Below are 72,089 nucleotides of genomic sequence, written 5' to 3'. Positions count from 1 at the left end.
CTAACAGAAATGCTCTGTAGACAACAGGTCATCAGTTGTAATTACTCATTATCAACATATCAACCACTGACTGTGCACAAACGGACAATTAGTTGGAAAACTGAAAGAACAGTTAGGTTGGATACAATAAAGATGATCATTATATTTTAATTTGCTTTATACACTGACTGGCCGTTAACATTCAAAAATGAGCATGCTGATTGGTCAGCCTAACCAGCGTGCCCGTTGTAAATTGAATATATACCAATGGAAAAAAGTCCAGTTGCCCGGACTTTCTTCTATTAATATATGCTACAGAAACTCTATTTTTTAATTTATATAAAATAAAAAACTTTCAAAACATGGAGACTTCAAAAGAACAAGATAGATGGGACAGAGAAAAATAAAAGAATAATCAAGTATATTATGCAAAACTAGAGAAACATCCTGCTTATCCTTTTATTTTCTCTGTCCCATCTCTTCCGTATGTTGAAAGTCTCCTGGTTTCTTTTTTTTTTTAATAAAAAACAACAAAAAAAGCAACACAGATTTTCCTTTCTCCATTGCTTCCTTTACATAGCACTGATGTACTAAGCGTAGGAACAAAAGTCCCATATATATGCGCAGTACATCAAGAAAGCCCCAGGATATCAGGGAAAAACATGGAAGAGCAGTATGACGCCATCATACAAGGACATTGTTTAAGAAAAGTAAGTAACTTTTTTCTTAAATAATGCCATTGTATAATAGCAATAACCCATGGCTCGGTGTGGGTAATGCTTATTTATGCACAGTTGGCTTTGTTTGGTCACTCAGTCATCATACAGAACTTTATTCCCCAATTATTATTACATAATGCTACAATCCTTCTTCTGTCATCATTAGTTGACATCCTTCTACATTATTTCTTCATATTACATATGAATATGTAATAGTAATTAAAGACTGCTAAGAGGTGACCTATGTCTGGCAAACAAGGCATTCTCTGACTCATCACTGATGGATTTACTGCACATTAGCAAGTCAAATGGCATCAGAAATACTCAGTCTAGGGATCTAAACCTCTTCTGAAACATCAACGGAACAGTTTTGGAGGGGCATTTAAATCTTGCAAGGATACCACTGTTGTAGAACAGACTCCCCATCCACATAAAATAAAGTTCATTCCTGTACATATTCATGTGAAACTTAGATCTATGAAGGGGAAACAGAAAATTTGCCCCAGGACTGCCCCTTTACTATTAATGGACAGAGGCATCTCCTAAATGCTTTATCCCATGCATGGCTCTCCTCAGATTACTGATGGTATGATCCCTGTTAATCTCATTACAGGTGCACTCTACCCTGAACTCCACTACTCATCTCAGTGATGTGCAGCAGTTGTTTTTGATAAACATTGTAAATTTTTTCATGTATGCCTGACAACTAAGGTATGCTCTGCTGGCTATCATTATTATTGAATTGACTGCAGTATCTCTCAATCTTTTCGGCTAAGCCAGTAAACAACTAATTAACAAACTTTTGGCTAGCAGGAAGCTCTCTGTTCACTTCATTTAATGCATTCCTAATATATCCAATGTTATGCATGCTATAGTGCTGAAGTCTTAAACAAAAAAAACAACAAAAAAAAACATGCAGTACTATCCAGCATGAGCCACATCTACATTATTACTGAGCTCACCAAAAGAATCTAACTGCACTAGCCATTTATTCTGATCTTTGTCTCAGCTCATTGCTATAATTGGTGTATTACCTATGTACATTAACTGCAGCAAAATGAACTAGTGACAACTGTATTCATGTAATTATTAGCTTGCTCTCTGTAAATTACTTATTACAGTGGCATAACGAACAAGTGAGAACAGCTAATTATTAGCATGGTCACTCTCAAATTTTTAAAACAGGTCACTGAAGCTGGCATCTCCCAAATAAGTTACTATGCCTGGTATACTAATCACGCGTACCGTATGTTGAATGGTGTACAGTCCGAGCATCTCACAGAATCTACAGCTTATATTTTCTTATACATTATCTTATAGAACTGTTGTTTTGAACTGGTTACAGTCTGGAATAGGTCATAGTATATTAGTTCACCTCTAAACTGTGTGTCTTTGCCCTATTATAGGATATTACACAACTGATTGTATAAGATGCAAGCATATATTTATGGTGCAAATAGTTAAAAAAAAAATCTACCCTGAGGTAAGTGTCTGCTATTCATACAATACTGTTCTGCATTTGTGTTTTGCTTAAGAAGAAAATATGGGCTGTGAATGATTTTAATAACTAAATGGAAAAAGCTTTGACTGTTTGGACTTGAACTGTAAAACATTTGTATTACTTCTCTAACTCTCACTTCCGTCCCCTGACCCTCACTGTGTCTTAACTGAAACTGTATTTACTGCTGTCTCCCTCACATATCTCATCTCTTTTTCTCCCTCCCTTCCTTTTTCATTAGGTTATAAGTCCTGGTTAAAGTCTTCATTACAAGCTGCCTACCCATCCAGCATGAGGCCTTTCAAATCTCATAACAGACTATGCTTCTCAGCTCCTGGCTAGCAAACCTCCAATGTATGTTTACTAAATATATAGATAAGTGACCTTATCTGTTAAAAGAAAGGCTGCCTGCACACTACTGAGACGTACCTTTAACTCTTTCTCCCCTCCCCCTGCACTCCTTTGGCTTTTAGCAAACCTCCAGCAAAGCCTGTTTTTCTTCTGTGCCTATTCTTTTGCACTAAAGTCCCCACGTCATCTGCCTTTGTCTGCTCTGCACTATATAGCATTCCTCTGCAGTCAGTTTAACTTATCTCCAGCTTGCACTCTTGCTCACTTCTTGAACTAACACACTTACAAAAATTAACTCCACTCAGCACATTACACTTTTTTCTCTTCTAACTAATTGTTTTCTGCAGCCAACTGAGTCTCCTCAACTTACTCCCCCCCAATTCCCACCCCATTACACCTAAACTTATACTCTGACACAAAACACAACCCTTTCAAATCATCCTGTCACAGATAACTTAGCAATACCTTACATTTAACTCCTCCCCAAGTTACGCCCATCCCCATCCTCTCTCATCTCACTCCACCCATGCTATAACTGATCCTATCCTCCTCTCTTCTAGCTCACCCTCCATTACTCCAATTCAAAACACTACATCTTTAGCCCATTGATTCTCCCATTCTTAATATTATGTATCCTACTTACCAGAGCTTACCATCTCACATCATATCATCAGCAACATGTAACCTTCATACACTGTCCAACCAACACCTGAACACCACACCTCTACACCCTACCAAGCTACTATAAAATCTCTACACATATATTTAACAACTCTACTATTAAACTCTTCTCATTCAAATACACACTAACAAATAAAACAACCAGCTCATTACACAAGTACTCCAAACTCTTTATTAAACTCTCATATCTAACCAGTTCAATTGAAATCAGACTAAGTGGAAATATACACCCCAATCCAGGCCCTACTAACTCACAACATATTCCCAAGTCTTCTACCTACAACACTCTCAAATACAGTAACACAGATCTCCTTATTCTAAACAGTAACCTAAGAAGCATACTCAGCAAACTCCATGAATTACATGCTACCCTCTCCCAAAATGCTCCTGACATAACTATAATAACTGAAAACTGGCTAAAACCTCACATACAAGACAAAGAGAAATGTTGTATGCTCATGGATACAACATCTGTAGGCTTGGCCTGACCCACAAAAGAGGTGATGGAATAGCCATCTTATACAAAGATGACCTTAACATGGAATGTCTAAATACCAACTACCATAACCTCAATAATTTGGAAATCCTTGTCACCAGCCTAAAAATAACCCCTTAAAAAAATAATTGTTATAGCTACTTACATACCCCCTGGTAACAATCCAGCTACCATTGAAGACTTCCTTTCCTGGGCTGTCTCAACATATAGAAAAGAAACTATAATTATGGTGGATTTTAACCTGGACTGGTCCTCCCCCACCTCCAACAACCCAAATAACTTTATCAACCTCCATGGCTTCTGCCAAATAATACAATCATCTACCAGAGTAGACAAGCCCAGCAAAAAAATCCATACTAGACAGGACTCTAGTAAATAATCCTATACTGTGTTACAATCTGGTTGTCTCCCAGACAATCTAAGTGACCACACATCCACCTACCTAATTAGACAATGTTTCTATCCACAGCATAACATAGTTTACAAATATATATGTAACAAAAGAAACTTGTCTACCGAACTATTCAAAACCCTATTAAAAAATTGCAACTGGACCCTTCTCAAGCACCTACACCTCAACCAGGCTGTAGAATACTTTAATACTACATTCCTCAATATTCTAAATGACTTGGCCCCTCTAAGAAACTGCTGTACTAAATCCAAATATACACCATTGCTAACCACAGAGACAAAACAGCTCCTAAAACTTAGGGATAGAACCTGGTTCCAGTATCTAGATATCAAAAATAAAAAAAAAACCTCCTCAGGTACCGAGAACTATGCAACCTAGCCAAAAAACAAATCAAACAAGGCAAGAAAACATTTTATACAACTATACAAAATAAGCACCAAAATAATCCCCAAAACTTCTGGCTATCTATCAACAATCTGCTAAAACCAGGCTGAACCTTTACTCCTGAGCCTACTACCTCCAACCACTCTGATAGTCTAGCCTCCCAATTTAACCATAATTTCATTAACTCCATCCTGTCTCTAGTACAGAACAACAGCAATAACTTCCTATGCTTACCCACAAACATTATAGACAATCTCAATTCCTTTTCCTTTAAGCCTGTTTGAACTAGCACCATCAGGAAGCTACTGTTCCAACTTAAACCCACCACACTAACTGCAGACCAGCTTCCAAATTAATTCCTCAAAATAGCATTAGATGTAATCTCTTTTCCTTTATCCATTCTTATCAGACAGTCCATTAATGAACAATATATCCCTAAACTATGGAAAATCTCACACATCATACCATTACATAAAGGTGGAACATCAACAGAACTCAATAACTATAGACCAATTGCTATTCTCTCCCCCTGTGCAAAAATTCTGGAAAAATGCATACATTCACAACTACTCTATTATCTGTTAAACAATAAACTTCTATCATCATCACAGCACGAATTTAGGCCAAAGCACAGAAACACCACTGCTTTCATCAGCTTTACTAATTCTATCCACCAGCTTAGAAATACTGGCCTCCAAGTTTCCTTTGTCATCTTGGACATGTTGAAAGCTTTCGACACAGTCTCCCACCAAAAACTTCTGAATGAATTATCATACCTAATGCTATCCCATCTTTACTCTCATGGCTCATAAGTTATTTATCAGACCGTCAACAGGCTGTAAAATGGCATAATCACCTATCTTCTCTGTTACCTGTCTCTGTAGATGTACCTCAAGGATCCATACTTGGTCCTCTGCTGTTCTTCATATTCACAAATAAACTCTCCACTGCTACCCAACATGCTTCCATCACACAATAAGCTGACAACTCCACCCCTATCTGCTCAGTCCCCTCCGTACCAGCTCTTCAATAAACAAGCAACTCGCCCTCAATGACATTGAAAACTACCTTTCAGATACTCAGATTGTTCTTAACCCCAGCAAGGCCAAGCTCATCCTCTTTACCAGTAACAAGCTACTTGATCACCCTCCCCCTTCACCATCTCTTCCTCCAATAACACTATAATAGAACCAGTGACACAGACCAAACTTCTAGGTGTTACCATAGATAATAACCTTAGATTTGGCAAGCACCTGGCAATTTATTTATTATTTATTATTTATTTTACATTTGTTTACTGGGATAGTCTGACTGGATCCATTTCCATTTTCAACAGAGGCCCAGGGAGAAAAGCTCCACATAGACAAACTTACATAGATTACACAGAAGTTAGCAAACAATTATAAAACCAAAGTGATTATATAAAATGGCTTAGTAGTGTTCCCTAGTAGGGACTCACAATTCTCATGGACAGACACAATTAAAAGTAAGAGACATCAGATTGGAAGGAGAGCTTGATAATGTAGTTACAAGTTATGATAATTACAGAATATGCTTTCAGTTTATAACTTAGTCAGTGACTCCGAGAGTTACCTTGGGCTTTTGGTTTGTATGATTGCATGTAAGCAATGTTTATGCCTGTACTTTAAATTGTTTTATTTCTTTTATTTTTACACCAATTTTCAGGCTAATTTTAATAGGATCCTAGGGGTAAACTAGCAAATTTAGTCAATATGGAGGCAGCCAAATTACTGTGGAGAAAGCCTAGAAGCAAAACTTTAGCAAATTAAAAAGTAAATGCTTGGGACTGGAACACTTTGTGAGTGTAAGGCTGATTCAAGGTATTATAGCCCAATATAGTGGCAATTGGCTGGATCCCTTCACTGTTGTTGTGCATACACATTTAAGCCTCAACAGTTTACAAAAACTAAATTGTAATTCACCTATTACAATAGAAAAGCTGGAAGGAGTCAGGTTCTTGCATCCCAGAGGTTTTACTTAGTTAAGATAGCCAGCTTCAGTGGAGAAGGTAGAAATTGCTTTGTGCAGTTAATCCCATGTGGGGGGTGGGGGTGGGTGGGTCATGCAGTAAAGAAACCCGTGCAAACTATTACGATAAAAAAGCTGGAGGGAGTCAGGTTCTTCCTTCCGAGAGGTTTTACTTAGTTAAGATAGCCAGCCTCAGTGGAGAAGGTAGAAATTGCTCTATGCAGTTAATCCCAGGTGGGGGTGGGGTGGGGGGGTCACACAGGAAAGAAACCCGTGCAAACTATTACAATAGAAAAGCTGGAGGGAGTCAGGTTCTTGCTTCCCACCGGTTTTCAATCACTATCAAAAAGGTGCACATCAAGCTAGGCTCCCTCTACCGCATCAAACCCTACCTAACTCCACTAGAAAATCCATATCCAGAACTCACCTGCTTTCCACTTTACTATGTGCATCCCCAATTTTCACTAACCTTAGAAAAACTGATTTACATAAATTTGAATCATGTTATAAGAAAAATAGCAAGATTTGCATCTAACCTCCCATCACATCATTGCGCTGCCCTGCACCACCTAAAATGGCTTGAAATTACAAATATTTTCACCTTTAACTAACTAACTTTCACTCATACCATCATCCACCACCCAAACAACTGCCCTGCTCTAAAATACCTAGTTCAATCCTATTCTTGCCCTTGATCCCTAAAGTCCTCTAGCAAAAACCTACTAAAAATAACCAAATCCAACAACAGCCATGGAGACTCCCTTTACTCAAACCAAGTTTCCACATTATGGAACTCCTTACCACTAACAATACTCAACACTACTGTGACACCCCCACCACTGGAACAGTAATAAAGGAGCCTGAATTTCACCACTAGCACCAGTGGGGGATGTACATTGGGAGGATGACAGGTACATGCACAGTATTTCCAGATGCAGCTCTCTGCATCAAGTGTAATTTCCGTTAAGAGCATACAGAGAGCACAGTCAGTCAAGGGCTGACTTCTCCCTCTTTGTCCAAATCCCCAGTAAGACTCCCCACTGGCACAGCTATAGAGATGAGTCTTTAGCCAGGGATCCTAGCCAAGTTCTCCATCACTCTCTCTCTCTCTGTCCAAACAGTGGTTCATGTCCCTGCTCAAGTAGCTGACACACACACTCTTAGAGATTTGTTTTACACACACACATAGACCTGGGAAAATGCGAGCACTGGTTTACTAGTTTTGCCCCCTTCTGGCTAGACTATAAGGTAGTTATCACTGCCACCAGAACCCCTTATCAGCCTCCTTAAGGACCTTAACAAAGGGTGTCCAGTCTTACTGTGCAATGTTGCTATCAATACAAATGGTAGTTTGACAAGAGCAAGACTATTAGGAGTGGCCGACAGTGTAACCAAATAATTAAGCAAGTACTCCCAGAACTTAAATATGTCTAGATAGATCAGCCACAATTAAATGTTTAAATATATTTAATAATAAATAATAAAAGAACAAGACAATACTAAGTATATATGTACAGTGATATCAGAGTTCAAAATCACAGGAAATATTTAAAACAACATTGCAGGACAGTCTCAAATAAATAAAGAAAAACATCTAAATTAAGCTTTGCTATATTCCTGACTATATCTAAGAGAATTACTATAACCTAGAAACTTATTCAGAGGAATTTAGATGGGGTAAATGGATCTTCTGTAGTTGTTGTCAGGTCAAAGACAGAATACAGAATACTGAGTCTCTCTCAGTGAGTTCTTAAATTAATATATGAAATATTACTGCTGAGATAGCTTCCAGAATGACATAATTTCTTGTCATCTGACTTTAACTCAGGTAAAACCCCCACTACTGAAAGCTAGCAGTACTTAGCATCCACCTGTGAAAATACATAGACAAGGGCTTTTTCTCAGATCTGTGCAGCTGTTGGAAGTCATAAGGCAATAAAACAATTTCACGTCTCAAGCCTAGTAATTCTTTCTCCTTCAAGACAACACAAAGAGCTCCCTAGTATAGACCACACTGTCTCTTACTGTCATAAAGTAATTTCATTTCAGCTATTTTTCTGAAGTTAACCTCTTGTGTTCCAGTTTCCACTGTTAAAATATATACATTTAAACAATAGCAATAGTGTATGTGCATTTCTGTTCTCTTCCAGTAGGGTACACTGTGGATACATTTTAAACAGCACTATGTAAAATACCTCTTCAGTACACGTCTGTACAGACCATCTTATATGGCATACAGCTCTAATACATTTGTAACACAAACATCTTATCTGAATCATGTTGATATTCACAAATGAGATATATTTATTTAAAAATTCTAGCTAGCTGGGCTGGCAGTATCTCCTTTCATGACAACTACCAACACCTCAACATTCAAACATCTACTAAGGGAACACCTCATCAGCAACTGGCTTTGCTCTTGTATGATACCAGTCTGACAATGTCCTTGCAAATCCTCACCTGTTTCTAAAACTTACTACTTAATATTACTCAGTCTCTTTCTAAAACTGACTACCTAAGACTGCTCAGTCTCACTCCTAAACACTTGTCACTAAGTAACTGCTATTTACTTTCTATTACCCTTAACTTATATATTATTACTCTCTGTCTCTAATACTATAGCTCATGGGACTACTTTCCTATCAACCACTAGTATTTTCATCATATACCTGACTTCCTTCCTCTCAAACAGTAGTATGTTCTTTTTATACCTGACTGCATATCATTCACACCTGATCTTATATTCCAGAAGTTTCTCCTATTTTCACATACGTGTTTGTGAAAATGTTTGCAATTTTCTATTATTGTTAAATATGATTTATTTTCAAACCATTTGTAACTTACGTATTTGTAACTATTGTTAAACTTGTTAATTTTAGTTATTTCTGTTACTATTTGGAGCTTTTCTCCCTGGGCCTTCACTGAAAATGTGCCCCTGGCCCAGCCAGACATTCCCAGTAAACAAATGTAAAATATAAATACATACATACAAACATACATAAATAAATATTAACTGTGGGATGTGTAAGGCCAGTCTATAAGGTTATTTCAAGCACAAAAAGGGAAACTGGCTAAGCTTAAAATGGCCTGATTGCACATCTAGCCTGGTACTTACCTATGAACCTAGGGTCTATATCAGAATATTGAAGTTTTAAAACTTCAAATGTTCTAATATTGACCCCTATTCAGCGAACGCTAAAAATAGCGAAGCTGCAGAATACCAAATTTTTTCCTAGGGAAAGAATTCGGTTGGCCGGTTCTGTGGCTTTGCTATTTTCAGTGCTGTGGTGGAAAGGTACGGGTCAGGTTCAGGTAAGTGTGCGATTGTGTGAGCGTTAGGGTTAGGGGCAGGTTAAGTGAGTTAGGGTTAGGGCGCAGGTCAGGTGAGTGTGCGATAGTGACAGACCTTAGGGTTAGGAGCGGGTTAAGTGAGTTAGGGTTAGGGCTTGGGTTAGGTGAGTGTGTGATAGTGACTGACCTTAGGGTTAGGGTTTGGGTTAAGGTAAGTGGATAGATAGTAGTTTATGTACAGTTTAGTGTAGGGTTAGATGTAGGATTTTAAGTGTATGTGTGTGGATTGCTGTTTTTTTGGTGTGCTTGCATTGTGTGTATGTGTTTCGGAATAGCGAATTTTTTCCATGGGAAAAAATTCGCTGTTCTGAATGTTCGATATTTTGTGGTTTAGATATTTTAGGTTTGATGTAATGGCGTTCGCTATTTTCATCTTTCGATAGCATGATATAAACGCATGAACCTATATGTCTCTGTCATATTGAAATATATTCCTATTACAATCTTGCATCTGTTAGCATTGCTGTTCTCACAACAACACTGTGGCAAAGTCACTGGTGCTCTGTGATTCCCTCTCAATTCCATTTCTCCAATTCCCTATGTTTTGTTTAGGAGTAAGTATAGATGTTTTGATGGGATCCTCCCCTTTTGTTCACATACATAAATAATTTACTTGTCTGAGATAAAATTTAACAACGTCTAGGCTATATAATCAAGCCTGTTAAAAACAACTTATACAGAAGTGGAAAGAAACAGATCTCTGAGCCCTCATAAACTAATACACGATTAAATAAATATATTAAATTGATGATCCCACTTGTGCCTGCAAATGCTCTATTGTTATCAGTGTACTTACCTCTGTAAAAAATTAACTAAATAATATTCTATAGATAAATAAATAATAGTAATTCTTTTAAGTCTTACCGAAGATGCTTCTCTCTGTTCCTATAAATTCAGCATTTTCCAGGACAGATAAGTATTTCATAAAACAGCAATGCTTTATGAAGGGTAAACAAGGTCAAGTATAAGCATTCTAATATCGATTGACTGGAACTAATTTGACTGCTTTTCATGTTTTGTGCTTGAAACCAGGTTTCTCTGACTTCAGTGGAATTGTTTACATTTGATGAAGAGTAGTGCAAACATATTCTGTAATTGTAAATCTTACTTTATAAACTAACCTGAACTGTGAATGAAAATGATGCTTCCAGACAACTGAAAACTGCCTTATTACCATTCAGCTTGTGTTACGGTTTCCCAGAATCAAATAAATTCACTTCCAGTAATGGCAATGCTGTCCCCTGGTGGTTTGCTATTGTATTTATAGTATATAGACAGTTTTAACCTAACTAGGACCATTATGGCATTATATACTTCCTTTTAACTGAAATGGATCACATAAGATTTTAATATCCATGAGATAACAATGACAATTATCCTGGGCTGTGAGTTTCAGTAGCACAAATCCATGCTCCTAAGTGCAGTAAAATCACCTTTCAGAAGGGTGAATTAGCCAGGAACTTTGTTGTTTGTAGTTTAGTCTGCACTTGAGAGCTACTTTCGCTGTTTTTTTACATTAAGAAATTCCAAAATCATCCATCTTGGGGCAAAAGTTGTTTACTTGGTTTGTTTGTGTTGGGAAGCACTTTAGGAAGTCAAAGTGTGGTCGCTTATTGGTCAGAGTGGGATAGCAGTCAATTTTTAAGCTTGTTTTCTCTGCTATAGATTAGGCAAGTTTGTGCAGAGCTGCCCACAGCACAGCAGTGGCAGTGCCCTCTAAAGTAGCCCCCCCTCCCCATCACATCCTCACTAGTGAGGTTGGAACACAAAATTGTCTCCTTTGAAGAAAAATCAACCTGGAAAACCCAGTTAAACCAGTAACAGGAACTATTCTAAGGCAAATTACATATTATTAAGTGACTGCTTATCAAAATGTAAGGCTTCTTTTAACCCCAAGACAACAGCTGCCTATTCAAAGAGTCTCTATACAAACATAAATGACTGCATAGAGGCTGCCATACCTACTAGAAGTAAACCCAAAACAGACACTAGAAACAAATCCCACTGGTGGAATCCTCACCTAAACAGAGTATATAATAAAAGAAGAAAACTCATGGCCAAAATCAGGAAGAACAACTCTCTTAAAGACAAATGCTCTCTTATACAACTAAACAAGAAACTAAGAAATATAATTATGTCCAATAAGGTCACTTTAGCCTTGTATGCTAAGGACAGTCACAAGGTTTTCATCAACTATGTCTGGAACCACGTGCCGAAATAGTGGTGAATGGTATCACCTTTACTGATCAGGGTGACAGCACTGGCTGATAAATTCAGCTCAGACTTTACCAGTCCCTTCCCCAACTTCACCAGGTGAAATTCCCTCCAGCATACCCCCCCCCCCAACTATAAGCAGGGACCAGTACTTGGCATCACTCACTAAAGCCAAGTATACTGCCTCCATGGGTCATAACAACATCCCCATTTGCCTCCTGAACAGTCGAAAGCACAACCTATCAGGATCACTTGAGGCACTCTTTAACTTCAGTCTTGAAACAGGTTATGTTCCAAATGAATTAATGTCAGTAACAGTCATTCCTCTCCACAAGGGTGGACTACAAATTGACCCAGTGAGCAAAACTCATCAGCCTAACAAGCCTAAAATTCAAAGTCATGGAATGAATTATCATGGAAATGATAAACAAGGACACTGGCAACCTACAGACACTTGCCACATTCCAATTTGGGTTTGTTAAGGGAACGTCATGTCTACTTAACCTGAAAGACTTCTTTGAGAGGGCCACCAAGACAATGGATGAGGATAAAACAGTGCATAATGCGTATCTTCTTTGATACTATGAACTACCTACAAATCTTGAACTGGCTAAACCATTCGATACAATACCCCACTCAAGTATAGTTAACAAGCTCTCTGAGCCAGGCATAAATCCTTAAATAACTTGCTGGATTGCCAGATGGCTCACAGACAAGACCCAAGAAGTCAGAATTGGTGAGACCACCTCCACCAAGAGACCGGTCACCACTGGAGTTCTTCAAAGATCTCTGCTGGGTCTGTTTGATATCTACTTCTTGGAAGTCAAGGTTAACTTTCAAGGCCTCTGGCACACCAAGTTCACAGATGGCTGTAAATTGGGATCTATTATAGATTCCCTCCAAGACACCAATACCTTGCAAGAACGTTTAACACAGACAAATGACTGGTGCCAAAACCATGCCCTAAAACTCAATGCCAAAAAATGCATTATAATGCCCTTTGGGAAACTGTCAAGCCAAGCTAGTTACTCCATCGATAAAACACCCCTAAGAGTCAACCTAGTAGTTAAGTATCTGGGAATATATGTAGACAGCAGTCTGGCCTTTAACCAGCATGTAGATAAGATAATAAGAAATCATTCTATGTTGCCCAAGTTATAGGTAAGGGTATGGCATCCAGGTCCAAAGAAGTTATAATACCACTCTACCCAGCCCTTATCAGACCTATCATCGAGTACAATGACCCCTTTGGCATGTACCTAACCAGATACTTGCAACAGTTGCAGTTGCAGAAGTCCCACAAAGGTTTCTCACCAGAAAAATTCAAGGCTTGACTACCCTGTCCTACATTGATCATCTAAAGGCTCTGTCTCTGTATTCAATCTCCTACAGGCTGCTGAGAGGAGATCTTTGCCTGGCTTACAGGGCTTTCCAGCTCTGGTGGATCTGTTGCACATGTGCAAAACAAACAGCACCTGAAATACTAGATCCAGACAACTGAACTTTGCTTGTGACATAAATAGAATGTGCTGGTAAGACAGATATATGTCCAAAAGTATCCCCATGCTATGAAATAAGCTCCCCATCCATATAAAACAGAATTTATCCCTGACCCTATTCATATAAAACCTTGACAACTGGATGGGAAAATCACAAATTTACCCCCAGTATGGCCCCCGTGTCCCTTACAGACAGAGGCCATCAATAAGAAAAGTATAATCCTAACAACCCCCCCCCCCCACAAATCCCTTTGCTACCTTCCAACTAATACACCCCCCATTTTGACATCCATGATACTCAGAAGCCAAATGGTTTGGGGTGCATGGCTAGGCTGGTAAGGATCCTAGTGGCTGTTAGTCTAGTAATAACCTATGAACCTATAAAGTGTATTCCTACAGTGTACCTTTTAATCATTATATTGTATTTGAGTATCCAACAGCTTGTTTTCTCATCAAAGAACGAGACTGGGAAAAACAGTACTCCTAAGAATACAGTCTTTAGTGGATCTGGGTTCTCAGTATGGATTTCAGATGACGATAAGTGCTTCACAATTCAGGCTGTAGATGGCATATTGAGCTATGTATTTGCAAAACACAGCTTATTCATTTAGTTTACCTGGTCATTCCTAGGGGGGAAAAAACTAAGACATTGCCAAAGCTTGTGAGATCAAAATCATCAACATCATCCAGAAATAGATTAAACTATCTCAGAAAAATGTACTTTGGCTGACATTCCTTTGTCTTGACCAAGAAGCCTAAGGACACAGATGAGAAATTCAGAAAAGGAAATATACAGCTAAGCTGAGCAAATATAAATATCTCCAATATGTGTATATTCACTTATTTTTTACTTATGCATTTGTTAACCAGATAAGCTGGCCCTCTAGGCAGAGGCATCTCTTTTTCTGCCATGACCTGTGAGAACATGCCTAGTTAAATGATTTGGTCAAAGCTGCACAACATGCATGCAGATTAACAGGAAGATCATTCATTATGCGGCCAAAAGACAACCATTTATGTTAAAATGCCAGTTCCTAGCTAGCCAGCTGGCAAGTATAAAGAAGCGATGGAAATTACCAATATATAGGAAAATGTACCATCTCCACCCTTATAAATTACAGTTTGCCTCACATCATCCTATTTTTCTTCCTTAGCGCACATACTACATACATGATAGATCATATTTCACACTAGCTTTCTGTGTATGAAATAACTGACAAGGATTGTCTAAACTTTCTTTATATACTGCACTTTGCCCATATGGCCTGGGACATGGCTGAAACATGTCTGTGGAAGCCCAGTTTACTTATTCAGTTAATAAATAAATGAAATATCTTGATATTTCAAGTTTGCTTTTTATTTCCATCTTTCCGTTAATAGTGCACACACATTTAATTAACCTTTCTTCATAAGGTTTCTGTTACAGCCATTGTACCATCTTTGTGGCTCTCTTCTGAACAACCTCAGTACTTTTAAGTCCTTTCATAGTTGAGGCTTTCATAACTTTCAGAAGGTGAGGTATTCTCCCTTTCTGTTGTTGATGTTTCTTCTTATATATCCCAAAATCCCCTGAGCGTTTCTCATCTTATTCCTACACTTATTTTCTACATTTATCATCAAAAGTAAAGAAAGACTGCGGTGGTGGTGCTGCGGTAGCGTTGTCACCTCACAGTAAGATGCTGTCCAGTTCGATTCTCAGTTAGAGCGTCTTCTGCATGCAGACATGCGTGAATGGGCGTACCTTCGTTGAAGGTTGTGTGTCAGGGCTGGCAACTCGGCACGTAAAAATCCACTGCCAATCATTAGCGGACCAGAGTTCCACTGTGGTGACCCCTAACTGGGAAAAGCCAAAAGACACATCATCAAAAATAAAGACCCAAAGCATAGATCCATATTTGCTGTTGACAATATTACAGTACTTACTGTTACCTTTTCCCAGACTTTTTCTTCCAAGGTTCATCTCTTTACATCTATTTACATCAAAGACAAGACGTTCATTATTTTACTATTCTTTCAGTTATGTCAACTCATGTTTCAAACTGCGCACATGCAGAAAAACACACTTTTCTTTGTTGTCCTTTTGCAGTGTCAGATGCACAGGTATTAAGGAAGACTGGTCTGAATACTAACTTCAGAGAGACTCTTCTTCTTCTTCTTCTTTCGGCTTTTTCCCGGTTAGGGGTCACCACAGCGGATCACCTGTCCGCTCATGATTGGCAGTGGAGTTTTACAGTGTCGGGTTGCCAGCCCGGCACCCAACCTTCCACAGAAGGCACACACATGCACACACTCACACCTAGGGCCAATTTAGAGTGTCCAATCCACCTACAGAGAGGCTGCAGAGTATTAATTTCAATGCCTGATTGTAGGCATTATGTACCAGGTTGTAGTGTAGGTAATTGCAACACAGTTTTCATTAGTGTAGTTAACATATAAATACAAAATGAAATTCACATAGAAATAATACAAGTGATTTTTTGCAGCGGGGATATTTCCCTGCACCCTCAATCCCCCTTCTTATATTTTCCCATTCTGAGGCTGCATCACCTCAAAGAAACTGATGAATTCCATTTCCTAGTTATATGCATGGCTAACTGCATTGCTGAAGTTAATGATTCACTGTTGTTAGGGAGAGCCCAATTACCAGCACTCTCTATGATCTGCTTCAATCATAGCCTTCTTCATACTCATGCTTGCCTATTAGTTTGAAGATGTGTTGTTCTTTGGTGTGATGTGGTGTCAAATAAAAGTATACATAAGAAACAGGAATAAGAAGTTATGTACTCACCATAACGTTCCATGTTAGTTGTCTTCTTCTCGCCTTCTTTCCTGCTGGATGGGTTCGGAGCCGACTCAGCCTAATACTAAAGCTCGAGAGCTATTTTTACCGGCTCGAGGCTAAGCTATGTTCCATAATGCTAGGCGACATATACCCAGATCTCGTTTGACAGCTAACACTATGGACAAAACATGTCCCACCACAAGAAAGGATAAATCTATGAACTCTATGAAACTATGAGCCCCACAGCCTGTCTTTCACCAGGGCTACCAAAAAGGGGACAAGAGTTCTAGGTGAAGGGGTAATCCTGGTGACAAAGAATGTCTTACCCAATACTCTAGGTCTTTCCAGGCTAGGGGGATGGAGGGTGGGACGCAAGAAAGAAGGCGAGAAGAAGACAACTAACATGGAACATTATGGTGAGTACATAACTTCTTAATGTTAAGTTGTCAATCTCGCCTTCATTTTTGCTGGATGGGACAGCGTCCCTAGCACCTTAGTCCTGGGTGGCTCAATGGAACAGACTCTTGAGTACAGTGGAACCAAAATCAGCATGATATCTGGAGGCAATATCCAGTTTGTAATGAGAAATAAAGGTATGAGGGGAGGCCCATGTGGCCGCTGCACAAATAGAATCCATAGGTAACCTCGCTTGAAAAGCAACTGAGGAAGCTAATGCTCTAGTTGAATGAGCTCTAGGTTTGGTATGGAGCTCCTTATGCCTCAATTGATATATTAAAGTGATAAGAGAGGTCAACCATCCGGACAAGGTCACTTTAGAAACTAGAAGGCCTTGCTTCCCTTCTGTGTAAGATAAGAAGAGTTGCTCTGATTTTCTCGTTAGTTTAGTTCTATCCAGATGGAAGCGTAGCTGCCAGTGAATGTCCAAGCAATGTAATCTCTCAGCTCTGTCAGTGTAATTTGGAAAGAAAACTGGGAGATCAATGGTCTGATTGAGATTTTTTTCAGATAGAACCTTAGGTAAAAAGGATGGATTAGTCCCAAGAGCCACTCTATCTTTGTGAAAAACAAGACAAGGGGGGTGCACAGATAGTGCTTGTAGTTCCGAAACCCTTCTCGCTGAGGTAATAGCTACCAGGAAAAGTGTTTTCCAGGAGAGCAGTTTTAACGAACAGGAGGCAGCAGGCTCAAAAGGAGGCAGAATTAATGATGACAGTACTAAATTTAGATCCCACGGTGGAGGAGGGTCTTTGACTGGAGCCTAAGTAATAGGGTACCCTTCAGAAAAGCTTTGCAGAGCTTGTGGGACATAATGCTGGATTCTGACAAGCCAACGTGGAAATTTGCAATAGCCGCCAGCTGGACTCTGATAGTGGCTGAAGAGGAGCCTTTTTGGAAAAGTTCCGCTAAAAAATCTAGAACTGTTTGCACAGGAGCAGTGAAGGGGTCGACTTGACTTTTCCTTGCCCAAATAGAGAAACGTTTCCATTTACGTCCTTCTGGTGTTAGACTTGTGAGAGGCAAGGATAATCTCACGTACTGACTGAGAGATTAAGGGAAGCATGGCTAGGGTTGGAAGTGGAGCAACCAAGCTGTGAGGTTGAGAGATGAAAGGGATTGGTGCAGCCTGCCCGATTGATGGGTCAGAAGGTCTGGCACTGGGTCCAGATGCCAGGTCTGCTCCAGTAGGTGACGTTGTAGGAACGGAAACCAGACTTGTCGGGGCCAGTAAGGGGCAATGAGGATCATCCTGGATCTCAAGGCAGTTGCTTTCTGGACTAAGTGACTGATTAAGGGAAAAGGGGGGAAAGCATAAAGGAGACCCCGGGGCCAATCGTGGACTAGAGCATCTCTGGGAGAGAGGCCCAGAAGAGGAAAGAGGGTGAAGAAGTCCTGACACTTGCTGTTTTGTGGGGTTGCGAAAAGGTCGCAGCAAGGCTGACCCCACCTTCTGAATATTTGATCCACTACTAGTTGGTTGAGAGACCACTCGTAGGGCATGAGAATGTCCCTGCTCAGCCTGTCAGCTATGACATTGGACTTTCCAGGAATGTGTTTTGCTACCAGAAACCGGTGAGAAGAGATTGCCCATTGCCAGAGTCTGAGCGCTTCCCGACAAAGAGGATAGGACCTGGTTCCGCCCTGTTTGTTGATGTACCATACTACGGACATATTGTCTGCCTGAATCGCAATTGTCCCGGTGGGAAGAGAGTTCTGGAGGGCCTGCAATGCCAACAGCACTGCTCTCATCTCCAAGACATTGATGTGCAAGTGGCACTCGAATGGTTGCCATGTGCCCAGGACTGTCCTGCCCTGAAAATGCCCCCCCACCCGATCAGGGAGGCATCCGTTGTCACGGTGGCAACTGGAGGGTGAAGAACAACCGGTCTGCCTTGAAGCACCTGAGGTGAGACCATCCACCAAGCTAGGTGTCGTTTGCATGATCGAGTGATGAGAATATTGTGCGACATGGGACACTGCTGAAAGGACCACTGGGAAAAAAGCATCCACTGTAGTATCTGCATATGAAAGCGAGCTAGGGGGAGTAAGGTGATTGTTGCAGCCATTAAACCCAGCATTTTCAGTACAAGCCTGGCTTGGATTCTGTCCTCCTGTAGTAGGATTTGAACGTGACTGCGAATGTCTAACACTCTTTGTGTAGGTAGTTTTGCTGACAACTCCACCGTGTTTAACATAGCGCCTATGAAGGTAATATGCTGACAAGGCGACAAGGCAGACTTTTCGAAATTTATGGAGATGCCTAGCGCTTTGCACATTTGTACAGCGTAATCCCTGGCTTGAAGTAACTGGTGCCTGGTGGTGGCAGTAAGGAGCCAGTTGTCCAAATATGGAAACACCTGGAATCCTCGACATCTCAGGTGAGCCGCAATCATTGCCATGCATTTGGTAAACACCCTGGGGGCTGTGGTGAGGCCAAAGGGCAGGGCTCTGAATTGATAATGACTGGCTCCCAGCCAGAAGTGGAGAAACCTCCTGTAGCGCCTGTTCATTTTGATATGGTAGTACGCATCCTGAAGGTCTATAGAGCACATCCAATTGTCCTGACCCAAAAAGGGAAGAATGGACTGTAGCGTGACCATCCGGAATTTTGTTCTTTGAACCAATTTGTTCAGTCTGCTGAGATCCAAAATAGGTCTCCAGTCCCCTGTCTTGTTTGGTACCAAAAAGAATTTGGAGTAGATTCCGGACCCTTGTTGGTCTGCTGGGACTGGCTGGATGGCTCTTTTTAAAAGCAGCTTTGACATTTCTAGTGCTGTTTGGTCTCTCAGACCGGGTGGAACGTCTGGAAGAGGCCCTTTTGGTTGATGTGGGGTGTGGATAAAGGGGATTTTGTAACCCTCGGATATGATCGACTGTACCCATCTGTCTTGCGTAAGAGAGCACCAGACTTTTGGGTACAGCGAAAGTCTTTCCCCGACTGCCTCCGAAGGTGGACAGTTGGGCAGCTCCTCAGGGGTGCTGAAAGGGTTTGTCAGAGAACGATTCTCTGCTACCCTGATTCTGCGGACCCCTCCTGCCGCTAGGGTGGCGTCTGTTGTTGTTCCCTCCTCTGCCTCTGGAGGGAAGCTCACCACGTGCGTCCAGTAGAACTCCTTGAGGTTTGCAGAACCACATTTTCCCTCCCTTTTGACCCTTAGGGTATGGTCTAGAAGGGGCGGAAAAACGGACTCCCATGGCAGAGACAGTCTTGCCTTCTTGTTTGCACCTGGTTAAGGTATCCTTCACTTGAGGTCCAAAAAGAGCAGAACCATCAAAGGGGGGGTGTTAGTGAAGGATGCCTTGAAGAGGTCAGCAAAATTGCAGAGCCGAATCCAGGCGTCTCCTTAGAGCAACACCCGTACTTGTGGCTCTACTCGCTCCATCGGCTGCATAAGAGATGAGCTGCATGGAAGAGTTAATGATAGAGTTCAGGGTCCCCAGCTGGGAGTTGATCTTTTCCTGAGACCCCACAGCTGCTGGGTCCTGCAATGTTTCAATAAATAACACCAACGCTGAGCAAAAACCACCTTTATAATGACACAAAGCTTTCAGGTATTACACCCTTTCTCAATGCTTAATACAGGTTCATTAAAAAACAAAGTTTAAATAAGAGTCATAAAATCACATGACACACAGCCCAACATCATGTGAACAAATTAAAGCAATAGTGCAATAAAAGATCAAATAGTATCTATAATACAAAATTTACATATATAAGAATTTTCATGTATACAAAAATACATTAATAAGAAAAATTACATATATAAAGAAATTTTTTACATATAAAAAAGAAAATATATACTATTTACATTTGTAAGAATACATACAAGCCTTACTTTAACTTATTACGCTGTATTTTAGTCAAAACAGGCTTCAAAGAAATAGTAGAGTTCAAGCCTGGTTGACTATCTGCTGAAAATCTAACAATCCATTCAAACTCCTTGACCTCTAATGAATTCTCCATATCGCCTCCTCTAATGTATGGATAAACAACGTCAATTACTCTAAACTTAAATTTATGATCTAAACCATAAGTATTAATATGCTTCAATAATGCATTATTTTCACAAGCCCTTCTAATCTCGGACTTGTGTTCTATTATACGATCTTTTAATTTCCTAGTCGTTTTTCCAACATAAAATGAACAACAAGCAGTACAAGTTGCTAGATAGACTACATTGTTAGTATTGCATGTAGCGGACACACCAAATATATACTCTTTGTGTGTTACTGGATGCAAAAACGTATTATTATCAGGTTTCTTACACAAAATATCATCACAACAGGTACAATTACCACATATAAAAGTACCTTTCTTTCTCAAAGTACTACCAAAATCTGCTTCTACTTTGAAGTCTTTATAACATAACATGCTCTTTATTGACTTCATGTTCTTATATGCAAATTTAGGTCTATCATCCAAGACTGCCTTAACTTCATTAGATGCCATTAATACTGTCCAATATTTACTTATAATATTTATTACTGACCTCGTCTTAGTATTATACGAAGTTATATATCTGAGCCTCCCTTCTCTGGCATCATCATGACGAACACTATCCTTATATTCATCATTTGATAAGAATATGGGTTTAAAGGTAGTTGACCTATCACTTACTACTTTAGCCTTAATATCAGCCAAAATTTTAGGATCATATCCACTATCTAAAAATTCTTGATATACTTCTTCTAACTGTTTTGAAAAACAAAAATCATCTGTATTAAGCCTGCTAATTCTACCAAATTGTGCCATAACTATACTTTTAAAAACATGAGGAGCATGCATACTAGATCCATGTAAATACCTCCCTGCACTAACTTCTTTTCTAAAAACACTGGTATTCATTATACCATCATGATAGTCTATACTAACATCCAAAAAACTTATAAAACTATCAGAAAATTCCATTTTAAATTTTAAAAAACTAGTTGTATTGTTCAAATAGCTTACATATTCATGTAAATCTAAAGATGACCCATTCCAAATCAAAAAACAGTCGTCCACAAATCTTTGGTAGAAGCACACATTGGCATTTAAACATTCTTTACTATCAAAAACATAAAGTTTCTCCCATTGATATAAAACTAAATTTGCATAAGTATTTGCTACCGGTGTGCCCATGGCAACACCAGTAAGCTGTAAGTACAACTGTTTGTTAAATAAAAAAACATTATTGGACAGCACCAAGTCAAGCAAGGAACAAATATTCTCAATATGCCTAGCTGTAAATGATGAGGAACATACCAAAAGTTCACAAATCGAATTAATGACATAATCATTAGGAATTACTGTAAATAATGAAGTAATATCAAATGTAACCAAAAATATATCCTTATTAATATTCAAAGTATCTAAACTAATATACCATTGCTTTAATTTCAAGAGAAAATCTGTTGTGTCTTTCAACACAGTTTCACAAGCAGATAAAATTGGATACAACTGCTTCTGTAAATACAAAGAAATATGCTCCGTTATCCGGCCATTACCTGAAACTATTGGACGCATAGGAGGGTCATGCCAGGATTTATGGATTTTCGGTATGCCATATAACTGTGGTATAGCAGGACAAGTAACTGTAAAATAATGAAATAAATCTAAATCTATTATCTCCAGATAACTGCAGGTCATAAACAAACATATTAATATCACTAACACATTTCTTAACATCTATTTGTGTTATAACTTTAAATACTGAAGTATCTAGCAGTAATTTAGAAAGAGAAGAAAAATATTTAACCTTATCCATCAACCCAATAGCACCCCCCTTATCAGCCTGTTTAATTACTATATTTGAATTAGCCTTAAGCTCTTTAAGGGCTAACTACTCTTGATATGACAAATTATAATTCCTTTTACTAGTTTCAGAGTATAAACGTCTTAATTCATTCTCACAAAGATCATGAAAAGCAATGATAACTTAATTATTAACAGGAATAAAAGTACTACGTCTTTTACAGCTCAATTGTATAGATGTAATATTTTTAAACAACAATTTTAAACTCACATTCCTGGTAAACTGTTTAAGGTCTACTAATGCAGACACTATATTACCATTTGCTGTGGGTATAAACCCAAGTCCTTTTTGCAAAAGTCTAGAATGTAAAGCCTCTAAATAAATGATGCCAGAGAAGGGAGGCTCAGATATATAACTTTGTATAATACTAAGACGAGGTCAGTAATAAATATTATAAGTAAATATTGGACAGTATTAATGGCATCTAATGAAGTTAAGGCAGTCTTGGATGATAGACCTAAATTTGCATATAAGAACATGAAGTCAATAAAGAGCATGTTATGTTATAAAGACTTCAAAGTAGAAGCAGATTTTGGTAGTACTTTGAGAAAGAAAGGTACTTTTATATGTGGTAATTGTACCTGTTGTGATGATATTTTGTGTAAGAAACCTGATAATAATATGTTTTTGCATCCAGTAACACACAAAGAGTATATATTTGGTGTGTCCGCTACATGCAATACTAACAATGTAGTCTGTCTAGCAACTTGTACTGCTTGTTGTTCATTTTATGTTGGAAAAACGACTAGGAAATTAAAAGATCGTATAATAGAACACAAGTCTGAGATTAGAAGGGCTTGTGAAAATAATGCATTATTTAAGCATAATAATACTTATGGTTTAGATCATAAATTTAAGTTTAGAGTAATTGACGTTGTTTATCCATACATTAGAGGAGGCAATATGGGGAATTCATTAGAGGTCAAGGAGTTTGAATGGATTGTTAGATTTTCAGCAGATAGTCAACCAGGCTTGAACTCTGCTGTTTCTTTGAAGCCTGTTTTGACTAAAATACAGCGTAATAAGTTAAAGTAAGGCTTGTATGTATTCTTACAAATGTAAATAGTATATATTTTCTTTTTTATATGTAAAAAATTTCTTTATATATGTAATTTTTCTTAGTAATGTATTTTTGTATACATGAAAATTCTTATATATGTAAATTTTGTATTATAGATACTATTTGATCTTTTATTGCACTATTGCTTTAATTTGTTCACATGATGTTGGGCTGTGTGTCATGTGATTTTATGACTCTTATTTAAACTTTGTTTTTTAATGAACCTGTATTAAGCATTGAGAAAGGGCGTAATACCTGAAAGCTTTGTGTTGTTATAAAGGTGGTTTTTGCTCAGCGTTGGTGTTATTCCTGCAATGTTTTACCCAGTTCCTTGAGAAGGTCTCTCTGAAGTCGGGTGAAATGGCATAAATAGTTAAGCGACCACATGGCAAAGGTTGCTGAAGAAAAGATGAGCTTGCCGTATCTATCCATAGTCCTAGATTCCTTATTAGGAGGATGGACAGGTACTGAAGGGTCAGCCAACTCCTTCTTAGTGGCTGCCGCCACCACCATGGCATCCACGGGGACACCCTTAGAGAGAAACTGTTTGTCTGTCGGGGCAGTAATAAATTTAGTGGGCCTCCAGGGAGTTGGTTCCATAGTATCCGGAGCCATCCACGCCTTCCGAGCCACCACCTCCATAAGTGGGTCGAAAGGCGGGGACACCCAGGAGGTGGAAGGGCGAGAACCGAATGCATCCAGGTACACCGACCCATCCTCGGATGGGTTAAGGGAAGACCAGTTCCCCCTCTGTTTGAGGATCTCTAAGAAGTCAGAAAAGGAGACATCCTCAGAGGGGGACCTTGGGGACCCTTCCGAATCATCCAGGTCGGTGTCAGATGTCACTGACTCAGAAGAGTCAACATGTTTCCTCTTACATGTCTTCTTCCGAGGGGGCTCCCCCAAAGGATCAGGGGAGGCGTCAGAAGAGGAATAAAGGCCCAATGGGGAAGTCTGGAGTGTCAGTTCTCCTCGCTTGGGATCAGGAGGGTAGGCAGGGGCCGAAGCAGACACCGTAGAGGGAGGGGCCGAGGAGGCCGACCGTGCCGCCGGTATTGGAGCCAGCATGCTCCTCATCACCTCAAAGGTGCCCCTGTCAGGCAGGGAAGAAGGACCCAACTCCAAGGAGATGAGAGCTTCCCCCAGCACCAAGAGGGATGGCTCCGAGGCCGATGTCGGGGCCGAACTCAACTGCACCGAGGCTCCGAGAGGGAGAGTGGGGTCAAACAAGGGTCCGATGCCACTCGCCCCCTCGGAGCAGACCAGGGAGTCTCAGCGCCCGGATCCCTCCAAGGACAGAGCCAAGGATGGGATCAGAGCCAATGAAGGAACCGACAAAAGAGGGATCGGTTCCAACGCCCCCACAGTACTCACCTTGACGACCTCCGGCTCCGAACTCAGCAGAGTAGTCGGAGGAGGAACTTGAGCGGGTGTAGGGGTAGCCCTTGTCTGTTGAGATGGGCTATGTAGCAAGTGGTCCAGTGCCTGCGACTTCAAAAGCCGTCTGACTACCCTCTCGAGGTCATGGTCCAAAAGCCTGGAAGACCTAGAGGAATGAGATCTATGGCTCTGCTCCGACAACAGAGGATTCTTCGGAGCCGATCTGATCGACTCGAGAGACGGAGACCTGGAGCGCTTTCTGCTTGGGGATGGCTCTGACACTAAAGTCGGAGCCGACTGAGGTCTAGGTGCCTCGGTTCCAGCTGGAACTGATGAGGAAGCAAGAGAACTGCTCGGAGCCGGCTCCGAACATGGAGCCGATGATTTGGTGGGCTTTGGAGGTTTTCCAGTCATGGTCTTAGCCAGAGAACCTTCAGGCTTTAACAAGCCTCTAAGAATGCGTTTATTTCTGCACTCCTGCAGGACTCTAGGGCTAAAAGCATGGCAGATGGAACAAGAGTCCTGCAGGTGCAGAGGGCCCAAACAATACACACAAGATGTGTGACCGTCTGTCAGAGACATCTTCTGACAGCATGAGTCACACTTCTTGAAACCTGATACCTTACTATCCTTAGACATACTAATGTAAAATTACACTAATATATAATAAAAATTTACAATAAGCAGAAAAGGGGAAACTACCACTAAACAGAGGGACAGAATTCCACACACACACACACACACAGAACAACTAAGGGAAAACTGTACTACTAAGGGGGAGGGTCAGAGGCCCAACCACCTTAAGGGTGGAGAAAAGGGGGGGTTAGCAACTAAAAGGGGGGGGGGAATTAGTTGCTAACTTCACCAACACTAAAAAGGTAAAATAGGAAAAAAAACTGACAGAAAAACTATCTTAAAAGCTATTAATAATAATATACGACCTGGAGCCGGTGAAAAACACAACCTCGTAGCTGAAGAGGCAAACGAGATCTGGGTATATGACGCCTCGCATTATGGGACATAGGTTATCCTCGAGCCAGTAAAAATAGCTCTCGAGCTTTAGTATTAGGCTGAGTCGGAGCCGAAGTTCGGCTCCGAACCCATCCAGCAAGAATGAAGGCGAGATTGACAACTTAACATCCAGTTATTATTCATGTCTAGGGGCCTTCACACAAAGCTAAACTAGGAAAATTAAGATCAAATTCATCACTATCAGGAAGATAATAACTACTTTATTTAACTAACCAAAAATAAGCCCAAAAAAGAAAACTGATTTTACGTAACAAGGATGAAGTGAGGACTAACAATGTTTAATCTCCAGCATACTTTTAAAGCTGTATATACCTATTGAACATATTATAACATACACATTGTACACTATTATTAAAGCTTTCTAATATCAGGCAAATCATTCAAACCAAGATGTCTTGAAATCTAGCATACAAACTGAGACTAGTTTTCTTATATACAACAGATTGTTTAGGTTGCCACCCTTATTTTAGTTTAACTTTTTATTTTCTAAAAAAAAGTGAATTTAGCTTGTTCTGCATGTTTGAAGAAGGCAATTTTTCTTTTTTTCTTTCATTTTATGTTTTGGCTGGATGGTTCATCTACCTTCACCCTATCTGCCCATTTATTCCAGGAGATGTGGACTGGGATTTTTTGAGGCAAGAGCCCTACAGCAAGCTTGCTCTTCTTCAAGACCCCCTATAATCCCATCATTCCCCCCAAGAATTAGGTGGTAGAGTGTGGGCCAGCATACCGATCTTGAGGGATGGGCTACCCTCTTCCTAATAGAGTAGTCCTTTACCCCCTCAACAGCTCCTCTGAGCCCATGGTCACTGTCGCTTAAGGGGAAGCATGCCTCCACATGCCATGTTCCCCTTAGCTTCCTAGTGCTTTATCCCTCTAAAATAGTATGGGCTTTGCTGGCTCAGACTCCACTGGGTAACACCTTGTGCTTCTGCTAGCAATGTGTCACCCTGTAGTGAGCCAGAGTAGCTCCCCCCCCAAGGATAGGTGAGCCACCAGAAGCTGCAAATTCCTATCCTCCCTGGTGGCATCTGAGCCAGTAATCTACTTCAGGTCACCTGCTGCATAGTCAGAGCTTTATCCCTCTGAACCACATACCTCGCTTGTAAGAAAAGCATTTTTAATCTTATTTTTTTAGGTCAGAGACATGTTTGATAGTTCTTATAGGTTCATAGAAGGTTACTAGGCTAATGACACTAGAGCCCTTACAAGCCTAGCCATATTTATCCCGAGTTACCCCAATTGTTAGTGGTTAGGTGAGAGAAGTTTGCAGAGGAAAGGATCTATGGTAGTTAATATCGACTTCCTCTGTCCAGGAGGGATGTGGGTACCACCCCAGGACTGAATTTGTGGTCACCCATCCATTGATCTAGGTTGCATTTGAAGAGTGTCAGGGAGGGGCTCTGTATCACGTGAATTGGAAGCTTGCTCCAGACTGAGAAGTGGCAGTCTCTGGGACATGCCTCTATATCTCCAGCATGACCTGTTCATGTCAGAGGCTAGGTTAAGATCTCTGAAGCAAGTGGCCCTCGTGCAGTTTGATTTACAAATGTGCACCATCTCCATCAAGGCAAAGTCAGAGACTGCCCTGTGAGCCAGGCACAGGTCACCCCTTAGCAACCTGTAGGAGACAGAATACAGTCTCAGGGCTTTCAGTTTTTCCACTTAAGACTTGTTTTGTGTACCATGTAATTTCCTAAGCAGTCTAGAGATTTATCCACTAGGGAAAGAATTAGAACACACTGTGATGAGTATCCAATGTAACCAATGAAAGAGTATTACATAATGGCTGGGATTTACCTCCTCTTACAATGTAATACATTCCGTTTAGGAGGTAAACCCAAGAGATTTGGTAGCTACACTAAAACACAAATTGGTGTGGCTATCGAAATGAATTTATTGGTGTCGTAGCATGAAGCAGGTGTGCTATACTTAATGCCACTGCAGTTAATTCAATCTAGTAGAATCTCAATATAAACTAAAAGTGCTGTCCTGTAGCCAACTCTGTGGCATAGAAGGATAAAACCCTGGCTATTACTCGGATGACCTTGGTTTGAATAGTGGCCTGTCCATGTAAAAAGCCATCCAGAAGAGGGTGGAATTAAGTGGCTAACACTAACCCACCCACCCTGCATGCAGGAAGTATGCAGCACTAAGGACAAGAGATGAGCAATTGGATGGTTAAAACAAGCTTTTATGGTAGGTCCACTGTGTGCAGTAGTATGCCCATGCACCAGTGAGGTAGCATAATGAAGCCAAGCATGTCAATTAGTAGGGGAGGGAATTAAGCTAATAAGAAAAAAAACAAGCCTTTCATGAATGATGGCCTACTAAGGAAAAGCCCAAGCCTTCCATGAATGATGACACCTGTGTTCATCTCTCACCCCCTATCTGGCTGAGAAGGTGAACTTATTGAAAAGGTACAGTACTCTAGAAGGAGATCATTTTGATGGAGCGATGTGGGATGCTAAGTTCATGCAGTTAAGGGGGAGAAAACTGGTAATAAGAGTGGTTGGGCGGTCTACTTGATGATCAGGGAGATGAAAGAAAAATTATATTAAAAAAATTGAATTGCAATACAATCCATTGATTAGTAGATCTTTTGGTCAAAGTCCACTTGTTAGTAGCCAGCTCTGTGGCACAGGGAGAATAAAAGCCGGACTGTCTCACCGGCAGCCTAATTAATGGCTTGGTTGCCTGTAGGAGCTGCCAGGAGGAAAGGAATGAGTGGAAGCTGCCAACTCTCCCAACCGGGGGAGCAGCTCTAGCTTACCAGATAGGTGACACCTTGTGAAAATGGTAGATGTTAACTTAGTGGACTTCTGAGCTGGCTGAGCCCACTTTGCAATAGTGCAGTCACACTATGCAGCCAAAGGGAAAATAAGCATGCAGAGGCATATTTCACATGAGAAAGCAGTGACCCTGGGTTCTGAGGAACCACAGACAGGAGTGAACCCAAAGAGAGAGGGCAGGTCACTTCACAGGACCAACAAGCTGGGCCACTTACTATCACCTATCTCTCACCAGACAATGGAGGGCTTATTGGGGTTTCCAGAGAAGCAAATATACTGTATGGTTCTTGTCTAGTCTGGGAATACCTAGAATGAACTGGCAAGCTTGGTGATGACAGAGGAGCCATCAGGCAATGTATTATGGGGAAAGCAACTAAAATCAGTTTAATGGTGTGGAAATCTGTAAACACAGCTTACACTTTTTTTCTAAAAAGGAAAACTCAGCTGGAGGCAGCAATACAACAGTATAAATGTTCTGTTTATAAGCTTATAGCCTATTGGACATTCAAAGGCTTGCATCTCACTATTCCGTGTTTGAATTTCTTGTCATTAATACAGTTGCCCTAGGAGATCCTAAATGTATGTAAGCACTGAGTGGATTGCTTGCTAAGCTTAATGGAAGACTGTTTCAAACTAAGTCAAATGTTTCTAACTGACTTTTTTAAAACTACAACCAGCACTTCTCATGTTCCTGCTATGTTGCATATAATCTTTTGTGGTATTTCCTTAAGGTCCAGAGAAGTTAGACTCCTACTCCATTTATTCCTTATTAGGCCCATCTTTGAATATAATATACCCTTTAGTATGTACATCAGTAAGCACCTAAGCCACCTAAACCAGCTTGAGAGATGTCACTGCTTCCTCACCAAAAAGGACTCAGGTCTCAGTACCCTTAGCTTCACTGACAGACTAAAAGCCCTGCCCTCTTTTTAGTGTCATATGGACTCTGAGATTCCTTCTGCTTAGCCTTCTGTGCTATGAACAACTCCTCACTCTTTAACCTCCATCACCTTAACAGAAACTATGGTAAAGAAACATCCGTTCTAGTGAAATACACCTATACTACCACATCAACAACACCAGGTAGCATGGCAAATACCTAACCTAAAATATTCTCCATTTTTGGAATAGACTGCTTTTACCTATTAAGCTGAGTTACTCTCTAGAAACCCTTAAGATCTGTCTGGATGACTGGATGGGTGATTGCAAATTTTCACCAGGGGATATGTAGAGAAAGTATGTTTAATGGGGGACAGTGTTACTCGCTAACCAGTATTGGGTGATGTTGATGAGCTTTTTCGTGGTTTCTTTGGCAGTACGCTTAGTAAGAATCTACAAATATATAAGTAAAGCAAAGGGATTTACACAGTAATGGATTCTTTCAAGTGTTATATGGCAAATACTAGGCATCTTTCAAAAACTTGTATGAAATGGAGTATGGTATAATATGTTTGAGTCTACATTTATAACCATATGACTGTAAATTATTAATTTTAAATTTTCATCTTTAGAAGAACTAGCCAGTGTTAGTGATTCTTCAGAGACAAGCAAATAAGTAAAATCCTGATAATCTACTTCCTCTTAAATATGGACAAGTCTTTACTTCCTTTCAGTAATTCATAGGGTCATACAGTCATACCAGGATGTTGATCCAGTCATATATTTATACCCTACCCAATGATTCCCCCCAATTTACCCAAGCACAAATTAATACAAGACCCCAGTTTAATTTCAGCCCCCTTCTATAAGTTCTAGATGGCAGGAGTTGGGGTGCACTTACAATTGCTCAGTTAATACTGGTTACATCTTCAGATTTTGCTAAATCTCCATCATCTACATTCTAAATTTTCTGCCAAATACATATACGTCTAATATGTTCTGCAAGTTTTTATTACATATTTCATCCTATGTTTTATTAGCATGTAAATCCCACCTATATCCTTTAGTCTCATCCAATAATGTATTTAAAACTCATCCTTAATTATATCTATTTTAGACTGTAATGCCACCATACCCACACCTTCTTCTTGTACTTCATAATGACACTTTTAATCCTTGTCTGTAATATGTTTGCCCTGTGACATAAGCTTAAAATCACAAATTAGTAAGAATGATTTCCAGTTCTCTACACTGCTTCTTCTTTTCCATATGAATTTCACAATACCTGTACACAATTTCTTATTTCTTCCTATACCCTGAGGTGGATCCAGCACAAGGCAACCTAGGCAATTGACTAGGGCATGGTGCTGGTGAGGGGCAACTGGACTGGACATAAAAAAAACAACAACAACAAAACTCTGCTACCACTCATTCTTTGGAAGATCGACTATGAGACTTAAGGCCTTCTTTCAGTGTCACCAAGATCAAGATCTTCCAGCATCATGCTGCACATGCATCAAAGAAAAGATGGTTTTGAGTCTACAGCAAAGAAGGATAAGTCATTGTTTCAAGTCCTCCAGACTATTTTTTTAGAATGTATGCGCACAGTCCAGAAACAGTCCTGCCTACATTCCAGCATCAGCAAGATCTTTTAGCATCAGCGTGCAAGTCAGGGAGAAGTCTTCAAGCAGTAAGAACACATGCATGCACATCCAGAAGCACCCTACACTTCCTGGATTCAGTGGAGATTTGAATTGACCGGTCTTTAGCATGAGAGGCAAACGGAACAAAAGAGATTTGAATAGTGGGAAAGAATTGCATATTTTTTTTTTCAGGATGAGCTGGAGATATAAATTCATTGTGAGTGTGTGTGTGTGTGTGTGTGTGTGTGTGTGTGTGTGTGTGTGTGTGTGTGTGTGTGTGTGTGTGTGTGTGTGTGTGAATGTGTGTGTGTGAATGTGTGTGAGTGTGTGTATGTTTGTGTGTGCATGCGTCCTCATCCTCCACTGGATACAGGAACCAGCCCCCTTCATGATGCCTTGGCCCTTCAAGATGATTTCTTCTGCCCTCCAGAAAATGCAATTAAGGGAACTGGGGATTACAATTTAGTGCATTATAGTTATTGTTCAGAAAATGCATACTTTTACCCAAGTCCCAGGAGTACTGTCTAGTTAAGTGACTTGCTCAAAGTCACACTGTAGGCAAATGGGGCAAGATAGAATCAAACTCTTTACTCTTAATAACAGGAAACAGCTCATATTAAGAACTTAGAGCCTTACTGCACTGCCCTAACTTCTTCATTTTCCCATAAATCACAGAGGGTAACAGCCAGCCATAATGCTAGTCATTAGTGTTTCATAGCTGTTGTTCAGAAATTGCATTTCAAGTTATCTGGAGTTGCTTAGCACTTAAGGCTGTTAACAAACGTATTCCTGTAGTCAAAAAAAGCAGAGTTTGAATCCTTCTACCTCCATTTGCCTACTGTGTGCCTTTAAACAAATCACTCAGGCAGTTCTCCTGGGTCATCCCTGGAAAAAGGACTATTTGTACAGTGAGTTTACATGGTTAGCTAATAGATAAAATAAAGTGGTATTAGATTTGTGCTTTTGTCCCCTCATTATTTTTGACTTTGTCCAGAATTCTTGAGAAAAAAAAGTTGAGAGGTATTTTTTCTATCTCTTCTAGAATTTGTGGCTTTCTGACAAATTGTTGTGGATTACAGTTACTGAGTAATGACAGGCATGAATTTCAGACTTTGTATGTTTCATAAAATGCTTGCTAATGCAACACTTTTTATTCTAGCATCTTTCAAAGTATATAAGAGAAACATTTAAAATTAGTTGATGATTTTTTGTCTTTGTCTCTGATTTGAACTAAAGTTGAGCAGGCAGAGGCTGTTTGCAGTGGGTTCTACTGTATAGTTTTGAGCGTAGTGAAATGAAATACATTTTATGCCCATTATTCATGAAAATATTCACTCACTTGTCTTCAAGCAGTTATCTGAGTTGTACAGTCATGTAAGTATCTGTGATAGATGGATGTGTGTGTATAAATGCTTGGTTCTTGCAACCCACATTAGTTATGGTGTAGGGGAAGTAAATGATTATAGTAAACAGGAAAGTCATCATATTAGACATGTCCTTTGTGCACAATCATTGGTTTCTATATTTTGTTGATGAGTTTAATGTTAGTATTTTAACAGTGAATACATTTTTAATTAACTTTGTGGTTTTTTTTTTTTTGTGCAGGCAAACAGGTATGAAATGCACTGTGTTGGGCTGGAGCAGAATGTCTGGATTAGTAAGGCTATAAGCTGCTTTTGTTGTACAGTTTTGATTCCCTCAACCTTTATTTGTCTACTTGTGACTCTGACCAAATCACTTCACCAGACATTGCTCCGAGGCTACCCCTGAAAAGGGACATTTGCATCCAGTCAGCTGTCCCAAGCTGTTAGCAAATACATTGTTAATTTGTCTTTTGAATTCCTGTGCCCTTCACTTCATACTTCTCAACTGCCCAGATTTTTGCAGAATGTCCAGATTTTTGCCTTATATTTTTGGTTTGTTCCACCTAAAATCTGTAGTTTTCTGGCAAATCAGTAAGGCCTAGATTCATTAAATAATAACAGACATTTGAATTACAGCCTTCATATCCATCAGAAAATGTATGGCAATACAACACCTTTTATTCTAGCAACTTTCTAAGTTTATAAGAGGAATTTTTTTTAATTTGTCCCTAGTTTTGGGTCTTTGTCCCTCTATTATTTTTGGTTTTGTCCACATTTCTTGGGCTAACAGGTTGAAAGTTATGCTTCACATAGATGTTTTTTAATACTTCACTAAATGTTGTTTGACTGCATCATGGCACATTTTGTAGATTAATGGCTTGCCAGATTCATTTTCAATAAATGTGAGTTTCTTGGGAAGATTTGATTACTTTTGCTTATGCTATGTCTGTTTTCAGCGAGAAACTGTTTTGTTTATCAAATGATTGTCAGTGTTTTTTAATGTAAAGTTTAAAATAACAGTTTTAAATTAAATCCAAATGTCTGTGGTCACTGCAGAAGTAAAAAAAACGATATAGTATGCACTCTGAACAGTATTTTAGGGCAATTGAGAAGATACAGCAAATTAATGAGATATTAGTTTGGCTGCTGGGGTGGGGAGGAAGGGGCTAGTCCATTACCCTGCCTAGGTCCACATTTGACCATGATCCATCTCCACCTATGCCTTTACCTTGCATTCATATTTATAATAGAAGTCTCAGTTGCCATTGTTATTCCTGTAGTCAAAAAGGCAGAGTTTGAATCCGATTACCACAGCCTATGTATTCATTAAATACTTTAAGAGAAGTCTCATTGGCCACTGTTTTAGTTGTTTGCAGTTACCACAGTCCTCAAACAGAGGAGGTTATTAAAGATTGAGAAGAGGGACTGGAAAAGCAATTTACAAGGGAACAATGGGTGGACTTGTCTATGGCTCCTAAGTATGCTACAAAGTCCAGAACGTTTAAGATTTTTGCCAAAAAGTGTCTGCATAGGTATTTTTATACTCCAAGTAGACTTCAGAGATTTTTCTGCAGATAGATAGTATATGTTGGAAGTGTGGTGGGGAAGAACGTTTGGGAGTGTAATGAGTTGGCAGATTTAAAAAATTCCCTACAGAAATATTTGATGGGCAAATAGCTGTAACAAAGGAAGTGGTTCTTCTGAGCTGGGAAGCAGAAACTGAATTGTCTAGCCATAATAAGACACTGTTAAGTTCTGTTGGCTGCCAAAAAAAAAAAACAATTTGTAGAAAATGGCAATCAAAGTTTAAACCAACTGTTTTTGATGTCTTGAATATTATAAAAGCGATAAAAGAACTGAAAGAGGGATATTTAGAAAAAGGAGGGAGCAAATTAAATAGAAATAAATGGAATTTGTGGGAATAATTCATGCAGAATTATGTTCAGAAGGAGAAGTAAAGTTTAAGGGAAGGCAGGAATTGAGCAAATTATGTAATGGTGGACTGATGACAGTTATAAGGAAAGAAATGACGTGATGTATAATATATGTAAAAGGAAAATGTTAATATGGTTTGTTTTATTTTCTGGTAATGTATGTTTGCCTAAGTTCTAAGTTATAACTAAGCTTGTTATACAGTGTCATTTTAAAACTACATAAAGTTATCTGTTACTTAATCCCCTCATAAATTAATTTACTCATAACATATTTGTAATTTAAAATACAAGACCAGCCTGCCTCTGTGTGTATCTCTGTCAAATTTTTAGTGCCTACCGAAAAAGCAATACCTCTACCTAAACAACCCTCACATATAAATGAACCAAATGACTCAACACCAATAAATCAAGCATCCTTTCCAAATTTAGTAGGTTTATAGGTTTATACTAAGCCAGCAGTATATTAACCATTATAGGCTTAGCTAACAATGCCATAAGAAAAATAAATTGTCTTCTATCTTCTGTTCTATCACTACTCTAACTGCTGCTAAAATCACTGCCTATACTGAGTTATGCTTCCTTGTCAAATATGGATGTGTATTTTCCTGTAAAATCACCTCCCCTTACCAAGTTATACTAGCTGTATGTTTTCCTGCAAGTCATATCAATTCTATATTTCAGTATGTATATCAGCACATAAGGACCTTCCAGGAAAAATAATCAGAACCCAAGTTGCTACTACCTTTACAACACTTTTAACCAAAATTACTGCTCTGGAACATATGCTCTCAAAATGATTGTAAAAAGATATTTTGTTGTTTCCTCTTCTGAAACACTATGGACAGACTTTAAAAAGATAATATGCACATTCCGTGTTCTCAATATAGATAGCCTTTAAAAATATAGCGTCTACTTTTTTGTTTTCATCTACTCTATAACAGTTTATCATGTGTACAAATTCTTTGTACTGTTATAATTTATAGTTAAAAAAATCTTGTACCCTCTTTCTTTGTAGTTTAGCTTTTTTCCTTAGTCTTTCCCTTAATCATCCTCTTTCCAACTTCTAACTTCAGGTATTCTTCTTTAGAAGAACCAGGCAGTCTGTATATTTTTAGATCAGAGAATGAAATAATTATCTTGTATCTCGTTTGTGTTTTCTCTAGTTTCAGTTTCTGAAAACTAGAACCTGTTAGTTACAAGTCACAGCTTGCAGAGAAGTTTACAGAGAAAGTACGTTCTTGAGATATCACCATCTCCCTTTCTTGTTCTTTTCAAATCCCCAAATCCACAGCCACTTCTTATTCAAATTCTATCTGTTCTCTGTTGTCTGTATTATATTCGGGCATACTGCTATGAGTTTCCAACTGAGCTACACCTGGTGTACTTTTCAAATAATTATCCCTTTTATGCCCAACTTATTCACATTCTGTAGAAAAACTTTTAGGATAAGTGATTTTTAAATTTACCATTACACCACATACAAAGCATTTCTAGGGTATCGTGCATAACTTACACTGAATCTACTATCACCAAATAGTTGATTATCCAAATATTTTACATGTCCAGTTTCCAATAATAACTTAACAGTTACTTCCTAATCTTCAGGTCATAACCCCAATCTGCTCTTTATATAATGCAAACCAAGTTTCATCACACAGTATTTGTTTAGTTTCTGTGAAGTGCCCCTTTCCGTTAAATAAAAATGTCTTGCTTTAATTTGTGTCCTATATGCGAACAGCATAAACAAAAAAATTGTCCGGGGTGCCCTGGCCTTTTTGTCTCAAACTCTTCACAATTAGTGATTAAAGAGTCTTCTGTTTCCAAGGTAACATCATGTATTGTCTCAGTCTGAAAATGTACTGCTGCCTGTATTTGCTGGATTGGTTAACAACTGTACTATTACCATCTTCCAAAATGTGTCTATGCACAGGAGGGTTCCCAAGAAGTACACTAAGCAGGATTATAACAAAGTTCTTTTTTGTTCCATCTCTAGTGCAATTCCAGTTCTGTAACAGATAACTTCTACATCCAGCCTTTATTTTTTTATGTATGTCAATGGACTTGTGCCAGGCTACTCAGTGTTCTACACATCTCTTCATTGTTAGTGACCACACACAGCATTTATAGAAGCAGGTTCACAATCTGCAGCACTGCAAACATAGAAGTAAATTAGAAGCAGTATTTGTATCACTACCTCAGAATTCTCAGGAATGTCATTCTGAGTTTCTTCAGTAACTGCACTTCACAGACCTTCCGTCTTTCCATTTTGCAAAGCCTCCGTGGTATCTAGCTTACACCTTTGCAACAGTTTATCCAGAGTTGTACTGTTACCATCTAGCATAGTAGCAATAACTGCAAGCTCAAAGGTTCATAAGTGTTTACTTGGCTAATGGCCACAAGGGCCTTTTTAAGCCTAGCCATGCACCCCAAATCTCTGCCAAGTTCTCATACCCTTGATAAGTGTAAGCAGGGATTTGGGTGATGAAACATTTACAAGCAGTGGCCTGGGAGATGAACTATTTAAAGATTGCCTGTGTTGATTATAGACATTGGTGCCAAACCAGGGATTAATTTTCTGATCCCCATCCAATTATACAAGTTACATTTGAAATGGGATAGGGAGGAACTCTGCTTCACATGGATGGGGATCCTATTCCAGAGAATGGGTAGTCCATGGGATACATATCTGCCTCTCCAGCAGGTCCTATTTACATCGCAGGCACGGTTTAAATCTTTAGAACAGGTAACTCTTGTGCTGTTTGTTTTGTGGATATGCAGGAGGAACTTCAGGGTGGGGTCTACAATGCCTTGTATGCCAGGCATAGATCTCCCCTTAACAGCCTGTAGGAGACAGAATACAGGGATAGAGCCTTGAGGCAGTCTGCATAGGACATGTTACTTACACCCTGTGTTCTTTTAGTGAGGGACCTCTGTGGATGTTCCAGTTTTTGGATGTGCCTGGTTAGGTACACACCGAAGAGGGCATTGTACTCAATGAATGGTCTGATGAATGCCAAATACAATGGAACAATGACTTCCTTGGACTTAGATGCCATAGTTTTGTTTATAAGTTGCAAAACATAGAATGATTTTCTCACTACTGTAAACAGATGATGGTCAAAGGCTAGATATCCTTTTCTTCTTTATGACTGTCTATGTAGGGATTACTGTTGCAGTTGTCCATTTTTGAGGCACAAGGCCTGTTTGGAGGCTACAGTTAAATAGTAATTGCAGACAGCTTGATAGATCATGTTTCATGCTATTTAGAAAACATCCTGGGATACCATCTGGCCCCATTGATGCAGTGTTCTTGGCCTTAGAGAGAGCATTAAGGACCTTTTCCCTAATGATAGTAGAGGGAGTTATATCTGATGGTATTTCCTGAGGGAAGGTTAAGGGGAAGAAGGCAACCTACCATCTTACAGCTCCTCATCTTTCATCTGCCATGTCTGCACTGTAAGAAATCCACTCCATCACTCTCTCTTGGAGAGAGAAGGTAGAATTTTTCCAGTGTCCTGAAAAAGCTTCCCTTAGTTAGCATGACTATCTTAGGTTCAGAAGTTCATAGGTAGTTACTTGGCATCTGGTCCAGGAGACCACTGGGGAACTTCTTTGAAAAGAAGTTAAAAAGCATTCTAAGTATAATGGAAGTGTCAGCATAGTGTGACAATACCTTATCACTTGTAACTGTAAATTGTGTTCCAGGTGCCTTAACTATGTACCCGCTTACAAAATATCAGCAATGACTTATTTTTTTCTCACCACCTATAAAATTATTCAGCATCCATCTGCTTGTCCACCACTAAATAACACTTTACACAACTACATTCCTAGTCAGTTATTAGGCTCCAATGACCAAAAACTCCAGCCTGTCCACAAACCTATCAAATCTGCTGAGTATTGTCTATATTTGTACCATGTTGCTAAGGCCTTGAACTCCTTATCTGTATCCATCAGATCAATATGTTCTCTCCCATACTTACAAACCATTTTGAAAAACTTCCTAGCCAAAAGTTGACTCTGCTCTTGCTCAACACCAGGATAAACTGTATCTCTAAAAGTGAACAAATGCCTATTCATAACTTACTTCTCCTTACTCTCCCTTCTTCACTCAATGCTTTACTTCTATCAATTTCTCTCTCCTGACTTTCTCTCTAAATATACCATAAGCCTGCTTTTCTCTCACTTCATATTGCCATTCCTGTTTGTATTATACTAACTTAGCTTTAATTTCTCTATAAACTGGGTAAAATTTCTCTAAATACTAAGTTGTCATATAACTTGTATCTATTCTTAGCCAATGTTTTCATATTATGTCTAATTTAGCATAATTATTTAAACTATATTCTTTTTTGTATTATTTTTGAAGATAGCAAAATTATTTTTCATAAAATGTTTTCTAATGCTTTTCTTCCTGAGCCTCCACTGAAAATGGGCTCCTACCAGTTGGACTTTCCTGATAATCAAATGTCAATAAGTAAATAAAATAAGATGTTAAGTTGTCAATCTCGCCTTCATTCTTGCTGAATGGGTCCAGAGCCGATCCTCGGCTCCGACTCGGCCTATAGTAAAGCTCGAGAGCTAATTTTGCCGGCTCGAGGCAACCCTATATCCCATGATGCTAGGCGGTAACTACCCAGATCTTGTTTGCCGCTTTCGCTAGCGAGGTGCTCTTTTTACCGGCTCCACAGGTCAGTAAGAAAATTTAAGAAATTTTCTAGTTTTCCTTTCTTAGATTTCCCTTATTTTGTCTAAAAGGCTAGTTTTATCTTTATTACTACCTTTTTCACCTTTTAGTCCCTCTGTTTAATCCTTTATCCCCAAGTTATACTCCCCACCCTAGGTTAGGCCTTAGGCCCTTCCGTTTTCTTCTCAATCCCTTCCAGGGATTCTTAGCTGTGCGTGTGGTTTTTATTAATTGTGTATCCTTTGTCTGTTTGAGTGTGTGTGTGTAGATTCTACCTTTCAGAATCTTGACTTTTTTTGACAGCATAATGTCGAAAGACACGAAGGTCTCAGGCTTCAAGAAGTGTGACTCGTGCTGTCAGAAGATGTGGCTGACAGACGGTCACACTTCTTGTGTTTATTGCTTGGGACCCCTGCACCTGCAGGACTCTTGTTCTGTGTGCCATGCATTCAGCCCAAGAGTCCTGCAGGAGCTCAGGAATGAGTTGATTTTGAGGGGCTTATTAAAGCCCGAAGGTTCCCTGGCTAAGTCTTTGCCGGGGAAGCCTTCGAAGCCATCCAAACCGTCGGCTCCATGCTCTAAGCCTTCGGCTGGTGGCTCACCTTCTGCGACACGATCGGCTCCGGCTGGAGCTGATACGTCTATATCGCACTTCCTGCATTAGCTCCGGCTGGTGCCGATGCCTCCAAGACTCAGTCTTCACAGACAGCTCCAGCTGGAGCAGACGTGTCTATGGCTCCATCGGCTCCACCAGTCTCGGTATCCTCCACACATAAGAGGTGTAGATCTCCATCTCTGGAATCTATTCATTCGTCTCCGAGATCGCCTTTACTCTCGGAGCGGAGCCATCAGAGCCATTCCTCTCGGTCTTCCAGGCTTTCCGACCATGACCTTGAGAGGGTGGTCAGCAGACTGTTAAAGTCTCAGGCACTGGCCCAAATGCTTCATAGCCCGTCTCATCAGACAGTGGCTACATCCATACAACCTACGATTCCTCCTTCGACTCTACCCCTGAGTTCGGAGCCGGAACTTCTCGGAGCCGTGACCGTCGTGACATCGGAGCCGATACCTCCCCCTTCGGCTCCTTCGTCTGCTCCGATCTCGTCCATGGTGCCTTCCTTGGAGGGATCCGGGCGCTTGGACTTCCTCGCCGGCTCCGAGGGGGTGAGTGGCATCGGAGTCTTGTCCGGCCCGTTCTCCCTCTCCCAGCATCTGCTCTGGTGAGTTCGGCCCCCACATCAGCTTCGGAGCCATCCCTGTCGGTGCCGGCTGGGGTTCCTAGTTCTTCGGAGCAGGAGCCCTCTGCCCTGCCTGATAGGGGCGCCTTCGAGGTCATGAGGAGTGTACTGGCCCCAGTGCCTGCTGTACGGTCAGCTCCATCAGCTCCTCTCACTGTAGTGCCTGCTGAGGTCTCTACCCACTCTCTCACCCCCGGCCGTAGAGATCCAACGCCTCAGGTTTCCCCACTGGGAATATCCTCCTCTTCCGAGGTTTCTCCTGATCCGTCAGGTGAACCCCGCATAAGAGGCCATGTAAGAGGAAGCATGTGGACTCCCCTGAGTCCATCACATCTGATACCGACTTGGATGAGTCGGAAGGGTCCCCAAGGTCCCCCTCTGAGGATGTCTCCTTTTCTGACATCCTTGAAATCTTCAAACAGAGGGGGAACTGGTCTATCCTTAATCCTTCCGAGGATGAGTCGGTTTACCTAGAGGCATTTGGTTCTCGCCCTTCCACCTCCTGGGTGTCTCTGCCCTTTGACCCCCTTATGGAAGTGGTGGCACGGAAGGCGTGGATGGCCCCTGATTCGATGGAACCCACCCCACGGTGGCCTTCCAAATTTATCACAGCCCCTTTGGATAAGCAATTTTTAACTAAGGGTGTCCCAGTTGACGCCATGGTGGTGGCTGCAGCCACCAAGAAGGAACTGGCTAATCCTTCAGTGCCTATCCATCTGCCTAATAAGGATTCTAGGTCTATGGATAGGTACGGCAAGCGGATGTTCTCGTCAGCGACCTTTGCCATGCGGTCGCTGAATTACTTATGCCACTTCACCCGTCTTCAAAGAGATATTCTCAAAGAACTGGGTGAGGTTCTACAGGATCCATCAGCTGCTGGGTCACAGGACAAAATCAACTCGCAGCTAGGAACCCTGAATTCTATTGTCAACTCTTCCATGCGGCTTATTTTCTATGCAGCCGATGGAGCGAGTAGGGCCGCAGGCACAGGTGTGGCTTTAAGGTGTCATGCCTGGATGCAGCTTTGCAACTTCGCAGACCCCTTCAAGGCGTCCTTCACTAACTCCCCCTTTGATGGTTCAGCGTTGTTTGGACCTCAAGTGAAAGATACCTTGACCAGATGCGAACAAGATGGCAAGACTCTTTCTGCCGTAGGAGTTCATTTTTCAACCCCATCTAGACCATATCCTAAGGGTCAAAAGGGTGGAAAAATGTGGTTCCGCAAATCACAAGGAGTCACGCCTGATGCAAGAGGTCAGTTTCCCCCTAGAGGCAGAGGGGGGAACAACAACAACAGACACCATCCAAGAGGCAGAGGGGGTCCGCAGAATCAGGGTAGCAGAGAACCTCTTTCTGACAAACCCTTCCAGCATCCCTGAGGTGCTGCCTGACTGTCCACCTTCGGAGGCAGTCGGGGGAAGATTATCGCTGTACCCACAAGCCTGGCTCTCCCTCACTCAAGACAAATGGGTACAGTCGATCATATCTGAGGGTTACAAAATCCCCTTTATCCAAACCCCAACACTACAAAAAGGGTCCCTCCCAGACGTTCCACTCAGTCTAAGGGAACAAGCAGCACTAGAAATATCAAAGCTGCTAACAAAGAGAGCCATCCAGCCAGTCCCAGCAGACCAACTAGGATCCGGAGTCTACTCAAAGTTCTTTTTGGTACCAAAAAAAACAGGGGACTGGAGGCCAATATTGGATCTCAGCAAACTAAACAAGTTTGTAAAAATAACGAGGTTCCGGATGGTCACGCTACAGTCCATTCTACCCCTTCTGGGCAAGGACAATTGGATGTGCTCAGTGGATCTTCAGGATGCGTACTATCACATCAAGATACACAGGCGCTCCAGAAGGTTTCTCCGCTTCCGGCTGGGGGCCAGTCACTATCAATTCAGGGCTCTGCCCTTTGGTCTCACTACAGCCCCCCCGAGTGTTCACCAAATGCATGGCAGTGATTACGGCTCATCTCAGAAGTCAGGGATTCCACGTTTTTCCATATCTAGATGACTGGCTCCTTACTGCCACCACCAGGCATCAGCTCCTTCTGGCCAGAGATTATACCATCCAAACTTGCAAAAGGGCTAGGTATCTCCATAAATTTTGAAAAGTCTGCCTTGTTGCCTTGTCAGTCTATTACCTTCATAGGCACCACCTTGGACACCGTACAGCTATCAGCAAAGTTAACAGAGCAGAGGGTCTTAGATATTCAAAATTATGTTCACGTTCTGAAAGTGTTAGGTCTCATGGCGGCAGCCATCACGCTACTTCCCCTTGCCCGCTTTTACATGCGGCTCCTCCAGTGGATGCTTTTCCTCCCAGTGGTCCTTTCAACAGCTTCCTATGACACACAAGATCTTAATAACTCTATCTTGCAAGAAACATCTGTCTTGGTGGATGGTCTCCTCTCAAGTCCTTCAAGGCAGACCATTTATTCCCCCCCCCCCGGTCGCCACGGTTACATCGGATGCCTCCCTGATTGGGTGGGGGGGCATTTTCAGGGCAGGACAGTCCTTGGCACATGGCAACCTTTCGAATGCCACTTGCACATAAATGTCCTGGAGATGAGAGCAGTGCTTTTAACGTTGCAAGCCCTCCAAGACTCTCTTCCCCTGGGGACTATTGCAATTCAAACTGACAATATGTCCGTAGTGTGGTATATCAACAAACAGGGCGGAACCAAGTCCTATCCCCTGTGTCGAGAAGCACTCAGACTTTGGCAATGGGCAATCTCTTCTCAGCGGTTTCTGATAGCAATGCATATCCCCGGGAAGTCCAACATCATAGCGGACAGGCTGAGCAGAGCTATTCTCATGCCCCACGAGTGGTCTCTCAAGCAATCTGTGATGGAGGAAATTTTTTGGAAGTGGGGGTTTCCTTGCTGCGATCTTTTTGCAACACCACAAAACAGCAAGTGCCTCGACTTCTTCACTCTCTTCCCCCTTCCAGGCCATCCCCCCAGAGACGCTCTAGTCCACGATTGACCTCGGGGACTTCTATACGCCTTTCCCCCCTTCCCATTAATCACACAGATAATTCAGAAAACTACCACCTTGAGAGCCAAGATGATTCTCATTGCCCCTTATTGGCCTCGACAGATATGGTTCCCGTTCCTGCATCGTTATCTTTTGAGCAGCCTTGGCATCTGGGCCCAGTGCCAGATCTTTTGGGCCATCAGTCAGGGCAACTGCACCAATCCCTCCAATCTCTCAACCTCACAGCTTGGTTGCTCCACTTCCGTCACTAGCCAGGCTTCCCATGATCTCAAATTCTGTCCGTGATATTATCGTAGCTTCCCTTAAGTCTTCCACCAGATGGATCTATGCTTGTAAATGGCAGCGTTTTTCCTTCTGGGCAAGGGCTAGGAATATAGATCCCTTCACTGCTCCAATACTCTCGGTTTTAGATTTCCTAGCTGAAATTTTTCATTCAGGATCTTCATCCTCCACAGTAAAAGTTCAGTTAGCAGCCATTTCAAATTTTCACATAGGCCTGTCGGACTCCAGCATCATGTCCCATAAGCTTTGCAAAGCATTCCTTAGAGGTATCTTTTTACTCAAGCCCCCAATCAAAGAACCCCCACCACAGTGGGATTTAAACTTAGTTTTAACATCCTTGATTCTCCCTCCCTTTGAAAATGCGGCTTCCTGTTCTTTGAAGTTACTTTCCTGGAAGACACTTTTCCTAGTTGCCATTACATCTGCTAGGAGAGTAGCTGAACTTCATGCCCTTTGCATTCGTCCTCCTTATTTAGTTTTCCACAAAGACAGTGTTTCTCTTAGAACTAACCCATCTTTTTTACCCAAGGTGGCTTCCCAGACAAATTTAAATCAATCTATTGATCTTCCAGTTTTCTTCCCTAATCATTCAAACAGGGCGGAGCAAAAACTGCATTGCCTGGACGTTCATCGTCAGCTCCGCTACTATCTGGACAGAACTAAACAAATCAGGAAATCTGATCAACTCTTTTTATCTTATGCAGAAAGTAAAAAGGGCCTTCCGGTATCCAAAGTAACCCTGTCTAGGTGGCTGTCTTCTGTGATTACCTGTATTTATCAACTCAGAGGTAAAGAATTGCCTTCTAGGCCAAGAGCCCATTCAACTAGAGCGTTAGCTACATCAACAGCCTTTCAAGCTAGATTACCATTAGATACTATCTGTGCGGCAGCCACATGGGCCTCTCCTCATACCTTCGTTACACATTACAAATTGGACATGGCCTCCAGAAACAGAGCAAATTTTGGTTCCACCATTCTCAAGAGTCTGTTCCAATGAGCCACCCAGGATGAAAGTGCTAGGGATGCGGTCCCATCCAGCAAGAATGAAGGCGAGATTGATAACTTAACATTGAGAAGTTATGTACCTACCATAACGTTCCATGTTAGTTGTCTTCTCTCACCTTCTTTCTTGCGTCCCGCCCACCACCCCTCTAGCCTGGACAGACCAAAAGGATTTCCCCTTCTTCTAAGGGGCCTTACCTTGCACTATTTTAAGCCCAAACAGGTTGCCCTGGGGTAGCTACTGCTTCAGATAGTGACATTTGGGGAGTTTCTCCTTCTCCTCCTGAGTTGGGAGACTAAATTGGCTAATTTTTATTCAGCTACCAAACGAGATCTGGGTAGTTACCGCCTAGCATCATGGGATATAGGGTTGCCTTGAGCCGGTAAAATTAGCTCTTGAGCTTTAGTATAGGCGGAGGTGGAGCCGAGGATTGGCTCCGGACCCATCCAGCAAGAAAGAAGGCGAGAGAAGACAACTAACATGGAACGTTATGGTAGGTACATAACTTCTCATAAATGTACATTTAATTTGTAATGTTTAGTGCTTAGGTGATAGTAGTCCATTATCCTTCTGTAGGCCTTATAATTTTTTTTTTACCAGTTGTGTCAGTTACATGCCATTGTCTGAAAAGCTAATTCGACACTGCATGTCAATGTTGCAAAAGAAGCACACTTGTCTTTGGGAGAGAAGGCTATGGGTTTTATTCCCACACCAGGTAGACAGCTTGCTAATACTGCAATGCAGCAAAAAGGGGTACTGCATTCCTGAATGTGTTTTCCTTTGGATGAGATGTTAAGCCAAGGTCTCATTTGATTGAGTTAGTGGTAGCTGAGGTGGATGTAAAAATCTCAAGGCACCTATCAAAAGGAGCAGGGGAAGTTGCCTAATACACTGACTAAATTTCCCCTTATAGTAAAAATACCATCTCAATCTTCCCCAAAGAGGCCACCAGCCTAGTGAGACTAACTTGGTTCATAGGTGTTTACTAGGCTAATGACCACAAGGGCCTTTTTTAAGCCTAGCCATGCATCTCAAATCTCTGATAAGTCCTGATACCCTTGATAAGTGTAAGCATGGGCCTGGGAGATGAACCATTATCTGTATGTATTAGAGACATAGGTGCCAAACCAGGGATGAATTTCTGGTTTCCCATCCAATTGTCCAAGTTACACTTGAATTGGGTTAGGGAGGAACTCTACTTCACATGGATAGGGAGCCTGTTCCATAGATGGGGTAGTCTCTGGGATACATACCTATCTCTCCAGCAGGTCCTAGTTATATCACAGGCAAGGTTTAAGTCTTTAGAAAGGGTAATTCTGCTACGGTTTGTTTTGTGGATATGCAGGAGATCCATCAGAGTGGGGTCTGACAATGCCCTGTATGCCAGGCATAGATCTCCCCTCAAAAGCCTGTAGGAGACAGAATACAGGGATAGGGCTTTGAGGCGGTCTGCATAGGACATATTACTTATGCCCTATATTCTTTTAGTAAGGAACCTCTGCGAATGTCCCAGTTGTTGGATATGCCTGGTTAGGTACATACCAAAGGGTGCATTATACTCAATGACAGGTCTGATGAATGCCAAATACAGTGGAACAATGACTTCCTTGGATTTAGATGCCATACCTTTGTTTATAAGTTGCGCAACATAGAATAATTTCCTCACCACTGTAGACACGTGATGATCAAAGGCTAGATTATTATCTATGTGTGTCCCTAAGTTCCTGACTACTGGGTCAACTCTAAAGGTTGTGTTGTCAATATGATAGTTACCAGGGATAGATGACTTCCCAAAGGATACTACTATTATGCATTTCTTGGCATTTAGTTTTAGTCCATGGCTCTGACACCAGTTATTCGTCTGTGTCAGTCCCTCCTGGAGAACATCTTTGTCAGTGTGAGATTCAATGACAGATCCTAATTTGCAATCATCTGCAAATGTAGTCAGCCAGAGACTGGTGACTGGTCTCTTTGTAGAGATGGACTTCCCATTTCTAACTTCCTGGGCCTTGTCTGTGAGCCAGTTGGCTATCCACTGGGTGACATACGGGTTTGTACCTAACCTCTTGAGTTTCTCAACAATGCCCAGGTGAGGTATTGTGTCAAATGTCTTGGCCAGGTCAAGGTAGGCAGTGTGAATGATTTTGCCCTCATCCATTGCTTTATTGACCTCAAAGAAGTACACTAGATTAAGTAGGCACAATCTGCCCTTGACGAAACCAGACTGGGTTGGGGTCCATTGTCTGTAGGTTTACTATATCTCTGTTGATCATCTCCATGATAATTCTTTCCATGTCTTTACATGTAAGACTAGTGAGGCTTATGGCTCTGTAGTTTCCAGGGTCTGTAGATGACCCACCTTTGTACAGAGGGATGACTGTTGCCTTTCCCCATTCATGAGGCACAAAGCCTGTTTGCAGGCTACAGTTAAATAGTAATTCAAGAGGCCCTGATAGGTCATGTTTCATGCTATTTAGAAGGCATCCTGGGATATTGTCTGGGCCCACTGATGCAATGTTCTTGGTCTTAGAGACAGCATTAAGGACCTGTTCCCTAGTGATAGTAGGAGGAGTTATATTTGATTATATTTCCTGAGGGAAGGTTGAGGGGAGAGACAAGTAAAGTTGGAGCTGAATTTATCAGCCAGGAGGCTTTCTATATCTTATGGCTCAGTACAGATGGCTCCATTTACAATAAGCTCTGCACACATACTGCCTTTGAAGTTGAGGACATAGCTAAAGAATGCCTTGTGGTTGTCCTTGGCCCATGAGGACAAATTTACCTCAAATTTGGCTTTGGTAGACTTTATTTGTCCTTTGAGTTGTTTGTTTAGTTTAATGAGAGTGTTTTTATCCTTCTGGGTGCTGCACTTCCTAGTTTTTGCCATGATTTTCTTCCTCCTGTTATACATCTGACTGATTTTGTATTCCCACCAGGGTGGCTTGCTTTATGAGTTAGTTCTGTACTTCTTCCTGGGGGGTACATCTCCCTCTATGCAGCTATTAACATGTACAGAGGTTCTGTGAACAGTTCTGCATAGGCAGAAGTGTTCTCGTGGTTTATAGGGTCTTAAAATGTTGCCAGGTTCTCACTTAATAGCAGGAGGTTAGCCTTAGAATAGTTCCTGAATATTCATGGTTGAGCTGAGGGTCCAGGTTTTATTTTTACTTAAAAGGAGACCATTTTGTGGTCTGACTTTACCAGGGAAGAAAAGTGCAGCACTCTCCCATATTAGTGATGACCAGATCCAGTATGGTTGCAGCCCTGTTTGGTGTATTGACTATCTGGTCCAGGGAGTTTGTGTTTACAAAATCCAGGAATCTCTGTACATGTTCGTTTGATGTTGTATAGGATTCCCAGTTAATAGTGGGATAATTAAAGTCATCCATGAATATGGTATTGGGTTGGATGGTTAGTGTTTCTAATAAGCTTAAATACATGGTATGGGTTTTCTGGGTCATATAAGGGGACCTATAGCTTGCAAGGAAGTGGTATTGGATTTTACCTATGGTGATTTGAACATGGAGCAGCTCAAGTGTATTGTCCTGTTTGACCAGCCTTGAAGTATATTTATTTTTGATGTAAATAGAGACACTTCCACCCGTAGTCCCTGCCTGTGAAGTAGCTGGTCTAAATGTGTGGAAGGCATTATAACCTTGCACTGTTGATGTCCTCCCCACGGCTTTAAACCCTTCTCAGAGATGGCACAGACATCAGCATTCTCTAGGGTAAAGAGAGCTTCCAGGGAGTGGAGTTTTTGTTTAGGTTCCTAGCACTGAGCAGTTATACCTTTAGATTTTCTTGGATTTGATTTGCTATGTCTGAAGTACCTTCAGTTTGGCATTACCTAAAAAAAGGCTCTATGGGGGAAGACAATGTTTTAGCTAATATTCGAAAGCCTAGATGGGAGAGGTGCAGACCATCTGATGTCTCTCTTCATATAGTCTAGGGAGGTACATTTCAGGTCATTTACTCCCACATGGACTATGATTTGGTCATACTGGTAATTGTGGTCCAATAACCTGAGTGCATGGTCAACAAAGGATAACTATATGTTACAAAAATGAGCAAAAATACTTATAACCAATAGAAGAACCCCAGCCAGCACCACACAAGTAGATCTTAGCATGCTTATCCCATTAGCCTGTAAATTGTCAATAAATTAAATTATGTCTTATAGTCACTTCTTGCTCCAAATCAAACAAAAACAGAATTCTTTTCCATTAAAATAAAGTACTTTATTAAGCACATGTAAATGTAAAACTAAGCTCTTTCATCCATTAATGATAGGACTTCATCAGAGTTACAATATAACCACTCATCTCGTACTTCCTTTAAAACATAAATCCCCAATCAGAGCCAATCTAGAGCTTTAAATTAACAATGAAATAAACTCTTTGAGAAGACTCATTTAAAATGACATAGTGCTTATTCAAAATATGCACACACCAATGAATAAACGAATAAAACAACCACAACCATCTTTCATCACTAAATCATTATTAAAATGTTAAAAATCTTTCTAAAAAGCATCTAAAAAAACAACATTCTTGACTTGGAACAAGTAACTATAAGACATAACTTAATTTATTAACAATTTAGCGGCTGATGAGATACGCACACTAAGATCTACTTGTGTGTGTGGTGCCGGCTGGAGTTCTTGTATTGGTTAGAACTAAATATGTACTAGATTATAGTTTATTGATTTTTATTTCAACCGTTGGCCACACTTATGTTTTAAGGTAGTTTTTCCTTATTTGCTTCCATTTGTCAAAAAACGGATCATTTGATTAAAGACTCATGGGTATTCTTGAGTAAGTTAACACAGGAGATATAGAACGAAAATGTTAGTTTTCTGACCATTGATGTTAAAGATTTATTCACTAGTATTCCGAGAGTCAAAGGACACCAGTATTTTGGAGATAGTTTGTACAAATTCTCGACAATTACAGGTGATAAAATTTCACTTGTTTTGGAACTAATGGAAATAGTTCTTGATCACAACTACATTAATTTCCAAGGTGAATATTACCAACAGACTAGTGGTGTGGCAATGGGGGCAGCTTGTGCCTCCATATATGCTAATTTAGTTATGTTAGAGTGGGAACACTGTTATGTTTTCAACAGCCCCTACATGAACAATATACGTCTGTATGTAAGGTTTTTGGACAATATATTTGTTCTGTGGTTGGGGGGGAGGAGAGTGTTCACTCCTTCATGCAATACATTAACGGTACAACCACTTTTTTTAAATGTACTTATATTTGGGAAAAAGAAAACATCAACTATTTGGATACTACTATATCTTATACAAATGAGGGCTTTAAATCTAGGATTTACTGAAAAAAACACCTGGTGTAACAGTTACTTGCATTTTACTAGTAACCACCCCATATTCCAGAAAAAAAGATTGGTTAAAGGACAAGCAGTTAGAATACCGAGGATGACTTCTAACAAGAAGGAACCTATAGGAGAGTTAGAATACCGAGGATGACTTCTAACAAGAAGGAACCTATAGGAGAGTTGGATAATTTAAAAGAAATGTTTGTGGATAGGGGATACCCTACGGATTTTGTTCAAAATATTTTGAACGAAGTGTATAGAAGGTGGAGTACTAAGTACAAGACACTTTTAGGTAAACCTTTACAGGTTTCTAATAACTCAAGGAACACAAGGAAATATCAAAAAGCATGTGTAGTGGAGTTTACTGGTTTTACAGGACCCTTCACTAACATTATTAGGGCAAATTGGAGTATGTTCAAAGTTAATAAGGAATTACATGAAGTAGTAGGAGATCAGCCCATATTTTCATTTAGGACTGGTAAAAACTTGAAAAGTGAATTTGAACAGGTAGAAGTTAGAAATGTTAAGATCAAACACAGTACCACCTCCTGTGGAAGATGTAGACAATGTTCTCATATAATAAAGGAAGGTATTTTGCGTTTACAAAATGGATTAAACAGCAGTGTAGTTTTTAGTAAAGGTAACTGTAATACAATGATGTTAGTGTATTTGGCTGTGTGTGGGGGATGCAGAGCATTTTATATAGGGAAAATGGAGAAGGCTCTGAAAGATAGGATATACGAGCACCTACATGACATTAAGTCTAAAAAAGAGACAAGTGCCTTATATAAACATACTTTGAATTGCATCTCCCCTAGCAGTTTCAAATTTGGGATTATAGATATTGTAAAAACAAATTCCAGGGGAGGAGACATAAGGAACATTTTATTGAAGAGAGAGCTTTGATGGCAGCTCAGGTTAAAATCTAGTACACACCCAGGATTAAATGAATATATTTTGATTAAACCTGTATTATCATTGAAAGCCTCACAAATGTAATAAAATGAATTATAATATTATTAATATGTATACATTTAATCTATGGAGGTATCAGGAAAGGGTTAACCTAAATGCTGGTTTACAGCAGTGAATTTGTTCTTATTGATAATTAATTAATTTAAATGCACAAATATTTTAATTGTAATTGTTTAAACGGTTTCAATTTGTTAAATAATTGTTTGTGATATATAAAGGAATTGATTTTTAAAGATGGCATCTGATGAAGTCTTTTGCTCAAGACGAAAGCACTAATTTTTGCCTGTTTGTGGATTAAATAATTTTTACTACACCACGGAAGACTGGGTCTTTTTACATATTTATTGGTTTTGGTTATTAGTGTTTCTTTTGACTATTTTTGAATTGTGGTCCAATAACCTGAGTGCATGGTCAACAAAGGCTATCTATATGTTACAAAAATGAGCAAAAATACTTTTAACCAATAGAAGAACTCCAGCCAGCACCACACAAGTAGATCTTAGCATGCTTATCCCATTAGCCTGTAAATTGTCAATAAATTAAATTCTGTCTTTATAGTCACTTCTTGCTCCAAATCTAACAAAAACAGCATTCTTTCCATTAAAATAAAGTACTTTATTAAGCACATGTAAATGTAAAATGTTTAAATAGAACTAAGCTCTTTCATCCATTAATGACAGGACTTCATCAAAGTTACAATATAACCACTCATCTCATACTTCCTTTAAAACATAAATCTCCAATCAGAGCCAATCTAGAGCCTTAAATTAACAATGAAATAAACTCTTTGAGAAGTCTCATTTAAAATGACATAGTGCTTATTCAAAATATCCACACACCAATGAATAAACGAATAAAACAATCACAACCATCTTTCATCACTAAATCGTTATTAAAATGTTAAAAATCTTTCTAAAAAGCATCTTAAAAAACAACATTCTTGACTTGGAGCAAGAAGTAACTATAAGACAGAACTTAATTTAATCACAATTTAGCGGCTGATGGGATACGCACACTAAGATCTACTTGTGTGTGTGGTGCCAGCTGGAGTTCTTGCATTGGTTATAACTAAATATGTACTAGATTGTAGTTTACTGATTTTTATTTCAACTGTTGGTCACACTTATGTTTTAAGGTAGTTTTCCTTATTTGCTTCCATTTGTCACATAAGTATAAATCTCACATCTGTTGTCTGAAGAAACCTTTAGAGCTAGTACTGTATCAAACTACTATTCCTAGTGTGCATGCAATATATATTATTATCTCAGTTCACACCGCACTGGATCATATTGTATCCCATCTCACAATGTCTCAAGATGTTATATTATTTATTGACTTTATGTACATTACTGTATTTGGAGATTTTTTTTTTTAGGTCCACCAGAAAATAGGAGTTTCCCAACTGAACATGCCAGAGCAACATATGTAAATAAATAAATAAACACATACATAACTAAATAAAAATGGACATTGTCATGTAAAATTTTGCAGATGCTATCACCTTCTCATATCAAAGTGCCAGGAAATTAAAATCTTTTGGATGTTTCTGTTACAGCTCTTACTTACTGATCTAACTCTGTTTTGTATGAGTAACTATATTATATTTGTCTGATATGAGGACAGATTCCAAAATAATTTACTCTTGGAGTAAAACATTTTACAGAAACTATGAACATTAGCATAACTGCTGCAGTTCAGAAATAATGCTTGTGAGTACAATGCTGAATGGAGAAGTATGCGGTCCATAACCATTAGTGCTATGTGAGTGATTCTGAAACAGTTCAGATTCATTTTGAGATATTATGAAGTTAACAATAAATATGTCAGAGATTGCTATAATTATTTTGTTTACAACTGAGAAAGAGCTCAAGAATGTTTTCTTTTCCATCAGCTGTAGTAACACTGGTGAATGTGCTGATGTATGGCAGATGTCACTACCAGCAGCTCAGCTTGCAGTAAGAGGACAACCTGCAAGGCAGAATGAAAAGCTCTTAGTAGACAAACTCTCTGAGCACATTACTGGCAGGCGTTGCCTGGACAGGGAGATGGTACAGACTGTATGTGAAATGTATGCTCCACAGATGACTCATCGTTGATAGCTGGACAATCTACGTCCCTTTCCAACAAAAGTTTGTCTATTGCTGGATATACTAGTATTGTGGAAATTCTAGCTTCCAAACCCATAAAATGAAACTGAAGAACCGTCTCGGACTGTGTCCCAAATAGCTTTTCTGGCTCTGATAAATCATGATGCTCAAAACCTCATAAAGGTCCAAGAAGGGCAGCCAAGTACCATGCAACCAAAGACCTATTCTATGACACCATGTATCTCCCATGGTTACTTTGTGCATATGATTGCATCCATAAAAAGGCCTCCTCTAGTGAAGATGCTGACAGATATGTAACTAGGAAAGAGTGATACTCTGTTTTCCCAACTTTTCAGTTTGTTCTAAACAATATAAGGCTGTCTTTTCCAAGTCAGACAAATAATTGAATGTCAATAAAAATAAGAAACTTAAAAAACTCATTCAGTGCAAGAATGAATATAAGCACAACATGGCATATCCCCTTTCCCAGAATAAATGGCAAGAAAGTCATAAAATGAGTTTCTTTTCTACTTCTCAAAATATGCATGAAGTTAGCCATCAACTGGCACTATCCATCAAGATTCCTTAGATGCATTAGTTAAATCTGAACAAATTAATGAATTTTCCACTTCTAATAATATTATCAACAGGGACTTTTGTTATGAAGGAGATCAGAATGGTTGGCAAACTGCTTGCAGGGGAAAAAGAGCAAAGAATACAACCACAGAGGTTCAATAGGTAGGGAAGATAATTAGTTTGATTCACAATTTAGCAACTTTTGGTGGGTTTGGTTCTACGAATATAAGTATTTATAATTTTAGTGACTTGGCACTCACAGATGACCATTATAATCTTTCTAAAAAGGGTTTATGCTTGGCCATCCAAATGAGCTGATTTAACTTCTGTTCTTACGAATTAAGCATGTTTATAAGAAAATATTTTTTCTTTATAGGCTCCCAGTGGACTATGTGATGATAGTCTTTGTAGATGTAGCACTTTTAATCCAGTCTTACTAGCTCTTCTTAGACTGTTTGTGAGTCTTGCTGAGATGGACATCCATTATTTATAAAATATTATAAAGCTAAAAGGTATTGAAATCCCCCTCTACCCCTGCATTGAATGCAGCATTTTGAAAGAATTGTCTAAAAATGATTTGGTAAGAGTGATCCATGTTGTTATCAGTTCTTTTTTATATTGTTCAAAGAAATGGTTAATTTGTTATAAAATGACCATTTTTATTCAGCCACTTCCTGGAATGAAATTAACATAATTTATAAGAAAACCGACTTTTTTAAATGAATTACTTATAGAACAATTTACTATTCCATGTTTGTTTGATAATTGAACCTCGTATTATACCATATATATGTTTAGTATACATTATATTCATAGGATTTCATCTTTACCATAAACTGAGTTTCTGAGAATAAGTAAGTTGTATAATGTAGATAAAGAATTTGAAGAAGAAATACAAGATTCAGTTAAAATGTTTACACACAGAGTATATAGGTTCATAGGTGTGTACTAGGCCAATGGACCTGAAGCCTTTGCAAGCCTAGTCCTTTGAAGTGCCCTGGTATCATGCTGCTGTTAGTTGCTGGTGCCTCTATCAAGTAGAGCCAATGGAGTGATCCCCGGGGTGAACTTTCTATTTCCCATCCACTCATCAAGATTTCTCTTGAAAAGGGCCAGTGAGGTGCTCTGCTTGACATGTATGGGAAGTCTATTCCACAGCATGGGCAGTCTCTGGGTTATGAACCTGTCCCTCTAACATGTTCTGTTGATTGTGGTAATGAGGTTGAGGTCCCTGCAGCATGTGGTGCAGAGGGATTGGGATTTCTTTAGGTGTCTGATGAAGTCTGTGGATGGAGATGAAAACATATGTGAAAAAGGAGCGTTAATGTGAATAAACAGTGTGTGCTTTTATGGTCTGGTTTTTATAACATCGTAGGAGCTTGTCCGTGCCCATTACTTTGTGTGGATTTATTGGTGACTTTGTCGTGGTGGTATTCTCCTTGAGTTTTGATTTCTTTAGGTGTAACATTTCTAACAGGGCTGGGTCAGACATGGTTTTGTAAGTCAAGCAAAGATCACCTCTTAATAGATGATATGAGACAGAGAAAAACTGGAGTTTTTGAGTCTGTCCATGTAGGGCATGTGTTTAAGACACAGGATCCTCTTTATGAGGTACTTTTGTGGCCTTTCCAACTGTTGCAGGTGTTTAGTGAGGTACATGCCAAATGGGGCATTATACTCAGTGATTGGTCTAATGAGGGAAGAGCAGAGAGAGATGATGACCTCTTTCTTCCTGGATGCAAAACCCTTGGTAATGAGATGTGCCATATAGAAGGACTTTCTGACCACAGTGGCAATGTGGTGGTCAAAGAAGAGGTTACTGTCAACCTGTGTCCTCAGATCTCTTATAATGCCTTTGGTGCTGTGGTAATTAGTGAGTTTTTTCCAAAGGGAATGACAATGCATTTTTTGGCATTAAGCTTAAGGCTATTTTTTTTATCTCAGTGAGGCCTTTCTGTAGGATGTCTACATCACTTGGGGAGTTAATAATGGCTCCCAGCTTGCAATCATCAGCGAACTTGGTCAGCCAGAGTCCCTCTGTGTTGGCCTGGACTTCTGAGAAGTAGATGCCAAACAGGAGAGGACCCAGGACCAATCCCTGTGGGACTCCACTCATGACTGGTCAGCAGTCTGACTTGGAGTCTGCTACTTTCACACTGTGGGTTCTATCTGTGAGCCAATTTGCAACCCACCTAGTGATATAGGGGTTGATGCCTAGTTTGGTGAGTCTATCAATAACTCCTGAGTGGGGAATGGTATCAAAGGCCTTGGCCAGATCTAGGTAGGCTGTATAAACTGCCTTGCCCTCATCCACAGCTCTGGTGACTGACTCAAAGAAGTCAACCAGGTTAAGTAGGCATGATTTACCCTTCACAAAACCAAACTGCGTGGGATCCAGAGTTTGGAGATTCTCTATATCTTTGTTAATTAGGTCCATGATGATGCGCTCCATAGCCTTACATATCAGTCTCATCAGGCTAATGGGTCGATAATTCCCAGGGTCTGTAAAAGCTCCCCCTTTATGGAGAGAGATTACTGTAGCAGTGCGCCATTCTGTAGGGACAAAGCCTGAGGTGAGGCTGTGATTGAACAGGGCACACAGGTGTGGTGCCAGTTCACTTTGTAGTTCATGTAGAACACAGCCAGGGATATTGTCGGGTCCCATGGAAGCTGTATTCTTGGCCTTGGACAATGCAGCTTTAACCTGTGCTGCAGTAATGCTGGGTGCCTGGCATTCTTCCGGTATTGTGATTGGTCCTTTGGGGGGGGGGTAAAGTTGGCAATTAATCTGTCGGCCAGTATGTTGGCAATATCTGTTGGCTCAGTATAGGAGGTACCATTGTGCAGTAATTCAGAGCAAATCTGGATATTGCTGTGGAGATTCTTGATACAACTGTAGAAGGCTTTGTGGTTGTTTTTAGTGTCTGCCGCAATTCTGCCTTCATAGTTAGCTTTAGAGGTTCTGATGAGGGATCTCAACTTTTTGTTGAGGCTAATAAGGGACAAGACAGAAGTGTTAGAAGCTTTAAACAGGGTTACAACTAAGCGTTATAAAGGTGAATATCTAAGCAGAAGAAGAAACTCAGTAAATACACATAATGAGGGGCTTCTATTTATTGAGTTGATAGATTTTGACAAAAGAAGAGGTAGGGGGGATGCAAGAAATAATAGTGCTAACCACACTGGTAAGATGATTTACTTTGTGACTATTTACAATGTATTAAATCAATAGATTGTGCAAATGTTACATTACTATTGGCCTATGTTGTTCAAAGATGGTATTTTGGAACAATGTTTAGCAAACAAACTTTTAATTTCTTATAAAAAGGGATGTAGAATTTCTGATATAATATTGCACAGTAAATTTCAAATGCCTGAAGTATGAAATTAGAGAGATTATTTTAAGATATGACACTTTTAGGTGTGGGAAATATTCTATTTGTTTTCATGTTGTAAAGAACTTTCCTACTATTCATTTTGTAATTTTTTTTTCCAAATGGATGTTATACTTGCACTACAGAAGGAATTGTGTATATTTTGAAACGTCCATGTAACAAGTTTTATGTAGGTGAAAGTAAACAAAAGTTTAAAGTGCGCCTTCAAGAACATATAAGGGACATTAAAAAGTCAACTGTGATGGTCCTTTAGCTATGCATTTTAAAGAATTTCATGCAAGTAATTTTAAACTGTTGCAAGGCTGTGTTTTATAACAAGAGGGGTCTATTTTTTAGACCCTGTAGCAGTAAAAGAAAAATTGTTGCATAAAGAAGCACTTTTTTTACTTTTAAATTTGATACATTGCTTCCCAAGGCTTTAGACAGAGAACTTGACTGGAAGTATTTGATTTAATTAATTAATTAAAACAAAAACAGCAAATATACTCCACCGGAGATGCAGCGTTCCGAAAATAAAGTGTAAACAGCAAAAAAGTCACAATGGGAACACTGAAGCTTGCAGATACAATGTAAAACTGCTGACAGTAGGAATACACTCCAAATTGACCAAAATAAACTCCAAATTCACCAAAATAATCCACCGACTCAATGCATACGGATCAGGAACGTCCTTTATTCAGTAAGCGCTTTCACCCAAAGAGGGCTTCATCAGACTGTACAAAAGAATAGTATCAGCACAGTCCATATATACTCAATATAATTAATCAATTAAATACCCAATTAAAATCATTAATTCAAAAGTATATCCATTTAAAAACATATGCATAAATATGCTGCAACATTGCTTAATATAAATTAGATGAATGTATGAATTTTAAAATATATATAGGGAAACATATGCAGACTCATACACTTAGTACTGGATAGTAAAGATAAAAATAAGAATGAAAATTCTAACAGTTCATCACGAACATTTGTAGTATTCAATACATCCACTAGATGGTGCTATAATACACAGTGAATGTTCTATACAATAAAATGATGAATATATAAAAAACAGATGTAAACAAGGCATATAATGAGCTTAAAACCCAGTATTTGTAAGTGAAAACATAATGTTTTAAGAACAATATGATAAATGTATATATAAAATATATAAAGCATAGCTGTCTCATCTAAAACATGCTAAAAATATATAATGGAATGATGGAGAACTAAATCTAAAGGTTGACCTCATAGAATCTTATTGTTTCATCACCCTCCTAAGTATTCTTTTCTTAAGGAATGGATGAAGACTAACCTTGTCGTTGAGGCCAGGTGGAAAGTCTGCCTTGCATCTGATAATCCATTTAGTCTCCATTTCTAAGGTGAGGGTTTCTAAGTCCCCACCCCTAGGGTTGAAATCTACAGTCTGTATGACAAAAAAGCTAAAAGTGTGTGTAGGACCTTTTACTTTATGATGTTTGGCTAAAGCATTCCTTTCATCTCCTACTCTCATACAATAGGCGTGCTCCCTAATCCTTTCTCTCAGTTGTCTGTTAGTTTTACCAATGTAAAACGCAGTACAGGAGCAGCATTGAGCTAAATAAATGACATTTTCCGTCCTACAAGTGGTACCAGTAGAAAAATTAAAAACTCTGTCTAACAATGGTGGTTTAAAGGCAGTGTCTGTATTAATAAAAGCACACTGATTACAATTGCGACAAGGAATGGTGTTAGTGAAGTGTGTATGTTTGTCCTTATAACTCTTATGGCATAGTATTCTTCTCAAGTTCAAACTGTTCTTGTAACAAAACCTTGGTCTTACCCCAACCAAATTACTGATGGATTCCTCTATCCGTAATACATGCCAATGTCTTTCTATTATGGCTCTAATATCAAAAACATCGCTTGTATAGAATAAAGGTACATTGACGTAATTGGACCCATGTCCTATGCCTTCACAGTTATTGTCTATTCCTTTCGCTATCAAACTCGAAAAATATGGTTTAGCTCTAGTATCTCTCATAGCTAGTACCTCTACTGCAGTTTCCTCAATTTGTTTTTCATTATAATCCCTATCTAATAATCTACCTTTTAATCCCATCAATTCATCTCTGTAGCCAGCCTCTGTAGGATTGAGTCTAGAGGCCCTCATAATTTGGCCCTTAACCACATTGTCAAAGATGTGCTTGGGATGCATACTACTTCTGTGTAATAGAGTGTTCCTAAAACATTCTTTTCTATGCACAGAGGTGTTAACAATACCATTAGATAACCTCATGATGTTAACATCCAAATAAGAGATGAACTCCTTAGAATAATTCATAGAGAATTTTAGATAGTCAGTAAGTCCATTAATGTCTTTTTCAAACTCCAATAAAGAAAGTTCACTACCTTCCCAAATCAAAAAAAGGTCATCTACAAATCTTTTATAGAAAAGTACATGTTGTCTGAAATGTTTAGAAGGGAATAATATTTCTTTCTCCCATTCTGCCATAACGATGTTGGCGTAGCTATTGGCACAAGAAGTGCCCATAGCCACGCCATCATTTTGTATATACATATCTTCATCAAAGAAAAATATATTATTTTCTAAGATAATTTCCAAAAATAGAGCCAACAGCTCAATGAACTGGGTATCCATTTCAGTGTATTTCTTCAGATAGTTCTGCACACTTTCTACACCTACCATGTTAGGAATGACTGTGAATAGGCTTCTCACATCAAGTGTTACCATGAAATACTCAGTTCCATCACCCAATGCTGATAAAAAGTCATATAAATCTAATAAAAAATGCTTACTATCTTTTAAGACGTAGGGATTCTCATTAACTACAGTCCTCAGATGATATTCAACAAACAAGGAGAAGGGTTCGGTCAACCAACCCCGACCAGAGACAATAGGTCTCATCGGGGGGTTTTCCAATCCCTTGTGCACTTTAGGTAGGCCCTTGAGAATAGGTATGAGAGGATGATTTACCTTAAGAAACTTGTAAAAATCTTTTCTTATCAACCTACTTCTAAACAAATCATCTATGGTATCATAAACTCTGAATATTTTCATCATTACTTCATTAATGTCCAACCTTGTATAAGATCTATCGGTGTTCAAAAGCATATTCATATTATCAATGTAATGTTGAAAGTCCATTACTACAATGGGTCCACCTTTGTCAGCTGGTGTAATAATGATATTTCTATCTGTTTTCAAGTCCTGTAGAGCTATCCTTTCTAGATAAGTCAAATTTCTTTTCTTATAACGACTCTTATCCCTACCTTTATCCCTGGTGGAATAGTATGTATATAGATCACTCTCAACGAGTTTAGAGAAAGTATCCAATACAGGATGCAGTGTAGGTATATAAGTGCTCACTGGTTTAAAAATATCTATCACTCTATCATTGTCAGCAAGTCCAAAGTCCAGTCTCAACTGTACATTTCTAGCAAACAATTTCGTATCTATAATAGAATCAGTCAGTTCGCTGGCTTTACTGGGTATGAAGGAAAGACCCTTGTTTAGGACCTGTTCTTCATATGCAGTGAGCTCTCTTTTAGATAGATTAATGACTAAAAATTCCCTTTCTTTCCCCACATCTTTTTTAGTGTAGGTCCTACCTGCTCCATTTCTGTCACTTTCCTTTTCTGTCTCCCCCTGCTCATGGAGCGAGATCTTCCTCTGAACCGGGGGGACTGTATGGGGAAAGGGACTTCATGCCTAGGGGCCAGGGTGTCGCCAGCTTTCCCATTATCTATAGAGACAATCTTTTTCTTGACTACTGTCAAATCACCATTCTTGGTATTAATAAAATTCACTATGCCTCTAACGTTAGTAGGAGCACTGTTTTCTATACACATTGGCTTTCCTTTGGTTTGAATAACCATAGGATACAAATTCACATTGTTAGTATTTCTATTCTGACTTACATTCAAACTAGTAGCTACACAGTCAGTAGTTAAAACATCAGTAGTTAAAACATCATCAGTCAATACATCAATAATATTAACATCATCACTGATTCCATTCGTTCTACTTAGGTTACACGTCTCAACCTCTTTCTGTCCTTTTTTATTAACATTCTCATTAGTGACAACAGTTCTAGGCCAAGTGAAGACATGGCCATTTTTAAAATCAATGATATCTCTCTCAATTTTGGTTTTCTTCTGGTTGGTTAGTCTCCTCTCATATAAAAGAACATTGTCCATTAGTCGGTCAAGACCCAAAGTCTTTTTGGAAGTATGATACTTCACATTAATCTGTCTATACATCTCAGTCACTTTTTCTCTAAAAAGCTCCTCCTCAGGTCTATGATATTCTATAAGAAGTTTCATGTAGTTAAAACTTAAGTCCATATTTAATTTCTGCCATTTTAACAAAAGTTCAGGGAAATGATTACCTGTGGTAGGCATCTTTAGGACACGAAGTCCTCTAGGTATGATCTGTTTTTTCAAGCAAGCCTCAAAGTGCTGCCGTTGCAGCTGTAATCTTTTTAATTTCAAAAGATCGGTTTCAAGTTGTTCTAAGTCATCTGCCAGCAAGAGTAAATCATCCGCGTTGTCTACTTCAGACCCACGCTCCTCGTTCGGTTCGAAGAACAGTAAAGCATTCTCTGTGCCTGCTACACACTCAGTAAACCTCCCCAACATCCGTTCAGTAACGCCATGAGCGTCCGGTACGTAAGCCAGTTCAATTTCGTCCCCTTCATTGATGCAAGCCATGCCCTCCGTGTGGAAACAAGTAAAGTATAACAAAAACAGCAAATATACTCCACCGGAGATGCAGCGTTCCGAAAATAAAGTGTAAACAGCAAAAAAGTCACAATGGGAACGCTGAAGCTTGCAGATACAATGTAAAACTGCTGACAGCAGGAATACACTCCAAATTGACCAAAATAAACTCCAAATTCACCAAAATAATCCACCGACTCAATGCATATGGATCAGGAACGTCCTTTATTCAGTAAGCGCTTTCACCCAAAGAGGGCTTCATCAGACTGTACAAAAGAATAGTATCAGCACAGTCCATATATACTCAATATAATTAATCAATTAAATGAATTTATTTTTAGTTATTTTTTAGAATTTAGTATGAATTTTAAAATATATATAGGGAAACATATGCAGACTCATACACTTAGTACTGGATAGTAAAGATAAAAATAGGAATGGAAATTCTAACAGTTCATCACGAACATTTGTAGTATTCAATACATCCACTAGATGGTGCTATAATACACAGTGAATGTTCTATACAATAAAATGATGAATATATAAAAAAACAGATGTAAACAAGGCATATAATGAGCTTAAAACCCAGTATTTGTAAGTGAAAACATAATGTTTTAAGAACAATATGATAAATGTATATATAAAATATATAAAGCATAGCTGTCTCATCTAAAACATGCTAAAAATATATAATGGAATGATGGAGAACTAAATCTAAAGGTTGACCTCATAGAATCTTATTGTTTCATCACCCTCCTAAGTCTTCTTTTCTTAAGGAATGGATGAAGACTAACCTTGTCGTTGAGGCCAGGTGGAAAGTCTGCCTTGCATCTGATAATCCATTTAGTCTCCATTTCTAAGGTGAGGGTTTCTAAGTCCCCACCCCTAGGGTTGAAATCTACAGTCTGTATGACAAAAAAGCTAAAAGTGTGTGTAGGACCTTTTACTTTATGATGTTTGGCTAAATTCCTATTTTTATCTTTACTATCCAGTACTAAGTGTATGAGTCTGCATATGTTTCCCTATATATATTTTAAAATTCATACATTCATCTAATTTATATTAAGCAATGTTGCAGCATATTTATGCATATGTTTTTAAATGGATATACTTTTGAATTAATGATTTTAATTGGGTATTTAATTGATTAATTATATTGAGTATATATGGACTGTGCTGATACTATTCTTTTGTACAGTCTGATGAAGCCCTCTTTGGGTGAAAGCGCTTACTGAATAAAGGACGTTCCTGATCCGTATGCATTGAGTCGGTGGATTATTTTGGTGAATTTGGAGTTTATTTTGGTCAATTTGGAGTGTATTCCTGCTGTCAGCAGTTTTACATTGTATCTGCAAGCTTCAGCGTTCCCATTGTGACTTTTTTGCTAATTAATTAATTGTTTAATTGACTGATTGAGTAAGTGTATATGGGGTGAGGGAAGTTGCATTGTATTTGTACTCTCTGAAGGCTTAACAACTGAGGCACTAGAGTGTGTGAAAAGAGAATAAACTTTTTTGCTTGAAGACAGTGCCTTCCTTTTGTGGTTCCATTACATTTTATTTGGACTTGTAGTGGCTGTTTGGACTCACATAATTCCCCTTTAAGGCCTATTTTGTTGCAAGGGGTGGTAACAAGGAGCTATTACCTATTTTATTGATTAGAAGTTAAAGGCAATTTTGGATTTATTCACTCAAGTCCTTAGAGACTCTTGGCATTTGTAAGATATCTTACACTGTAGTACATGTTGTAAATACATCTTTGCTGTTACAGCTGATATGCAAAACTTATTTATAGTGAATCCACAATCTTTGGGTATGAATAGTTTTGCAAATTATTAATGGAAACTATTTTAATTGATAAGAATGTTGACTTTATCTGTGAACTGATAAATCTTATTTTATCCAATAATTATTTTATGTTTGAAAATTATTTTTAAACAATGTTCATTTGTAGTGATGGGTAAAGCTTCTGTATCCATTTTTTGCAAATCATGTACTCTGTTTCTGAGAAAAACATGTTTTCTTATGATATTTTCAAGCATGTAAAATTATGTACACAATATTTAGACAATCTGTTTAATTTACGGGATGGCAATTTGATGGATTTAAAATGATCTTTAATGACTTAGAATAAAAGAATGAAGTACTGACTTTTAAAGTTTGCTTATATACTCAGATGCAAGTATTTTTTACCACATAAAAGAACTTAGAAACTAATTTATGGGAGTCCACACATTTTAGAAAACTCACTTTTTGTAACTTATATTTACATTCCCACAGTAGCCATCCAGGTTGGATGAAATGAAGTATTGCTAAAGGGCAATTCATTAGACTATCTAGATTAGTCTGTGATGACCTGAATTTTTTATAGAGAAGTACAGGTCCTTAAACAATTATTTATTGAGAAATAATATCCATATAAACTTGTAGATGAGTTTATTCATGAAGTTAATATTAGGATATGAAATGTTTTTCTCCTGTAATATGTAAGGTATTTCAAATTAATGGTTATGACAATAAAAAATAAAGTTAAGTCTAACTTTCAAAAGGCTATATGCCTTACTATTTCAAATAATAATCATGACATGATGAATATTGTTCTGAAACACTGACACATTTCTAATAATTTTATAGATATTCTGACAAACCTGTTACAACACCCCATTTTATTACCAAAATGGCAGTAATACTGAACACCATTTGGAGAGGGGTGTTCAGACTAGTAATAATAGTAACACTGGGATGTTTTGTTGTGGCATGTGCAAGAAGTGCAAGTATATTAATGTTAGTAGATATGTTATTCTTGGAGGAAGAATTTTTTATGCTGGGGACATTACAATTGTAATTCTTCTAGTGTAGTTTATGAAGTATCTTTTTTTATCACACCCATCTTTTTATATTGACAAAATGATTAATAAGTTAAGTAACAGAATATACAAACATAGTCATACTGTTCTTAAAAAGAACAAGACAAATGCTCTAGCATGGCATAATGAGAGTTGTTTTGATTTCAATAACTTTATATTTTGCCCTTGGAAAAAAGTTAATAATTTTGAAAGGGGTGGTGTTTAGAAAAACAGGTTCTTAAAAGATAGTTGGTTTGGCAACTCACTTTGGAAGCAGATAAATTAAATGGATCAAATGATTATGTGTATTTAATTATATTTTGCAAGATGAAGTTTTAGTCATTCTGACAAAAGTGCTTACATACTTGACAAATTGACTGAGATTTTTGTTTTTATTAGTATGGTATACTGTTGGTTGGTTTTGGCTGTTTTCTCCACCTTTGGTTTGTCATTATAAAAGAAGAAGTCTAGGGATGTGTTAACTAGTAACCCTTTTAGGTTTCCTGCTGAATTTGTTTTGATGTTTCAGTATTCCTTGCATGAACTATAACAGCTCCACATCATGTCTTTAAGCACAACTATGCAAGGTTACAAGCAAAAGAACATAGCATACAGAGTTCTAGTACATAGCATACCAGAATCAGCATGCATATATTTCCAAAACCAGCTCATAACACCAGGTAACTCCTGGTCCACATGCATACAATTGCCCTCACCCTGTTCCTCTTTGACAGAGTCTAGCTGGGTATTAGTATCATGTTGGGCCATGAGGTTGGTCACAGCAGACAGCATATCTCTGACAATGCAGATATCAGATATGATAGCCAGCAACTTGTCTTGGGTACTTGTGGTTTTACCCTGTACACTCACAGCATTATCCCTGGTCGAGACAGTGCAAAGATTTCCTCAAAACATTAAAATCCACATATATAAATGATACGGACACTGTGTTATCATCAGTGTTAAGCCTTACTGAATGCTGTTCAAGTGGCAACCACATCTGTAATACAAGCTACACTAATATCAGTTGTGGTATACTGTTATTAAAAATAATATGAGTCAAGAAAACATAGCCAGCATATAACATACCATATAAGAGTATTACCACTGGACCACCTCCTGCCTAACTCCACATATTCATTTATTTAGGACAATGTAATGACACATAAAATTAACATGTGCACCCATAATACTATGCAGTAATACTAAAACTGACATATAATGTGTACCATGTACCTGGCAACTCACCATCATCCAACTGAGCAGCATGAACCTTGCACATGTATATTTTTAAAAGTTTTACACTTTTAACATCTACTATAGTTTGTGAATATACATATCCTATATGTGATATGCAGTCTAAACGTAAATTTTGATAAAGCTGGTTGCATACAGTCTGTGTCCATCCCGTGTTTATATATATATATATATATATATATATATATATATATATATTTGAATACCAGATATTAGATATTAATCACATCTAAGCTGTTTTTCTTTTGACTGAGAAATGCTACAACTACAGCCAGCAGGAAATATCCTCTCCTGGGTAATTTGTATGAGAGATGGAAATTGTGGATCTAGACATTTGCTGTATTCCTTACTGCAGATGTAATATCTGAGAAATCTGAAACACTGCTATGTGTTATGTTTTTGCATGACACAATAGAAGTATTCCTGAAGGTTTATGATATATCTGAGTTATGAAAGGAAGAAAACAAGAGTATTACTAACATATATCCTCCATTTGTCCATCATAAAGGCATATGTTCCTTCTAAATCTATTGATGCTTATGCTGAAATTATAGGTTCAAGATAAATGCTTTGAATTTGCTGAGTTACCTGATTAATCGGTATGATACATAACAATGTGCAGGATATGAAATGGTCAAATAAGGAACAAGTTCAAAAAATAATCAAATTTAAAGTAAGTGTGTGTGTGTGTCGCATTACTCAGAGTCTCTAACAGTTTTGACAGTTTTCTCAGTTCCCAGATGGATTTTACTGTCCCCACGCTGGGCAAAATACCAGCCAAGCAATTACATCATCACCCTAGGTCATATGTGAGAGTCCTTTGCTGCTGGCGTGCGCCAAGTCATGGTGATAAATCCATGATGCATCAATTTAATAGGTTTATTAAGAAGCGTGCATTTTAGTATTTTACCTTGAGGCAATGCATTCACATGTCTAATAGCTGGTATCAGATATCCCAATAAACAACTTCCTGACCAGCCATATGGTAACCATTTATATGCTTTCCTACCACAAATAAAATAACAATCATTCGTTTTGATGGTGATATTGGTTGGAAATTCATAACTCCCATTTGGCTTTAGCCCCTTAAATAACAGGCCATATACATACAGCATTTTTTCAACAAAACTAGTATCATTTACATTGATGTCTTTTTTTATAGCTCCAAACTTGGTCTCACACTGCCCTTCTAGGGTACAATTATGAACTATTGTCAAATTACATTGGCTCAGCCCACCTTAACTTTTTCTCTTTTTTTGAAAACACACTTGTTCGTTTGGCACCCCAGAAGAGGCAGCGCCAACTTATCTCTCAGTGGTACTTCTGTGGTTTCAAACAACAAATTATTCCAAGTATCATTTGTTCCCAGAGGGGCCTGTCCCCTAATAAGCCACTATGTACAGTAGGTATTGCAGTACATACCCAACAATTTGAGACATTCATTGAGAATGCATATGCATATTTAATCGCTTGATATGTATTAAAGTTTGGATGCCAGCTGGTGTGTTTGTCTCTTTTTGAATGGCTAGCTAGGGGGGGGGGGTAAAGCAAGTGAATGTACTTTGCCACAGTTAAAAAAAAGATCAAAGAGCTTACCTGTGAGAAAATTAAAAGTAGTCTTTGCTAAAAGTAAGACATATGAGAAATATACCCATTGATATGTGCTGCATGAGGTATGGTAGCACACATAAAAGGGAACAAAAAGCTAAGATTAAGTCAGTGTGTAGAAGCTGTGAAAAAATAAATCACCTTGCCAAAGTGTATAATATGAAATAAGTGGCTTTTTAGTTGAAGAGATTGCATGTATTGGAAAAAGTCACAAAAATTAGCTATTTGTCAGCATGATTATTATTAAGAATGAGAAACTGAATACTGTGCAAGATAAAAGTACAGAAAATACATGAACAGAGAATCAGTTGGAAATCTGTGAAGAAAAAGTTACATTAATGACCTAAGTTTGCTGCTTAGAGTAGACACTGGCAAGCAGTGTAATTTAATGACTGCTCAAATGTTTCAAGTGCCAAATTTTAAAGATAGTATACCAAAGACGCCACTGTAAACTGTCTAGTTATTCAATTCATTTTTGTCAAACCACAAGTTTAGAAACACTTAAATTTGAATATAAGACTAAAGACTAAAGCTACAAAATTCCATTTTAGATTGTTGGCTCTGTCAGTGTATTTTGTTCATAGGTCATTTTACTTGTCAGACTTGTTAACATGAACAGAATTCATTACATGACTGCTTACCTAGAACATGGATTTGGAAAAGATGGCCAAACTGGTGATTTGTTTAAACAGTAAGAAAATGTATTTGCTTATTTGCATGTTCATCAAAAGTTCTTATTATTCAGATATATCCTGTAATGCTACCAGTAATGTGTGTTTCAAGGAAAGTTAAAGTAGCTTTAAGCAGTAAAATCAAGAAAGAACAGAGCCGTATGGAATGCATGACTATGGTAAAGAAACATGCTTAAAATACTAAATGGATGAGCAGATTTTTTATTTTGTTAAGACAGTTAAAATTCATATTTGCACTGATCTACAAGATCTTCATAAAGCTATAAAAAGAGTACTACCTACTTCTTCCAACTGAAGAGTTGGTGTCTGCAATAAAGAACCAAAGTATTTTTATATGCGTAATGTTAATGAGAGATTCTGACAAATTAAGTGTCCTTAAGAAGGTTCTAAATGGTGCATTTTTAAGTCTTTTATGGTAAGATATAGAGTTATGAGATTCACAATATATCAACAGCACCTGAAGTGTTTCAGAGAACTGTTGCACTAATCAGGAAGGAGGCTTGGTAACATTGTTAATATAACTGATGATATATTAATACGGGGTCAGACCAAAGAAGAGCATGATGTGAGAATTATTGAGTTATTGAATGACTTGATAAAGAAGAATGCCAATATGAAAAAGCAAGCATAGAATTAGAATTACAGAACTGAGACCTACATAAATCATCCTTTAATATTTGAAGGGTTCAAACCAGACACTGACAGAGTTTGATCAATAGCGTAAATGCCTTTTCTAAAGAAGGTCTTCTGTGATTCTTTAGAATGTTGCAGTATATTTCATTTTATTTTGAGTTTATCAGAAAAAGTGGAATAGAAATAGGAAAAAGTTGGAAAAGAATTTTGACATGATTAAACAGTTAGTGACTGAAGCAACCACATTTAATAATTTTGATTTAACTAATTTATCTCATTACAAGTAGATGCTAGATAAATGGAATGTTCATAATGCTAATGCAAGATGATACACGAGTTACAGAATACCAGAAAATGTATGCTGGGATAGAGAAATAGTTATTTGCCACAGTATGTGGGTGTAAAAAGTTCCATGAATACATTTACAAGAACAAAATATTAGCTGAAACAGAACACAATCCATTGCATAGTATATTTAAGAAGCTGAAAAAAGTATCCCCATGACTAGAGAGGAGCTTCTTATGATTACACAAGTATAACTTATTTGCAAAGTATAAGCCAGAAAATTAGTGGCAGGTAACAGATATGCCAATTGTATTTGCAGAGCAGCAAAGGAAAACCATTTACTGCTGTCCTTGGCAACATTCTCCTGATGTCAAGATTTGTCTGTGGTGTCTTGCATGCTGTGTATTGCTTTGGTGTGCAACCTGCCTGACCACCATGACTCCTGTGCTGTTCAGCAAATTGCACCAGTGAGCTTGTTTCTACAGTCTCCTAGTTTCACAAGTAGGTGTCCTTTGCCCTGGAATCAGGATTCCATAAAATGCATGTCTTTATTAATGGGGATGGTGCAGAATGAATATGCAGCAAGGTTCCACAAAGAAGCAGCTCATGTGAGAGGTTGTGAAGCACTCTGAGTATTCCAGATCATCTCATCTCTCTCCCAAGTATGGAGAGCTGCTGAGAAGAAATCACAGCTATTTAGCTAATGTGACTGCGTCTCATACTAATTGCATGGACTATAGAGGCTATGTTTGTGATACCTTAAGTAAACATATATCTATAGAGCTCCCAAGAAAGATATCCAAAGAGATGTCCCAATAGGCATTTTCACCAGGACATGAGCAAATAAAGTTTAGCTAAGCCCAGAACATCCTGAGTGATGGTGTGATGACTTGCTACTTGAGAAAGTTAATGGCACATCAGCTTCAAAAGTACAAATCATAGACATTCCCAAGTATTTGAAGACAAGATGACTGATGAGAAGACCTACTCCGTATTCATTGCAAAAGAATGAAATGTATTCATTGCAATGAGTAGTACTGAATTATGTTGCTATTGCATTAATGATGTGTTTCTGCTTTGTTCTTCAAGGTAAATGCTTGCTCTCAGAATAATACAGTTTCAAAACAATATCATACTTAATCAATGTTGGAATGCAAATCTTTTTTAATTACGTATTTATTGCTGTTAGTCAATTAACATATTTAAAGTACTTTATTTACACATCATAAAGAGACATAGCTCCATTCATTCTCATATATACACTACTATGATTTTACAATCACAGCATTTTATCTTATTATTATGGTGCTATTCCTATATCCTCTTTCCTGTGTGACTCTGCATTGCCTGGGCATTGGTCTAACTTCTCTGTATGTACAAAAGCATACCAATAAACAATCATACAATCATACTTTAGTTTAACCTATAATTTAACTAGGGTGAATAATGGATATATCACTGTTTTATTCAAATCTATTAGCCACACATCCTGCAGAATATACCCAAAATATGACTTCTGGATAAGTCATATGCAAAAGTTTATGGCTAGGAAACAAACATCTAAGGTATTTGTCGAAAGATTTTACTCTTCTAACATATTCTGGAAGAATCACACCAAGTTCTTGTAAGCAAGTAAAACAGCTTTATTTTACATGCATGGAGACCTGCTACATGATAGTAGTATGCCAGCAGTCTGGCTCCTTGTACTTTGAGTTCTGCTTTTATAGACCCTCCTGCACGTATATACACGTAGCACACAGAACATTCATTAGAAGTGATAGTTTGATTACTTGTTTTTACCAGCCAGTACCACAGTTATTCTTGCACCATTAACTTTCTTATCAGCAGTTTAAGATTAACTTCTGCATTCCTCAGTGATCAACATTTTCCAGAATATTTCAGTTTGCATGCAGTGAACATTTTTCTGCTTAACCCTTTATATACAGAATACAAAATATGTTGAACTTCAGTATTTTTCCACATTTCCCCCCTTACAACATTTTGTATACTGTTTATTTTACACAATCCCAGATACATTTTATACCTTCTCATAATCAGAAAAATATGCTTTTGTAGCATTGGCAGAGATAACCTTCGATATTATCATTTTGATACATGGTATGCAACAGCAGACAAGCAGCAAAAATATGACTGCACCAACACATACAGCAATTAAAATGTTCATCAACACAGAACCCCAGTTTCCAAACAGGTTTTGGAAAAAGTCAGTCAAGGGGTTTGGACCAGGTTTAGTCAGTTCAGAAACCTGTTGAATTATTTCAAGATGACTCTGAATTTCATGCTCATTATCAGGAATGAACGAGCAGCACTCCTCATGTATGAGAGCGCAAGTACCTCCTTTTGCCACTAGGGTGAAATCGAGCACCATACGGTTCTGCAACACTACTGTTCTCATCGCCGTTAATTCGTCCGTCACCAATTCTAGCACTGAAAATGTCGCATTACTCAGAGTCTCTAACAGTTTTGACAATTTTATCAGTTCCCAGATGGATTTTACTGTCCCATACGCTGGCAAAATACCAGCCCAAGCAATTACATCATCACCTAGGTCCATATGTGAGAGTCCTTTGCTGCTGACGTGCGCCAAGTCATGGTGATAAATCCATGATGCATCAATGTTACCTACGGGATTAATAGGTTTATTAAGAGAACGTGCATTTCGTATTTTACCTTGAGGCAATGCATTCACATGTCTAATAGCTGGTATCAGATATCCCAATAAACAACTTCCTGACCAGCCATATGGTAACCATTTATATGCTT

Source organism: Protopterus annectens, chromosome 17.part0 (genome assembly GCF_019279795.1).
Source record: "Protopterus annectens isolate FY-2018-M chromosome 17.part0, PAN1.0, whole genome shotgun sequence".
Classification (NCBI taxonomy): domain Eukaryota; kingdom Metazoa; phylum Chordata; order Ceratodontiformes; family Protopteridae; genus Protopterus; species Protopterus annectens.
Note: the sequence above shows the minus strand (reverse complement) of the source record.